Here is a 72089-nt window from a genome sequence, read left to right as displayed (position 1 = left end):
CCTTAGCAACAGTAGCGTTTTAAGAAGATGCATTTTATTTTAGAGTACATGTAAAATCAAAAGTACATTTATTTATTTCTTAAAATTCTAATTAACTCAGTAACACTACATTTATTTGATTAAATGTATTTTTTTAAATTTTCGAGTAAATGTAAAATCACCCTTGCAAAATTACATTTATCTTACATTTATTTTATTTTAGATGAGTATATAAATGTTTTATTTTATGGTAAATATACAATCATGTCAGTACCAGTACTTTATTTGATTTTATAACTTTATATGTATTTGATGTTATAGTAAATACTGTATACAATCCTGTCAGTAACAGTACATTTTATTTTATATTATTCTATTTGTTTAATACTATAGTACAGTAAATATACATGCATGTCAGTAACAGTACATTTATTTTATTCTATAATATTCTATTTGTTTAATGTATTTGATCATATTTATTTTATTCATTATTATAATATTTTTTTCCATGTTATAGTAACTATACAAACATGTTAATAACAGTGCATTTATTGTATTACATTTATTTTATAGTAAAAATACAATCATGTTAGGACCAGTACTTAATTTCATCATATGTATTTGGTTTTATATTATTTTATTTGTGATAAATATACAATCATGTCAGTAACAGTACATGTGTTATATTATATAGTATTATTTTTGGTTCATGTTATAGTAAATATACAAACATGCCAGTAGCAGTGCATTGATTTATCATATTTATTTGTATTTTATAGTAAAGATGAAATCACCTCAGTAATTGCACAATTGTTTAATTTATATATTTTATTTTCCTAAAAATATAAAATCCCCTTAGTAACTGTACATTTTTATTGCATTAATTTTATAGCAAATGTAAACAGTAACTACTTTTTTTAATCATATATTTGTTTACAGTAAATGTAAAATCACTTAAGCAGCATTCATTTTTTAATGATATTTATTTTGTCTTGTAAATAAACAATCACCTCAGTTACTGTATATTGATTTTGTTTGCATTATATTTAATCCATTAGAAATTGATTAAAATAGCATCTTTGATGTATTTGCAAACTAAACAAAGTAAATATAAAATCACCCCAGTACCAGTACATTTATGTTATTATAACTATTTTTTATTAAATCTTATAGTAAAAATCTCTACCAGTACTGTATTTTATTTCCTTTTCTTTATTTTATTTTATAGTAAATACACAATCATGTCTGTACCAATTCTACATTTTTTTATCTTTTCTTTTTTTTTTAATGTTATTTTATAGTATATGTACAATCACATCTGTTGCAGGATTTTATTTGATTATATTTATTTTATTTTATGCTATATTTATTTGACTTTATAGTAAATATCAATCAATCAATGTTTATTTATATAGCCCTAAATCACAAGTGTCTCAAAGGGCAATATATATCAATATACAATATTGTCAGTTACAGTACATTTATTTTATGTATTTAATTTTATAGTAATATAAAAACCACCTCAGTTACTGTACATTTATTCTATTCTATATCATTCTATTTATTTTATGTTACAGTAAATTAGCCGGTAGCAGTGCATTTATAATATTTATTTTATAGTAAATATACAGTCACCTGAGAAGCAGTATGTTCATTTTTTTTATATTAAGTAAATGTAAAATCACCTAAATAACAGTTCATTTATTTTATTATACTTTTTATTTTATTTTATAGTAAATATAAAGTCATCTCAGTAATAGTACATTTTAGTATATATTTTTTTAAATTTTGGAGTGAATGTAAAATCTCCTTTGCAACATTACATTTATCTTATATTTATTTGATTTCATATTAATATATTTATTAAATTCTATAGTAAACAGTCATGTCTGTACCAGTACTTTATTTTATTATATTTGCTTTTATTTTATCGTATTTATTTGATTTTATAGCACATACACAATCATGTCTGTACCCGTATTTTATTTTATTATACTTATTTTATTTTATACTATATTTATTTGATTTGATAGTAAATATACAACCATGTCAGTTACACTACATTAATTTTATGTATTTGCTTTTATAGCAAATATAAAAAACACATCTGTAGCGGTACTTTATTTTATTTAATATTATTTTTATTTTACTTTATAGTAAATATACAATATTGTCAGTTACAGTACATTCATTTTATGTATTTTATTTTATAGTTAATATAAATCCCCTCAGTAATAGTACATGTTATTATAATCATTTTTTATTTTGGAGTAAATGTAAAATCACCTTTGCAACTTTACATTTATCTTATATTCATTTGATTTTATATTATTATATTTATTGAATTCTATAGTAAACAGTCATTCTGTACCAGTACTTTATTTTATTATATTTGCTTTTATTTTATCGTATTTATTTGATTTTATAGTACATACACAATCACGTCTGTGCCACTATTTTATTTTATTATATTTATTTTATACTATATTTATTTGATTTGAAGGTAAATATACAATCATGTCAGTTACACTACATTAATTTTATGTATTTGCTTTTATAGCAAATATAAAAAACACATCTGTAGCGGTACTTTATTTTATTTAATATTATTTTTATTTTACTTTATAGTAAATATACAATATTGTCAGTTACAGTACATTCATTTTATGTATTTTATTTTATAGTTAATATAAATCCCCTCAGTAATAGTACATGTTATTATAATCATTTTTTATTTTGGAGTAAATGTAAAATCACCTTTGCAACTTTACATTTATCTTATATTTATTTGATTTTATATTATCATATTTATTTAATTCTATAGTAAACACTCATGTCTGTACCAGTACTTTATTTGATTATATTTGCTTTTATTTTATCGTATTTATTTGATTTTATAATACATACACAATCATGTCTGTACCAGTATTTTATTTAATACTATATTTATTTGATTTGATAGCAAATATACAATCATGTCAGTTACACTACATTAATTTTATGTATTTGATTTTATAGCAAATATAAAAAACATCTGTACCAGTACTTTATTTTATTTAATATTATTTTTATTTGACTTTATAGTAAATATACAATATTGTCAGTTACAGTACATTTATTTTATGCATTTGATTGTATAGAAAATATAAAATCACCTCAGTAATAGAACATTTTATTATAATAATTGTTATTTTGGAGTAAATGTAAAATCACCTTTGCAACATTACATTTATCATATATTTGCTTTTATATTATTATATTTATTAAATTCTATAGTAAACAGTCATGTCTGTACCAGTACTTTATTTTATTATATTTGCTTTTATTTTATCGTATTTATTTGATTTTATAGCACATACACAATCACATCTGTACCTGTATTTTATTTTATTATATTTATTTTATTTTATGATATATTTATTTGATTTTATCGTAAATATACAATCATATCCATACTTGCCAACCTTGAGACCTCCGATTTCGGGAGGTGGGGGGTGTGTGGGGTAGGGGGCGGGGGGCGTGGTCGGGGGGCGTGGTTAAGAGGGGAGGAGTATATTTACAGCTAAAATTCACCAAGTCAAGTATTTCATATATATATATATATATATATATATATATATATATATATATATATATATATATATATATATATATATAAGAAATACTTGACTTTATATATTTATATATATATATATATATATATATATATATATATATATATAAGAAATACTTGACTTTCAGTGAATTCTAGCTATATATATATACATATATATATATATATATATATATATATATATATATATATATATATATATATATATATATATATATATATATATATATATATATATATATATATATGTCTTAATAAGGTTATCCAAAAAATAGTGCTCGATACCGTAGTAGAGCGCAATATATGTATGTGTGGGGAAAAAATCACAAGACTATTTCATCTCTACAGGCCTGTTTCATGAGGGGGGGTACCCTCAATCATCAGGAGATTTTTAATGGGAGCATTCGCATACCATGGTTTATATAGGGCACAGAGTGGGTGGGTACAGGCTGGCCTAGGGGCGTGGTGATTGGTTCATGTGTTACCTAGGAGGTGTTTCCGTCTATGGCGGCATGTTGTTACAATTTCGCTGCGCTTGTTGAGGGATGACAGGTCTGGACGGTATATAATAAACAGTTTCTCTTTCAAGCATAGGTTGCATCTTTTATTACCACTATTGTAAGGTGTGCTGGATGCAAGAATTTGCCATGTTATTGAATATTCAACATTATTGTCTTTGAGGTCCCAAATGTGTTTGCTGAGTTCTGTGGTATTTCGCAGGTTTTTGTTCCTGAAAGAAGCCTTGTGGTTGTTCCATCTGGTTTTGAATTCACCCTCGGTTAATCCTACATATGTGTCGGATGTGTTAATGTCCTTGCGTATTACCTTAAAGAAACCTGATTGCCCCCTCAACGGGGGATGCTTACAAACATCAGTTGTCTACCAATCTAAGGTAATACGCAAGGACATTAACACATCCGACACATATGTAGGATTAACCGAGGGTGAATTCAAAACCAGATGGAACAACCACAAGGCTTCTTTCAGGAACAAAAACCTGCGAAATACCACAGAACTCAGCAAACACATTTGGGACCTCAAAGACAATAATGTTGAATATTCAATAACATGGCAAATTCTTGCATCCAGCACACCTTACAATAGTGGTAATAAAAGATGCAACCTATGCTTGAAAGAGAAACTGTTTATTATCTACCGTCCAGACCTGTCATCCCTCAACAAGAGCAGCGAAATTGTAACAACATGCCGCCATAGACGGAAACACCTCCTAGGTAACACATGAACCAATCACCACGCCCCTAGGCCAGCCTGTACCCACCCACTCTGTGCCCTATATAAACCATGGTATGCGAATGCTCCCATTAAAATCTCCTGACGATTGAGGGTACCCCCCTCATGAAACAGGCCTGTAGAGATGAAATAGTCTTGTGATTTTTTTCCCCACACATACATATATATATATATATATATATATATATATATATATATATATATATATATATATATATATATATATATATATATAAATAAGAGAAATACTTGAATTTCAGTGTTCATTTATTTACACATATACACACACATAACACTCATCTACTCATTGTTGAGTTAAGGGTTGAATTGTCCATCCTTGTTCTATTCTCTGTCACTATTTTTCTAACCCTGCTGAACACTCTCTGATGATGCATTCTGCTTCGTCTCGTTGTTGTGTGCGCAGTTGTGCACTGCACTCTCTAAAAGCCCTAGATGTTATTGTCACATATGCATGTACAGTAGATGGCAGTATTGCCCTGTTTAAGAGTGTCACAACATTGCTGTTTACGGCAGACGAACTGCTTTACGGTAGACGAAAACGTGACTGCTGTTGTTGTGTGTTGTTGCCGCGCTGGGAGGACGTTAATGAAACTGCCGAACAATAAACCCACATAAGAAACTAAGAACTCGCCCTCAATCATTCTACAGTTACAACGTCATTGGGCAGGCGCGCTGTTTATATTGTGGGAAAGCGGACGTGAAAACAGGCTGTCGACACGTCACTCAGGTCCGCCTGAATTTCGGGAGATTTTCGGGAGAAAATTTGTCCCGGGAGGTTTTCGGGAGAAGCGCTGAATTTCGGGAGTCTCCCGGAAAAACCGGGAGAGTTGGCAAGTATGATCATATCTGTACCAGTACTTTACTTGATTTAATATTATTTGTATTTGATTTTATAGTAAATATTGTCAGTTACAGTACATTTATTTTATGTATTTGATTTTATAGTAAATATAAAACCACCTCAGTAACTGTACATTTATTTTATTCTATATTATTCTATGTTACAGTAAATTAGCCGGTAGCAGTGCATTCATAATATTTATTTTATAGTAAATACACAGTCACCTGAGAAGCAGTACCGTATTTTCCGCACTATTAGCCGCACCTAAAAACCACAAATTTACTCAAAAGCTGACGGTGCGGCTTATAACCCGGTGCGCTTTATATATGGATTAATATTAAGATTCATTTTCATAAAGTGTAGGTCTCGCAACTACGGTAAACAGCCGCCATCTTTTTCCCCCGTAGAAGAGGAAGTGCTTCTTTTTCTACGCAAGCAACCGCCAAGGTAAGCACCCGCCCCCATAGAAGAAGAAGCGCGCGGGTATTACGTTTCATTTCCTTTGTGTGTTTACATCTGTAAAGACCACAAAATGGCTCCTACTAAGCGACACACTGTGGTTCTAGCTTGCCATGCTAATGGCCAGAAACTTCCACCCATGGTGATATTCAAAAGGAAGACCTTGCCAAAAGAGAACTTTCCAGCCGGCGTCATCATAAAAGCTAACTCGAAGGGATGGATGGATGAAGAAAAGATGAGCGAGTGGTTAAGGGAAGTTTACGCAAAGAGGCCGGGTGGCTTTTTTCACGCAGCTCCGTCCATGTTGATATACGACTCCATGCGCGCCCACATCACAGATGGTGTCAAAAAACAAGTGAAGCACACAAATACAACACTCGCCGTCATTCCGGGTGGATTAACCAAAGAACTCCAACCGCTCGATATTGGTGTCAACAAGGCATTTAAAGCACGACTGCGAACGGCGTGGGAACAATGGATGACCGAAGGCGAACACACATTCACTAAGACAGGGAGACAGCGCCGGACGACATACGCCAACATCTGCCAGTGGATCGTAAATGCCTGGGCGGATATTTCGGTCTCAACTGTGGTCCGAGCTTTCCGGAAGGCAGGATTCACGGAACTGCTGGAAAAACAACAGCGACACTGACTCTGATGACTTCGACGAGACGGAGCCGGCCATTTTGGATCCCGTAATTCGCCCAACTTTTTAATTCGGACACCGTAGGAGAAGAATTCGAGGGATTTATGAATGAAGAATAACTTCAGAAAGTGAGTGTTATGTTTATTTTGTGTGTTGTGACATTAACGTTCGAGCAACATTAAGTTATTGCTATTGCTCTGCACTATTTTGAATTTTACTATGTTTGTGATTGCACATTTGCACATTACCGTACATTTTGGGAGTGAACAGAGTTGTTAGAACGCTGGTTTTTAATATATTATTAAAGTTTAACTGACCTATCTGACTGTTTTTTTGACATTCCCTGTAGCGCAGTTAGATGCGGCTTATAACACGGGGCGGCTTATAGGTGGACAAAGTTTTGAAATATGCCGTTCATTGAAGGCGCGGCTTATAACACGGGGCGGCTTATGGTGCGGAAAATACGATATATTGATTTTTTTGATCTTTAATAAATGTAAAATCATCTAAATAACAGTACATTTATTTTATCATACATTTGATTTTATAGTAAATATAAAATGACCTCATTAACTGTACATTTCTTCTATTCTATTGTATCATATTTATTTTATGTTAGAGTAAATTAGTGCATTTATAATATTTATTTTATCGTAAATATGCAGTCACCTGAGAAGCAGTATATTGATTTTTATTTATCTTTAGTAAATGTAAAATCATCTAAATAACAGTACATTTATTTTTGTATATGTTTTTTATTTTATAGTAAATATAAAGTCACCCCAGTGACTGTACATCTATATTTACTATTTTTTATAGTAAATATTTTGCATGGAGATCCTCATGGAGTGTTTCCCCTATTTGACCTACATAACACGAGCAGCATGAAGACACGTCTCAAGACTCGAACAACCCACACAATTGACACACTTTGCACGTGGAATGCACGAAAATAATAATTTAAAAAAATAGAGTCCCACGCAAACATGAGAAGGTGTATTTTCCACGCTCACCTCCACGAAGTAGAAGCAGGGCAGCAGACTGACGCTGTCCTTGGTGCTGAACGCTCGCTCCCGCGCAGACATCTTCCGTCCTCGACACGACCAGATTCCACACGAGACGAGACGAGGTTGCCGCTCCGATCGCCGATTCCTTCCGAGGACAAAAACACACGACGAGTGTTGATCTCGCGAGCCAGGTCGCTTTCTAGCATCTTATTGACGATGGCCGGCACAGCATGATGGACGCTCGGCAACAAGAAACGGCAGCCCGCGCATGCGCAGTCGACAGCGCGTTTACACAGCCCTTCATTTCATATGCATTTGTTTTACATGTTTATATAACAATATATCTACCTTCCACATTAATAAAGGAGCATTAAATGACATATTAACACTAAATTAAAACAATTAAATACAATTACAACAATTATTTGACAGATTTATTCATTAAAAACTATTTTTGTTTTGCATGGATGGATGGATGGATGTTTTTCTTGCTATTTTTCTCCAGCGTCTTTGTGTCATTTATCATACTTTTATTTTACTTTTTGTGAATCAATACTGTCCATTTAAATAAAAGGCTTTGCCTCCTTTAAACAACATACAAATGATAAATTATACTGTTGTAATTTAAGTGGTAATATGCAGAGGTGGGTAGTAACGCGCTACATTTACTCCGTTACATCTACTTGAGTAACTTTTGGGATAAATTGTACTTCTAAGAGTAGTTTTAATGCAACATACTTTTACTTTTACTTGAGTATATTTATAGAGAAGAAACGCTACTTTTACTCCGCTACTTTTATCTACATTCAGCTCGCTACTCGCTACTAATTTTTATCGATCTGTTAATGCACGCTTTGTTTGTTTTGGTCTGTCAGACAGACCTTCATAGTGCCTGCGTTTCACCAAATACAGTCACTGGTGACGTTCACTCCGTTCCACCAATCAGATGCAGTCACTGGTGACGTTGGACCAATCAAACAGAGCCAGGGGTCACATGACCTGACTTAAACAAGTTGAAAAACTTATTGGGGTGTTACCATTTAGTGGTCAATTGTACGGAATATGTACTGTACTGTGCAATCTACTAATACAAGTTCCAATCAATCAATCAAAAGTGTGAAGGAAAAAAGACCATTTTTTATTTCAACCGTACACCCCGTCAAAAGCCTAAAGACTGACTGCACAGTTCCTGTCTTCACAATAAAAGTGCCGCTCCATCGCGCCTGCGCTTTCAAAATAAGAGTCTCCGAAAGCCTGCGCAAACAAGCTAGCAAGCTACGGAGTTTGCCGCCAATGTATTTCTTGTAAAGTGTATAAAAACGAATTTGGAAGCTGGACATATAAGATGCCAAAAACCAACCACTTTCATGTGGTATTAGACAGAAAGGAGGAACTTTTTTTTCTCCTCCATTTGAAAACGTGGACGTTTGTCATCACTAATGTCTGATTACAATCAATGCAAGTCATCAGAATCAGGTAATACACCAACTTATATTCTTGTCTTCATGAAAAAAAGGAATCTATATGTGTTAACCATGCATGTATATTCATTAAAACACTATTAACATGTAAACAAAAACGGCAAAAAAAAATAAATATAAATTATATACTGTATATATCTATGTATATATATATATATATACACATATATGTGTGTGTGTGTGTGTATATATATATATATATATATATATATATATATATATGTATATATGTGTGTGTGTGTGTATATATATATATATATATATACATATATATATATATATATATATATATATATATATATATATATGATATGTGTGTGTATGTTACTCATCAGTTACTCAGTACTTGAGTAGTTTTTTTACAACATACTTTTTACTTTTACTCAAGTAAATATTTGGGTGACTACTCCTTACTTTTACTTGAGTAATAAATCTCTAAAGTAACAGTACTCTTACTTGAGTACAATTTCTGGCTACTCTACCCACCTCTGGTAATATGTAATAATACATGTAAATAAAAGGTGTCGTACATAATGTGGTTGTTCTGATATCTACCACTTGAGGTCGCTGTTTATATTTTATGAACGTGATTTAAATACACATACATATACACACATTTACACGTGTGAGATCAGTTAAGTGGACATTTAGCAGGATCATAAATGCATTTTAATAAATATTCAGCTTTTTCCAGATATCATATTTAAAATATATATTTTGCTTGCTTCTTTTACACTTTTAAGTGTTTGTGTTACCAAGTTAAAGTTAAAGTACCAATGATTGTCACACACACAGTAGATGTGGAGAATTTGTCCTCTGCATTTGACCCATCACCCTTGTTCACCCCCTGGGAGGTGAGGGGAGCAGTGGGCAGCAGCGGTGGCCGCGCCCGGGAATTTATTTTTGGTGATTTAACCCCCAATTCCAACCCTTGATGCTGAGTGCCAAGCAGGGAGGTAATGGCTCCCATTTTTATAGTCTTTGGTGTGACTCGGCCGGGGTTTGAACTCACAACCTACCGATCTCAGGGCGGACACTCTAGCCACTAGGCCACTGAGTATAAAACAGTGTTTTTCAACCACTGTGCGCGGCACACGATATTGCCTGGTGTGCCGTGGAAAATGATGCAACTGCAAATATTTTTTTGCAAATCAATAATTATAATCTGCAAATAATGTGCCGTTGCTCAGTGTCTGTGCTGTGTAGAGTAACAATGTAATACTCCATGTCAGTAGGTGGCAGCAGGCAGTCAATTGCTTTGTAAAAGTCGGAATGCGTCGGGTGAGACGAGGATGGTTTGTTGTGATCCCAATATGCAGACCACAGCGGGAGGCAGCGTACAGGTAAAAAAGGTATGCAATGCTTAAACCAAAAATGAACAAAAGGGCCAGGGAAAGGAAAAGGTAATGGCTATGCAAAACGAAAGTAAAACAGAACTGGCTACAAAGTAAACAGAAACAGAATGCTGGACGACAGCAAAAACTTACGGCGTCCACAAAGGACATCCAAACATGACATGACAATCAACAATGTCCACACAAAGAAGGATAGAAACAACGTAAATAGCCTTGCTAGCTAACACAAAGCAGGTGCGGAGAAAAAAAGACATGAAACTGCTACAGGAAAACACCAACAAAACAGGAAGGGTCACCAAAATAACAGCGCAAGACAAGAACTAAAGCACTACGCACAGGAAAACACCAACAAACTCAGAATAAGGCCTGGTGGAGTTACATTTTTTAACGTTTTCTGCTGGTGGGTGTGCCTCCGGGTTTTTTTTAGAAAAAAATGTGCCTTGCCTCAAAAAAGGTTGAAAACCACTGATATAAGAGTTGCAGTGGTCTATATCGATCCCTGTGAATCTTCACAATTCTTGATACTTATTAGATAAAAATGAATAAAACTGAACGCGTGGTCTTTTAAAATGACTGCTTTATAAAAAAAAGTGTTTGAAAGTGTCAAGTATTTAAGATCGGTGTGCGACAACAGAATGTAAATATCACTACGGAAGTAAATTTACATACATTTAAAAAAAATAAAGAACAGCAGTGTTCTGTAACCTCCCATTATATCAAAATAAACAATACTTTTCTTATAAATATGATCATAAATAACTATTTTACATTCTAAAAAGAACAGAAGTGGCGCATAGCTTTGAGTCATATAAAACAAACAATATTGGTATTAATATTCTTTCAATATGGTGATGATGTCATGTCATTTGTAATTAAATAAAGAAATAAAAAGGCGATAACGTATGTGGAGGGGGGCGTGGTTTGCGGGCCTGCCGCGGAGCAGGGTGTGTAAGGACTGGCCTCGAAGTCAGCGGCAGGTGAATAGATTGCCCAGCTGGGGCTTGTTATCTAATCACCTGTCGCCCTTATTAGCAGCAGCCGGAACGAGACACGTTGTTGGGAGTTGGAGAGAGAGAGACACACGCACAGAGCCAGAAGGCAGAGACACGCCGGACTGAAAAGTCCTCAAAATATATACTGCTGAAAAGCAAACAAGACTTGTGCATGTCAATAAAAGACTGGCTCAAACCTGTACACCGGGCTCACGAAAGATCTATCGGACTCAGGAGAACCCTCACAGCAGAGAGACTTTCACAACGTATATCTAAAGACTAATATTTATGTTTGTATTAGCGTTGTCTCGATTACAATTATTTGATACTTTTCGATACTTTTCTAAATAAAGGGTTCGAAAAAACAGAATTATTGGCTTTATTTTAATAAAAAATCTTAGGGTACATTAAACGTATGTTTATGATTGCAATTGAAGAACAATTTTGTCCTTAAATAAAATAGTGAACAATCAAGACAAATCGTCTTTTAGTAGTAAGTAAACAAACAAAGGCTCCTAATTAGTCTGCTGACGTATGCAGTAACATATTGTGTCATTTATACACCTATTATTTTGTACACATTATAAAGGACAAGCTGTAAAAAAGTATTATTAACCTACTTGTTCATTTACTGTTAATATCTGCTTATTTTCTCTTTTAACATGTTCTATCTACACTTCTGTTAAAATGTAATATTCACTTATCCTTTTCTTCTTTGATACTTTGCATTAGTTTTGGATGATACCACAAATTTAGGTATCTATCAGATACCAAGTAGTTACAGGATCATACAATGGTCATAATTTAAGTTCTCATGTGTCCAGGGACGTATTTCCTGAATTTATAAAGATAATATGAATTTTTAAATAAATAAAAAAATATCGATGTATTCATAGTATTATCGACTAGATACGCTCTTGTACTTGGTATCATTACAGTGGATGTCAGGTGTAGATCCACCCATGGCGTTTGTTTACATTGTGACGCCGGTGAGCTATTGTTTCCTCCTACGGTGTGTAGTGAAGCATGTTTAGCTATTCCTCGTCCTGCAGTGATAATGATACTTGTAAGATACTTACTTTATTTGTCGCCATGGAGGCGAGGATTAGTGGTTTAGAAGTAGCTAAAACTCTGCCGATTGTGGATGGATGTTAGCCGCTAAGTTGCTAGCCATGTCTTAAAGTACCTCTTCCAGAGGGCGTTCCAGGGTTAAAAGGTTAGGGTTAACTGTACTACTATATGAGTACGGATTTTCTCTTGTTTCATTGAAAATAAAACAGCAAAGTTAATTTTAATTATGAGACACTTTTGTGTCAAAATTATGATTTTTTTTTTTTCATACTTGAAGTAAGAAATCATTACTTTTAAAAAGTAGTTTTATACTTGTGAGTGTTGATGACACAGCTTTGCAACAGTTGATATTCTAGTTTCAAGCATGTTTTACTCAATATAGGTCATACAATCTCAGCAACAAGCTGTAATATCTTACTGAGATCATTTTGGACCAAAACCCTTAAAACAAGTAAAACACTCTCACATAAAATCTGCTTAGTGAGAAGAATTATTTTATCAGACAGAAAATAAGCAAATATCACCCTTATTTGAGATATTTCATCTTACTTAGATTTCAGTTTCTGCAGTGTAAAAGTAGCAATTCTTCACAAAAATACTCAAGTATGTCGCAATAAAAATTACCCTGACAAGTAGGATGATAAAAAAACAAAACTTGAATGGTCTGAATAAGTTCAAATGGTTGGTGTTGGAATTTTTCAAATCGGTCGAGAAATGTTGAAGTAGTAATATGTTGAATTGAAAAATGGTATTACGGAATTCCTGGAATCTTGGGAAAACCGGGAATTTTTCCAGTTCAAAAAATAACTTTGTTTTTTGTCCTGATTAAGAGGTTTGTGACGGTGGAACGGTAGAAGTGGGTTGAAAAATGTGGGAGGAGTAGTCGCCAGAAAAAAGGGTGGGAATAGGGCTTTGGAAAACCAGGAATTCTGGAAAATCCTGGAATTTTTCGGAACTTGGAAAAAAAAGTATTTTGAATTTCCTGATTGGTGGAATGTGTTGAAGGTGGAATGGTTTGAATCGGTTGAAAAATGTGGAAATGGTGAAAGTTTGAAAAATGGCCAATTAATTTTAAATGGGGAAAAATGTCCCGGAAAACCTGGAATTCGGGGAAATCTGGGAATTTTTGGAACAGTTTGAATCAGATGAAAAATGTGGGAGTTGTGGAACTTTGAAGAATGTCCCATTGATTTCAATGGGAGTTTCCCAAAAATTGGGAATTTAGGGAAAAGGGGGACTTTTTTTTAAAATGATAAAAAAAAACTTGAATGGTCTTAATAAGTTGAAATGGTTGGTGTTGGAATTTTTCAAATCGGTCGAGAAATGTTGAAATAGTAATATGTTGAATTGAGAAATGGTATTACGGAATTCCTGGAAATTTGGGAAAACTGGGAATTTTTCCAGTTAAAAAAATAACTTTGTTTTTTGTCCTGATTAAAAGTGGGTTGCAAAATGTGGGAAGAGTAGTTGCCAGAAAAAAGGGTGGAAATAGGGCTTTGGAAAACCAGGAATTCTGGAAAATCCTGGAATTTTTTTGAACTTGGAAAAAAAAGTAGTTTGAATTTCCAGAATGGTGGAATGTGTTGGAGGTGCAATGGTTTTGAATCGGTTGAAAAATGTGGAAATTGTGAAAGTTTGAAAAATGGCCAATTCATTTTAAATGGGGAAAAATGTCCAGGAAAACCTGGAATTCGGGGAAATCTGGGAATTTTTGGGATTTGTCAAGGGAAAGCCCGCGATTCCCAAATAGGCTGAACAGTTGGAACAGTTTGAATCAGATGAAAAATGTGGTAGTTGTGGAACTTTGAAGAATGTCCCATTGATTTCAATGGGAGTTTCCCCAAAATTGGGAATTTAGGGAAAAGGGGGATTTTTTTTTTTAAATGATGAAAAAAACTTGAATGGTCTTAATAATTTGAAATGGTTGGTGTTTGAATTTTTCAAATCGGTCGAGAAATGTTGAAATAGTAATATGTTGAATTGAGAAATGGTGTTACGGAATTCCTGGAATTTTGGAAAAACCGGGAATTTTTCCAGTTCAAAAAATAACTTTGTTTTTTGTCCTGATTAAGAGGTAGAAGTGGGTTGAAAAAATGTGGGAGGAGCAGTTGCCAGAAATAAGGGTGGAAATAGGGCTTTGGAAAACCAGGAATTCTGGAAAATCCTGGAATTTTTTTGAACTTGGAAAAAAAAGTTGTTTGAATTTCCAGAATGGTGGAATGTGTTGAAGGTGGAATTGTTTGAATTGGTTGAAAAATGTGGAAATGGTGAACGTTTGAAAAATGGCCAATTATTTTTAAATGGGGAAAAATGTCCAGGAAAACCTGGAATTCGGGGAAATCTGGGAATTTTTGGGATTTGTCAAGGGAAAGCCCGCAATTCCCAAATAGGCTGAACAGTTGGAACAGTTTGAATCAGATGAAAAATGTGGGAGTTGTGGAACTTTGAAGAATGTCCCATTGATTTCAATGGGAATTTCCCAAAAATTGGGAATTTCGGGAAAAGAGGGAATCTTTTTGAAAATGATTTAAAAAAAAAAACTGGAATGGTCTGAATAAGTTGAAATGGTTGGTGTTGGAATTTTTCAAATCGGTCGAGAAATGTTGAAATAGTAATATGTTGAATTGAGAAATGGTGTTACGGAATTCCTGGAATTTTGGAAAAAACGGGAATTTTTCCAGTTCAAAAAATAACTTTGTTTTTTGTCCTGATTAAGAGGTAGAAGTGGGTTGAAAAAATGTGGGAGGAGTAGTTGCCAGAAAAAAGGGTGGAAATAGGGCTTTGGAAAACCAGGAATTCTGGAAAATCCTGGAATTTGTTTGAACTTGGAAAAAAAAGTAGTTTGAATTTCCAAAATGGTGGAATGTGTTGAAGGTGGAATGGTTTGAATCGGTTGAAAAATGTGGAAATTGTGAAAGTTTGAAAAATGGCCAATTCATTTTAAATGGGGAAAAATGTCCTGGAAAACCTGGAATTCGGGGAAATCTGGGAATTTTTGGGATTTGTCAAGGGAAAGCCCGCAATAGGCTGAACAGTTGGAACAGTTTGAATCAGATGAAAAATGTGGGAGTTGTGGAACTTTGAAGAATGTCCCATTGATTTCAATGGGAGTTTCCCAAAAATTGGGAATTTAGGGAAAAGGGGGATTTTTTTTTTTAAATGATAAAAAAAAAACTTGAATGGTCTTAATAAGTTGAAATGATTGGTGTTGGAATTTTTTTAATCGGTCAAGAAATGTTGAAAAAGTAATATGTTGAATTGAGAAATGGTATAACGGAATTCCTGGAATTTTGGGAAAACCGGGAATTTTTTCAGTTAAAAAAATAAATTTTGTTTTTTGTCCTGATTAAAAGTGGGTTGAAAAATGTGGGAGGAGTAGTCGCCAGAAAAAAGGGTGGAAATAGGGCTTTGGAAACCAGGAATTCTGGAAAATCCTGGAAATTTTTTGAACTTGGAAAAAAAGTAGTTTGAATTTCCAGAATGGTGGAATGTGTTGGAGGTGCAATGGTTTTGAATCGGTTGAAGAATGTGGAAATGGTGAAAGTTTGAAAAATGGCCAATTCATTTTAAATGGGGAAAAATGTCCCGGGAAACCTGGAATTCGGGGAAAACTGGGAATTTTTGGAATTTGTCAAGGAAAGCTCGCGATTCCCAAATAGGCTAAACAGTTGGAACAGTTTGAATCAGATGAAAAATGTGGGAGTTGTGGAACTTTGAAGAATGTCCCATTGATTTCAATGGGAGTTTCCCAAAAATTGGGAATTTCAGGAAAAGGGGGAATCTTTTTGAAAATTATTAAAAAAAACCTGGAATGGTCTGAATAAGTTGAAATGGTTGGTGTTGGAATTGTTCAAATTGGTCGAGAAATGTTGAAATAGTAATATGTTGAATTGAGAAATGGTGTTACGGAATTCCTGGAGTTTTGGAAAAACCGGGAATTTTTCCAGTTCAAAAAATAACTTTGTTTTTTGTCCTGATTAAGAGGTAGAAGTGGGTTGAAAAAATGTGGGAGGAGTAGTTGCCAGAAAAAAGGGTGGAAATAGGGCTTTGGAAAACCAGGAATTCTGAAAAATCCTGGAATTTTTTTGAACTTGGAAAAAAAAGTAGTTTGAATTTCCAGAATGGTGGAATGTGTTGGAGGTGCAATGGTTTTGAATCGGTTGAAAAATGTGGAAATTGTGAAAGTTTGAAAAATGGCCAATTCATTTTAAATGGGGAAAAATGTCCAGGAAAACCTGGAATTTGGGGAAATCTGGGAATTTTTGGGATTTGTCAAGGGAAAGCCCGCGATTCCCAAATAGGCTGAACAGTTGGAACAGTTTGAATCAGATGAAAAATGTGGGAGTTGTGGAACTTTGAAGAATGTCCCATTGATTTCAATGGGAGTTTCCCAAAAATTGGGAATTCAGGGAAAAGGGTGATTTTTTTTTAAATGCTAAAAAAAAAACTTGAATGGTCTTAATAAGTTGAAATGGTTGGTGTTGGAATTTTTCAAATCGGTCGAGAAATGTTGAAATAGTAATATGTTGAATTGAAAAATGGTGTTACGGAATTCCTGGAATTTTGGAAAAACCGGGAATTTTTCCAGTTCAAAAAATAACTTTGTTTTTTGTCCTGATTAAGAGGTAGAAGTGGGTTGAAAAAATGTGGGAGGAGTAGTTGCCAGAAAAAAGGGTGGAAATAGGGCTTTGGAAAACCAGGAATTCTGGAAAATCCTGGAATTTTTTTGAACTTGGAAAAAAAAGTAGTTTGAATTTCCAGAATGGTGGAATGTGTTGAAGGTGGAATGAATTGAATCGGTTGAAAAATTTGGAAATTGTGAAAGTTTGAAAAATGGCCAATTCATTTTAAATGGGGAAAAATGTCCCGGGAAACCTGGAATTCGGGGAAATCTGGGAATTTTTGGAATTTGTCAAGGGAAAGCCCGTGATTCCCGAACAGTTGGAACAGTTTGAATCAGATGAAAAATGTGGGAGTTGTGGAACTTTGAAGAATGTCCCATTGATTTCAATGGGAGTTTCCCAAAAATTGGGAATTCAGGGAAAAGGGGATTTTTTTTGAAAATGATAAAAAAAAACAAAAAAAACTTGAATGGTCTTAATAATTTGAAATGGTTGGTGTTGGAATTTTTCAAATCGGTCGAGAAATGTTGAAATGGTAATTATTAGTATTATTACTTTTAAAAAGTAGTTTTATACTTGTGAGTAGAGATGTCCGACACTATCGGCCGATAAATGCTTTAAAATGTAATATCGGAAATTATCGGTATCGTTTTTTTTATTGTCGGTATCGTTTTTTAAATTTTTTTTAATTTATTAAATCAACATAAAAAACACAAGATACCGGTACACTTACAATTAGTGCACCAACCCAAAAAACCTCCCTCATTCACACAAAAGGGTTGTTTCTTTCTGTTATTAATATTCTGGTTCCTACATTATATATCAATATATATATCTTTGTTGTTGTTGTTTTTTTATCCAACTTGATTTTATTGTTTTGATTTTGTACAGTGTCCTTGAGTGCCCAGAAAGGCGCCTTATAAATAAAATGTATTATTATTATTATTATAGATCAATACAGTCTGCAAGGGATACAGTTCGTAAGCACACATGATTGTGCGTGCTGCTGGTCCACTAATAGTACTAACCTTTAACAGTTAATTTTACTCATTTTCATTAATTACTAGTTTCTATGTAACTGTTTTTATATTGTTTTACTTTCTTTTTTATTCAAGAAAATGTTTAATGTATTTATCTTATTTTATTTTATAATTAAAAAAAGAAAAAAGGACCTCATCTTCACCATACCTGGTTGTCCAAATCAGGTATAATAATGTGTTAATTCCACGACTGTATATATCGGTATCGGTTGATATCGGTATCGGTAATTAAGAGTTGGACAATATCGGAATATCGGCAAAAAAGCCATTATCTGACATCCCTACTTGTGAGTGCTGATGACACAGCAGTTGATATTCTAGTTTCTGTCATGACTTGGTCCTGGGGTTTAGTTTTTCTCGAAGGCAACGGAAAGTTGGCTTGGGCGAGACGGGAATGAAGGTACATTTTTATTTAAACACTATAAATACAAAACAAGGAAGTAAACAAAAGGCGCGCACAATGGCGGAGAACAAACTATGAAACCAAACACTTGCACAAAGGCAAAAACTATGAACAACAAAACACACTAACTGTGGCAATAATAAACAAAACTTACTTGGCATGGACAAAAAGGAGCAACGTGAACGATGGACATGAAAAAAGAGTCAGAAATGTGTAGAGCATAAATGTGGGGATGTCACCAGAAAGACAAACTGAAAAACAATGAACTTAAATACTACAGACATGATTAACGAAAACAGGTGCGTGACTCAAAACGTGAAACAGGTGCGTGACGTGACAGGTGAAAACTAATGGGTTGCTATGGTGACAAACAAGAGTGCACAATGAGTCCAAACGTGGAACAGGTGAAACTAATGGGTAATCATGGAAACAAGACAAGGGAGTGAAAAGCCAGAAACTAAAAAGTCCAATAACTAAACAAAACATGACTAAGACAAAACATGATTACACAGACATGACAGTTTCAAGCATGTTTTACTCAATATAGGTCATCAAATCTCAGCAACAAGCTGTAATATCTTACTGAGATCATTTAGGACCAAAACCCTTAAAACAAGTAAAACACTCTAACATAAAATCTGCTTAGTGAGAAGAATGATCTTATCAGACAGAAAATAAGCAAATATCACCCTTATTTGAGATATTTCATCTTACTTAGATTTCAGTTTTTGCAGTGTGGCGAAGGAAAGAAGATCTTTGCTCAAATCCCGGCTGCTTTCCCGGCCTGCAGGAAGTGCTTTCACATAAATGAAAAATAAAATGATGAATATTTCACCAATGCTCACTCTTTTATTGCGCTGCTTTTTTTTTAAGGGACACCTTTTTTTTTTTTTTAGGTCTCAGGAGGTTTTTTTTTTGTGCACCAGCCAGTTTGACTTTTGTGCTTTGGAATAAATGCAAGTTGTTGTTGAGTGTGTGGAAGGCTGTGAAAGCTGGCTGCAAACGTGCAGCGAGAATAATGATTGATATGCGACGCTCGCTAAGGTTATGCGCATGCCAACGTGCGTATTTGCAGTATCTGGGTCACACTGATGCCTTTGGCACAGCAGCGCTCACAAAACACAATGTCGGCATTTCTCCTCTCGTGCTTTTATTCCTCGTACATCCTCATTCCGTCACGGCGAATTAGCACACGGATTAGCAAAGGACACGAGGATTGGTTCTAGTACAAATATACTGCTCGCTGATCCTTGACCGGGACTCCTTTCTACACGTTTTGTTTGATCAGCTCAATATATGTTTAATGATCCTCTTTATTAGCAAACTTCATTGTTGCAAATGTTTTACAGCTATTACACCTGTGTCAGTGATTCTCAAACGCAGATCATTCAATTAAAGTACAGTGTTTTATTGTTTTTGTTCCACTCTGTGTGTAATGTTATAGTGGCCAACAATATGGAATATACATGTTAAAGAAAATCCTTGTTTTTAATGAATACTTAGGCCTACTACGCTACTGTGTTTACATGTTGGTTATCCTGGTGGTGCTCGGAGAGAAAAGTGTTTTTCTGAGGTGGTCCTTGTTTAAACATAGTTGGAGAATCACTGATCTATGTATTCACTGCGTGTTGTTGGTCAGTTAGTTACACATCTGTGAAGGCGCCATTAATGCTGAAAGGTACATACAGGTTTTGGAGCAACATATGTTGCCATCCAAGCAACGTTATCATGGACGCCCCTGCTTATTTCAGCAAGACAATGCCAAGCCACGTGTTACAACAGCGTGGCTTCGGGTACTAGACAGGCCTGCCTGTAGTCCAGACCTGTCTCCCATTGAAAATGTGTGGCGCATTATGAAGCCTAAAATACCACAACAGAGACCCCCGAACCGTTGAACAACTTAAGCTGTACATCAAGCAAGAATGGTAAAGAATTCCACCTGAGAAGCTTAAAAAAATGTGTCTCCTCAGTTCCCAAACGTTTACTGAGTGTTGTTTAAAGGAAAGGCCATGTAACACAGTGGTGAACATGCCCTTTCCCAACTACTTTGGCACGTGTTGCAGCCATGAAATTCTAAGTTAATTATTATTTGCAAAAAAAAAATTAAGTTTATGAGTTTGAACATCAAATATGTTGTCTTTGTAGTGCATTCAATTGAATATGGGTTGAAAAGGATTTGCAAATCATTGTATTCCGTTTATATTTACATCTAACGCAATTTCCCAACTCATATGGAAACGGGGTTTGTATATACACATATATACAGTATACACACACACACATAAATATACATATATACACACACTTATATGTGTGTACATTTGTGTGTGTATATATATATATATATATATATATATATATATATATATATATATATACACACACACATATATTCCTCCACTTTCTCAGTCTTTTTTGCCACTTATGACAGCTTTTTTTTGAAACATGTTGCAGGCATCACATTCCAAATGAGCTAATATTTGCAAAAAATAACAAAGTTTACCAGTTCGAACGTTAAATATCTTGTCTTTGCAGTCTATTCAATTGAATATAAGTTGAAAAGGATTTGCAAATCATTGTATTCTCTTTTTATTTACCATTTACACAATGTGACAACTTCACTGTTTTTGGGTTTTGTATATACATACGTATATATATATATATATAAATATATATATATATATATATATATATATATATATACGTATATATATATATATATATATATATACACACACACACACACACACACACACACACATACGCATATATATATATATATATATATATATATATATATATATATATATATATATATATATATATATATATATATATATATATATATATATATATATATACATATACATATATATATATATATATATATATATATATATTAGCGCCTTAATCATTAGCTAGCAATTGGCGCGTTAATCAGTAGTTGGCAACTAGCGACCTAATCACTAGCTGGCGACTGGCGCACTAATTGCTAGCCGGCGAATGGCGCGCTAATCAGTAGTAGATGACTGGCATGCTAATAGCTGACTGGCAACTATCACCTGAATCTTCAGCTGGCAGCTGGTGCGCTAATCGGTTGTTGACAACTTGCACACTAATTGCTATATATAGTATTTAATTACATTTCAATTTGTGGAAAAATTGCAGGAGGAATATGAAAAAAATAATGAGTTAACTGGTGATTATAAAAACAAACTATCGCATTAATCATGTATATATTATGATTAATCACACAATTTATTTTAATGGCGTGCATTTAAGAATTTTTTTTTTTAATGTTATACAATTGCATTTGTGTCCATTTTTAAGTTAATTTAAATCATGCAACTAAATAACCTGTGATTATCACGATTAATCTAAATTCAAAAGTGTGATTAATCTGATTAAAAAATGTACAATTTCACTTTTTTTTTATTAAAAAAATAACTCACGACCCCTTCCAGTAGACCTCTGATTTATGTCTTTATGGGCCCGCTCTGCATAGCAATGTGCTTTTGCTCCATAAAAAAATCCAAGTCTTGTCTTGGCACAAATAAAACGTGTCTGTTTAAAAACACACCAGCAGTCCTGGCCAAACGCTCTGTCACCATATTGCTGGAGCCCCCACCGAGCTTTCTGCAAAGGAAGAAGTTCTGGCACCTTCCTCAGGATCATTTGCCAGCTGTACTCACAACAAATATGTTATTATATCTCCCAATATCGCTACCTTCAGTCTGCTGAACACTACAGATGGACCGACATGGCTTTTTCAGGGCTGATACAGATACTGATTACTAGTGGTCAAAGAGGCCGATAAGCGATATTTAGAGCTGATATTCGTACACTTTTTGGGGGGAATTTTGCCCATCATCCACAAACCTTATGTGAGATAAGAACACATGTTTTCTCTTTTCTGTGCATTCTGAATAGTGAAAAGCTAAAACATTTTTTTAAACAATTTAAATTGCAAAAAAACAAAATTATAATAATATAAAATAAAAAATACAATATTTTAAATTTTTCTTTTTTCTTTTCTTTTCCGGCTTTAGTGACTAAGTGTCTGCTGAACACTACAGATTGAACGATATGGCTTTTTCAGGCTGATACAGATACCGATTACTAGCGGTCAAGGAGGCCGATAAGCGATATTTAGAGGTGATATTCGTACACTTTTTGGGGGGAATTTTGCCCATCATCCACAAACCTTATGTGAGATAAGAACATATGTTTTTCTCTTTTCTGTGCATTCTGAATAGTGAAAAGCTAAAAAAAAATACAAATAAAAAATTAGTAAAATGAATAAATAAATAGTGAAAAAACGCTAGCACGAGGTGGATAACAATGTAAATAATAGAGATTTACCTACTTTGCTTACAAAGCACTTAAAATATATATAAAAAAAACAAACAAGATTGGCGCCAAAGTTGTAACCAGAAACAGGAAGTCTTTATTTAAATATTTTTTTTTCTTTTTACGGCTTTAGTGCTTTATCGTTACACGCTTCGGTTTTGAAAACTACACTATTTTGGGGGAATTTTGCGCATCATCCACAAACCTTATGTGAGATAAAAACACATGCGTTTCTCTTATCTGTGCATTTATAAATAGTGAAAAGCTAAAAAATAAATAAAAACAATTTAAATTGCAAAAAAAGACAATTATAATAATATAAAATAAAAAATACAATATTTTAAATTTTTCTTTTTTTTTTCTTTTCCGGCTTTAGTGACTAAGTGTCTGCTGAACACTACAGATTGAACGATATGGCTTTTTCAGGCTGATACAGATACCGATTACTAGCGGTCAAGGAGGCCGAGAAGCGATATTTAGAGCTGATATACGTACACTTTTTGGGGGGAATTTTGCCCATCATCCACAAACCTTATGTGAGATAAGAACATATGTGTTTCTCTTTTCTGTGCATTCTGAATAGTGAAAAGCTAAACAAAAAATAAAAAATAAAAATTAGTAAAATGAATAAATAAATAGTGAAAAAACGCTAGGTGGATAACAATGTAAATAATAGAGATTTACCTACTTTGCTTACAAAGCACTTAAAATATATTTAAAAACCCCCCACCAAGATTGGCCCCAAAGTTGTAACCAGAAACAGTAAGTCTTTATTTAAATGTTTTATTTTTTTTTATTTTACGGCTTTAGTGCTTTATCGTTATACACTTTGGTTTTGAAGGAAAACTACACTATTTTGGGGGAATTTTGCCCATCATCCACAAACCTTATGTGAGATAAGAACACATGCCTTTCTCTTGTCTGTGCATTTATAAATAGTGAAAAGCTAAAAAAAAAAAAAAAAAAAAAAAAAATTTATGAAGACGCAAAATAGGTATCGGTATCGATTCCCAGGCATCGTCAACTGGAACCGTATGGGTTCAAATCGCTCTGACCTCCCTCGCTCCTCAACAACACCTGGAAGTTGAACTTTGCTTGCACTGCCTGCAGAGCGGCTCCAGGCATAAAGACACAGCAACACTACACCCTGGACAATGGGCATATGCACACACACACACACACACGCACACACACACACACACACACACACACACACACACACACACACACACACCCGACCCCCACCCCCACCCCACGCCTTCACCATCGCTTGAATCCCCTTAGGGGCTATGGACAGCTGAGTAGCGCTTATACAGCAGCAGCCGGCCTCCGTAGCTCCCACTCCCTCCCCTCTGTTGCAAGTTTTGTTGATTCTATGTAACATGTTTATGTGTGCAATGGCTATGAGTTGTTTTCCCCTTGGCCTCAGTCTGGGCCCCCTCCCTGGAGTCCAGTCTTTTAACTGATTATTGTTTACTCTCCCCCCCACCTCCCAGCGTTTACCTGTTTCTCACCATTTTTTTTTTTTATAAAGGGCCGCCAGAAGTTGGCAGACCCGTCAGCGATCCTTTTTCTGTCTCCCTGTATTGGTTGTCTGATCTTGAATGGGATTGGGCTGAAAATCTCAATTTCCCTCCCGTCTGTTGCAAGTTTTGTTGATTCTATGTAACATGTTTATGTGTGCTATGGCTATGAGGTTTTTTTTCTTGGACTCAGTCTGGACACCCTCCCTGGAGTACAGCCTTTTAACTGATAATTGTTTACTCTTCTCCCCCACCTCCCAGCGTTTACCTGTTTCTCACCTTTTTTAATTTTTTTTTAATAAAGGGGCGCCAGAAGTTGGCAGACCCGTCAGCAATCCTATTTCTTGAATGGGATTGGGCTGAAAATCTCAATCTCCCTTCCCTCTGTTGCAAGTATTGTTGATTCTATGTAACATGTTTATGTGTGCAATGGCTATGAGTTGTTTTCCCCTTGGCCTCAGTCTGGGCCCCCTCCCTGGAGTCCAGCCTTTTAACTGATTATTGTTTACTTTTCCCCCCACCTCCCAGCATTTACCTGTTTCCCACCATTTAAAAAAAACATTTTTTTTATAAAGGGGCGCCAGAAGTTGGCAGACCCGTCAGCGATCCTTTTTCTGTCTCCCTGTATTGGTTGTCTGATCTTGAATGGGATTGGGCTGAAAATCTCAATTTCCCTCCCCTCTGTTGCAAGTATTGTTGATTCTATGTAACATGTTTATGTGTGCTATGGCTATGAGTTTTTTTTTCTTGGACTCAGTCTGGACACCCTCCCTGGAGTACAGCCTTTTAACTGATTATTGTTTACTCTTCTCCCCCACCTCCCAGCGTTTACCTGTTTCTCACCTTTTTAAAATTTTTATTTTTTTTATTTTATTTTTTTTTTAATAAAGGGGCGCCAGAAGTTGGCAGACCCGTCAGCAATCCTATTTCTTGAATGGGATTGGGCTGAAAATCTCAATCTCCCTTCCCTCTGTTGCAAGTATTGTTGATTCTATGTAACATGTTTATGTGTGCTATGGCTATGAGTTTTTCCCCTTGGCCTCAGTCTGGGCCCCTCCTTGGAGTCCAGCCTTTGACTGAATATTTTTTCACTCTCCACCCGCCCCCAGCGTTTACCGTATTTTTCGGACTATAAGTCGCAGTTTTTTTCATAGTTTGGCTGGGCTCCTCTGCGAATTATATACATTTTTTTCCTTCTTTATTATGCATTTTTGGCAGGTGCGACTTATACTCCGGTGCGACTTATACTCCGAAAAATACGGTACTTGTTTCTCACCTTTTTTTGTTTTTATAAGGGGCGCCAGAAGTTGGCAGACCCGTCAGTGATCCTATTTCAGTCTCCTTGTAATATTTGTCTGATCTTGAATGGGATTGGGCTGAAAATCTCAATTTCCCTCCCGTCTGTTGCAAGTTTTGTTGATTCTATATAACATGTTTATGTGTGCTATGGCGATGAGTTTTTTCCCCTTGGCCTCAGTCTAGGCCCCCTCCTTGGAGTCCAGCCTTTGACTGAATATTTTTTTACTCTCCACCCGCCCCCAGCGTTTACTTGTTTCGCACCTCTTTTTTTTTTGTAAGGGGCGCCAGAAGTTGGCAGATCCGTCAGCGATCCTATTTCTGTCTCCTTGTAATGTTTGTCTGATCTTGAATGGGATTGGGCTAAAAATCTTAATTTCCCTCCCGTCTGTTGCAAGTTTTGTTGATTCTATATAACATGTTTATGTGTGCTATGGCGATGAGTTTTTTCCCCTTGGCCTCAGTCTGGGCCCCCTCCTTGGAGTCCAGCCTTTGACTGAATATTTTTTTACTCTCCACCCGCCCCCAGCGTTTACTTGTTTCTCACCTTTTTTTTAATTTTTATAAGGGGCGCCAGAAGTTGGCAGACCCGTCAGTGATGCTGTTTCAGTCTCCTTGTAATGTTTGTCTGATCTTCAATGGGATTGGGCTGAAAATCTCAATTTCCCTCCCGTCTGTTGCAAGTTTTGTTGATTCTATGTAACATGTTTATGTGTGCTATGGCTATGAATTTTTCCCCTTGGCCTCAGTCTGGGCCCCCTCCTTGGAGTCCAGCCTTTTAACTGAATATTGTTTTACTCTCCACCCGCCCCCAGCGTTTACTTGTTTCTCACCTTTTTTTTTTTATATAAGGGGCGCCAGAAGTTGGCAGACCCGTCAGCGATCCTATTTCAGTCTCCTTGTAATGTTTGTCTGATCTTGAATGGGATTGGGCTGAAAATCTCAATTTCCCTCCCGTCTGTTGCAAGTTTTGTTGATTCTATGGAACATGTTTATGTGTGCTATGGCGATGAGTTTTTTCCCCTTGGCCTCAGTCTGGGCCCCCTCCTTGGAGTCCAGCCTTTGACTGAATATTTTTTTACTCTCCACCCGCCCCCAGCGTTTACTTGTTTCTCACCTTTTTTTTTTTTTTATAAGGGGCGCCAGAAGTTGGCAGACCCGTCAGTGATCCTATTTCAGTCTCCTTGTAATGTTTGTCTGATCTTGAATGGGATTGGGCTGAAAATCTCAATTTCCCTCCCGTCTGTTGCAAGTTTTGTTGATTCTATGTAACATGTTTATGTGTGCTATGGCTATGATTTTCCCCCCTTGGCCTCAGTCTGGACCCCCTCCCTGGAGTCCAGCCTTTTAACTGAATATTGTTTTACTCTTCCCCCCCACCTCCCAGCGTTTACCTGTTTCTCACCATTTTTTTTTTATTATAAGAGGCGCCAGAAGTTGGCAGACCCGTCAGTGATCCTATTTCTGTCTCCCTGTAATGTTTGTCTGATTTTGAATGGGATTGGGCTGAAAATCTCAATTTCCCTCCCGTCTGTTGCAAGTTTTGTTGATTCTATGTAACGTCTTTATGTGTGCTATGCTTATGAGTTTTTTTCCCCTTGGCCTAAAGTACTTCTGATTCTGAAATGTGAAAGGCATGCCGAGCAAACATGGAGGAGCAAGTGAGTCCTCGACTCGGCTTCAAAAGCTGCAACATTCTTCTCGTCCTCTCACACATGCAGTGAAAGTGGGCGGTGCCCTTTGGGGGATGGCGGGGGAGGGGGGTTAGTGTGCATCACTTGCATATTTACATGTCTCCCTCCCTTCCTCTACAACTCACTGTTCTCTCTCTCTCCTCTTCTTCGTCTTCTCTCTTCCTCCCTCCCCCACGGTTGGTGTGCCGTCATCACTCCCAGCTGAGCCGCCACCATGGAGGATGAGGACGCTGGCTAGGCGGGCGGGGGACCTTCTTCTCGAGACATGTCAGTAGCTCCACGCCTGCATCATGCTGTACTTCCAGTTGGTGGTCATGGCCGGGACCGTCATGCTGGCGTATTACTTCGAGTACACGGATACCTTCAGTGTGCACGTGCAGGGCTTCTTCTGCTACGACACCGCCTACACCAAACCCTACCTTGGACCCGAGGACAACAGCGCCATCCCTCCCATCCTGCTGTACTCGGTGGTCGCGGGGCTGCCGACGCTGCTGGTGAGTCAGGAGCCCTGCATAAGACCAACAATAAGCAGGTTTAATAATCATGATGAAGGATGTCAAGTAATTAGAAGTGACAAGTGAACATAGACTATAAGAAAAAATACAATTATAACAACAACATCACATTACTAATATATCATAAAAAAAAAGCATCAGCAGTATGTTTCTGATGATGTCATCATTGATTAAGCAGAGGAAATGTCAGCAATTCTAAATGACCTTTTTTTCCCTTTTATCTAAAATTTGGATTTAAATAACCAGAAACGTGAATTATTATTATTATTACTACTTATACTGCTGATTAGTTACATTACATTACACGCTTTGGTTTTTAAAGAAAAAAACACTTTTTGGGGGGAAATTTGCCCATCATTCACAAACCTTCATGTGACATTCTTTTCTCCTTTCTGTGCATTTTAAATAGTGAAAAACAAAAAAAAAAATTCAAATTTTTTTTTTCTAAAAATAATAATAATATGAAATAAAAAATACAATAAATAAATAGTGAAAAATGCAAGCAAGGATAATAATGGAGATTTACCTACTTCGCTTACAAAGCACTTAAAAATATATTTAAAAAAAACACCAAGATCGGCGCCAAGGTTGTAACCAGAAACAGGAAGTCTTTATTTTTATTAAATTATTATTATAATAATTTTTTTTACGGCTTTAGTGCTTTATTGTTACACGGATCTGTTTTAAAGAAAAACAACACTTTTTTGGGGGGGGAGTTTTGCCCATCATCCACTATCTTTTTGTGAGATAAGAACACATATTTCCCTCTTTTCTGTGCATTCTAAATAGTGAAAAACGAAAAGAAAATTAAAAAATAAAAAATTCTAAAAATAATAATAATATAAAATAAAAAATACATTAAATAAATAGTGAAAAACTAAAGCTAGAAATACCCTTTTTTTTTTATTAAATAAAAACAAAATTAAATAAATACATAGTGAAAACTGCTAGCAGGAGGTGGCTAGCAACACAGGTAATAGATATTCACCTATTTTGCTGACAAAGCACTTTTAAAAAAACATTCAAAAACCGCCGAGATCTGCGCCAACGTTGTAACCGGAAACATGAATTATTATTGTTTTATTTTATTTTTTTACTGCTGATAATTTGTTTAACATTACACAGTTCAGTACGTACCTTGATTCGAAAGGAAAACTAAAAAAAAAAAAAAAAAAAGTTTTAAACTGTAATAAAATACAAAAATTAAAAATAATGAATAAAAAATTAAATCGAAAAAGAGTAAAAAAAAAAACAACTGCTAGCATGAGGTGGCTAACAATGAGTTAATGGAGATTCACCTATTTTGCTTACCAAACCCTTTTAAAAAACGCCAAGATCTGCGCCAAAGTTGTAACCAAAAACATGAATTATTATTTTTTTTTACTGCTAAATGGTTTAACTTTACACAGTTCAGTACGTATTGTACCTTGATTTAAAAGGAAAACTAAAAAAAAACAAATAATAAAATACATAAATAAAAGATATGAAATAACAAAAAACAAATATATATAGTAAAAAAATGCTAGGACGAGGTGGCTAACTAAAAACTAAATAAATAAATAATTTAAAACAATTTAATAAAATAAACAAATTAAAAACAAAATACTTTTTTTTTTTTATAAATTAAAAAAAAAAAAAAAACCCTGATAGCACGAGGTGGCTAACTAAAACTAAATGAATAAATCATTTAAAACAATTTAATAAAAAATAAAATAAAATAAAAATAAATAAAATAAAAAAATACTAAAAAAACCCTGATAGCACAAGGTGGCTAACAATGAGTTAATGGAGATTCACCTATTTCGCTTACAAACCACTTTAAAAAACATTCAACAACTGCCAAGATCAGCACCAAGGTTGTAACCAGAAACATGATTCATTATTATTTATTTATACATTTTTTTTTACAGCTTATAAGTGGTTAATGTTACACAGTTCAGTACAGTACCTTAATTAAAAAGGAAAACTACACTTCTGTTTTTTTATTTTGCCCATCATCCACAATCCTTATGTGAGATAAGAACACATGCTTTTCTCTTGCTTGTGCATTCTATATAGTGAAAAACTGCTAGCAAGAGGCTGCTAACAATGCATGCAATGGAGATTCACCTATTTCCCTTATAAAGCATTTTATAAAACAACCCAAGAACATTTAATATACATGCTGTAAGTTAGTGTGTGAAATGATGAAGGAGACCCTTGTGTGAGATGATGAAGTAGAATAACAGTGTGTGAGATGATGAAGAAGGACTCCTTGTGTGAGATGATGGAGAATAACAGTGTGTGAGATGATGAAGAAGGACACCTCGTGTGAGATGATGAGGGAGAATAACAGTGTGTGAGATGATGAGGGAGAATAACAGTGTGTGAGATGATGAAGGAGGAGGAGAAGAGTGTGTGAGATGATTAAGAAGGAGAAGAGTGTGTGAGATGATGAAGAAGGAGAACAGTGTGTGGGATGATGAAGAAGGAGAACAGTAAATACAAGTAAATAATATTGTGTATGTTGGGATAGAAGAGGTATTTTTGAGAAGAATGTTAGATGAGAGCCAAGATGAAGATGATGGGAAATGTTGGGATGACATTTGGATGACAGGAACTGTTTTGAGGAAAGAAAAGTTCCAGTGATCGAAGAATAACAAAACGTATGACATCAGCGAGGAAACATCGTATGCTCTCAATGACCACATGAACCTGCCTGGAAGCATTTCATCATGTTATATAAGTCATATATAGAAGTCATATATTCTATCATCAAGTACTTTGTATTTTGTGTGTGTGTCCCAGATCACAATAACAGAAACAGTACTGTTCCTGGTGCAGTACACCTCTCAGGAGTTTGACCGCTTGGAGAAGACCGTCGCTACTGGAGACTGTTGCTATCTCAACCCGCTTGTACGCAGGACCTTTCGCTTCCTAGGTAGGTTTATATACACCCTATACTCTACACACACACACACACACACACACACACACACACACACACACACACACCTTTCACTTCCTAGGTAGGTTTATATACACCCTATACTCTACACACTAGAGATGCGCGGATAGGCAATTATTTCTTCCGCAACCGCATCAGAAAGTCGTCAACCATCCGCCATCCACCCGATGTAGCATTTGATCAGAACCGCACCCGCCCGCACCCGCCCGTTGTTATATATCGAATATAGACGATGCAAGGCATTAGTGAGGTTATAAAGCTTTTGCCTGTTAAAGAAAGGAGACTGATCCAATGCAGCACAGACATTCGCGTGCCACGCTGTCACGACCCAGACGCACACCAGTGCGCAATCATATGGGAGCCGCGCTGAGCGCACCTCCAAGCGCATCTCGCTGCCGGCGACGGCCGGGTATGGGCCTGATGCTCCAGCGCCATCCATTTTCAGGGCTAGTTGATTCGGCAGGTGGGTTGTTACACACTCCTTAGCGGGTTCCGACTTCCATGGCCACCGTCTAGCTGCTGTCTATATCAACCAGGGTGAGCCCCACCCCTTTCGTGAGCGCACTGCGCGCGGAGTGACCCCTGTTACGCGCCCCCGGCAACAGGGGTGGCGGGCAGGTAAGCTGCGCGGGCGGAGCGCGCGGAGTGACCCCTGTTACGAGCCCCCGGCCACGGGGGTGGCGGGCAGGTAAGCTGCTTACCTGCTGCGCGTGACGCCGGCCGCGGCGAAGGCGGACGAGGCGGGGTGTCGGTGCGGTGGGCGCGGTGGTGACCCTGGACGTGCGTCGGGCCCTTCTCGCGGATCGCCTCAGCTACGGCTCCCGGTGGGGCCCTCTCGGGGGAAGGGGCCTCGGTCCCGGACCCCGGCGAGGTGTCGGGGGCCTTCTCCGCTCCGTAAAAGTGTCCATCTCTTTTTTTTTTTTTCTTCTGTTGTGGCATATGCAGCAGGTGCCTGCTCGTTTTTCGTATGTGGGTAACAACATTTAACTATGGATATATATTTCCGAATTGGTTTAACTGCCACCCGCCTGAATCTATTTAAAATAAAATAAATAAATAAATTTTTTATTTCAACCGCCCGACCCGACCCGACCCGACCCGCAGATAAAATCTAATTTTTTTAAATTTCATCCGCCCGATCCGCGGATAATCCGCGGACTCCGCGGTTGTGCCCGCAAACCGCGCATCTCTAGTACACACACACTTTTCGCTTCCTCGGTAGGTTTATATACACCCTATCCTCTACACCAGGGGTGCTCACACTTTTTCTGCAGGCGAGCTACTTTTCAATTGATCAAGTCGTGGGGATCTACCTCATTCATATATATAATTTATATTTACTTATTTATGAAATATATGTTTTTGTTAACAAGTTAAAGGTGTTTAATGATAATGCAAGCATGTTTAACACATATAGTTAATATTGTTAATACATTAAAGGTGTTTAATGATAATACAAGTATGTTTAATACATATAGTTAATATTGTTAACAAGTTAAAGGTGTTTAAAGATAATGCAAGCATGTTTAACACATATAGTTAATATTGTTAACAAGTTAAAGGTGGTTAAAAATAATACAAGCATGTTTAACACATATAGATTCCTTTCTTTCATGAAGACAAGAATATAAGTTGGTGTATTACCTGATTGTGATGACTTGCATTGATTGGAATCAGACAGTGGTGATGATAACGTCCGCATTTTCGAATGGAGGAGAAAAAAAGTCCTCCTTTCTGTCCAATACCACATGAAAGTGGTTGGTTTTTGGCATCTTATTTGTCCAGCTTCCGTACTCCTTTGTATACACTTTACAAGAAATACATTGTCGGCAAACTCCGTAGCTTGCTAGCTTGTGCACGCCAGCTTTCTGAGACTCTTATTTTGGTAGCGCAGGCAGGATCAATCAATCAATCAATCAATGTTTATTTATATAGCCCTAAATCACAAGTGTCTCAAAGGGCTGCACAAGCCACAACGACATCCTCGGTATAGCCCACATAAGGGCAAGGAAAAACTCACCCCAGTGGGACATCGATGTGAATGACTATGAGAAACCTTGGAGAGGACCGCATATGTGGGTAACCCCCCCCTCTAGGGAGACCGAATGCAATGGATGTCGAGTGGGTCTAACATAATATTGTGAGAGTCCAGTCCATAGTGTATCCAGCATAACAGTAAGAGTCCAGTCCACAGTGGGGTCAGCAGGAAACCATCCCGAGCGGAGACGGGTCAGCAGCGCAGAGATGTTCCCAACCGATATACAGGCGAGCGGTCCACCCCGGGTCCCGACCCCGGACAGCCAGCACCCCATCCATGGCCACCGGATCTGTGTGTCTCCCCTTCCACAAGGGATAGGGGGGAGCAGAGGAGAAAAGAAAAGAAACGGCAGATCAACTGGTCTAAAAAAAGGGGGGCTATTCAAAGGCTAGAGTATACAAATGAGTTTTGAGATGGGACTTAAATGTTTCTACTGAGGTAGCATCTCTAACTGTTACCGGGAGGGCATTCCATAGTGCTGGAGCCCGAATAGAAAACGCTCTACAGCCCGCAGACTTTTTTTGGGCTCTGGGAATCACTAATAAGCCGGAGTTCTTTGAACGCAGATTTCTTGCCGGGACATATGGTACAATACAATCGGCAAGATAGGCTGGAGCTAGACCGTGTAGTATTTTATACGTAAGTAGTAAAACCTTAAAGTCGCATCTTAAGTGCACAGGAAGCCAGTGCAGGTGAGCCAGTATAGGCGTAATATGATCAAACTTTCTTGTTCTTGTCAAAAGTCTAGCAGCCGCATTTTGTACCAACTGTAATCTTTTAATGCTAGACATAGGGAGACCCGAAAATAATACGTTACAGTAATCGAGACGAGACGTAACGAACGCATGAATAATGATCTCAGCGTCGCTAGTGGACAAAATGGAACGAATTTTAGCGATATTACGGAGATGAAAGAAGGCCGTTTTAGTAGCACTCTTAATGTGTGACTCAAAGGAGAGAGTTGGGTCGAAGATAATACCCAGATTCTTTACCGAGTCACTTTGTGTAATTGTTTGGTTGTCAAATGTTAAGGTGGTATTATCAAATAAATGTCGGTGTTTAGCAGGACCGATAATCAGCATTTCCGTTTTCTTAGTGTTGAGTTGCAAGAAGTTAGCGGACATCCATTGTTTAATTTCATTAAGACACGCCTCCAGCTGACTACAATCCGGCGTGTTGGTCAGCTTTAGGGGCATGTAGAGTTGGGTGTCATCAGCATAGCAATGAAAGCTAACACCGTATTTGCGTATGATGTCGCCTAGCGGCAGCATGTAAATACTAAAGAGTGCAGGGCCAAGAACCGAACCTTGGGGGACTCCGCACGTTACCTTAACATAGTCCGAGGTCACATTGTTATGGGAGACGCACTGCATCCTGTCAGTAAGATAAGAGTTAAAGTCTGACATACCAATACGTGTTTTGATACGCTCTAATAAAATGTTATGATCGACGGTATCGAAAGCAGCGCTAAGATCAAGAAGCAGCAACATAGATGACGCATCAGAATCCATCGTTAGCACTAGATCATTAGTCATTTTTGCGAGGGCTGTCTCCGTAGAGTGATTTGCCCTGAAACCGGATTGAAAAGGTTCACAGAGATTGTTAGACATTAAGTGTTCATTTAGCTGCTGTGCGACAATTTTTTCGAGGATTTTCGAGATAAACGGAAGGTGGGACACCGGCCGGTAGTTTACCATGAGGTCAGGATCGAGGTTAGGTCTTTTGAGCAAAGGATGAATAACCGCTTTTTTGAATGCTAGTGGAACAGTGCCAGAGGAAAGTGATAAGTTTATAATATTTAGCCCTGATGGACCTAATAATACAAAAAGCTCCTTAATAAGTTTCCCAGGAAGTGGGTCAAGTAGACATGTTGTTTGTTTTGTCCCATTGACACATCTTAACAATTCCTCTAGTGTTATTTCATCAAAGAGAGAGAAACTATTTTGGAGGGCGGTATCCTTCGTAGATACAGTCGTATCTGTGTTAATAGAACCCAGTTGTAGCTGCGACGCATTGTCTTTAATCTCCTTTCTAATGAGTTAAATTTTCTTATTAAAGAAATTCATAAAATCATCTGCTGAGTGGGTGGAGCTACTGGGAGGAGTCCCTTGTTGGGTTAGCGATGCTACTGTACTAAACAAAAATTTCGGATCATTTTTGTTGAGGTGGATGAGATTTGAGTAATATTTAGCTTTAGCTAGGGTAAGCATGTGTTTATAAGTTATTAAACTATCACTCCATGCTTGATGGAAAACCTCAAGTTTAGTAGCGCGCCATTTGCGTTCCAGCTTTCTACATGATAATTTATGGGCTCTAGTTTCTTCTGTAAACCATGGGGTGCGCCTTTTAGGGGCTCTTTTAAGCTTTAGCGGTGCTATACTATCAATGGTGTCGCGCAGGGCGTCGTTAAAGTTGTTAGTGAGGTTATCAATAGAGCCGACATAATTTGGGAATGGTGCCATTACCGAAGGCAGTAGGCCAGCAAGAGTCATCGTTGTGGCAGCATTAATGTTGCGGCTGCTATAGTAGTTATTATTATTAGTTTGTTGACAATGAGTCAGAACTTCAAATTTTATAAGGTAATGATCGGACATTACTTTAGTATACGGGAGTATCGTAACTTTGGAGGTGGTGACACCCCTGACCAGCACTAGATCTATCGTATTTCCGTTGCGATGCGTAGGTTCATTTATTATTTGTGTAAGACCACAGCTATCAATTATAGTCTGGAGCGCCATGCACTGAGGGTCCGATGGGGTATTCATATGGATATTAAAGTCCCCCATTATGACTATATTGTCGGCGTGCGTCACTAAATCAGCAACGAACTCTGAAAATTCACTGATGAAGTCCGAATTGGGTCCTGGGGGGCGGTAGATAACAGCCAGGTGGAGAGGCAGCGGTGCGACAAACCTCATAGTAAGCATCTCAAACGAGTTATATTTATTATTTAGGTTCGGGGTAAGATTAAAGTTTTTATTGTGTATGAGTGCAACTCCCCCACCCCTTTTAATGGGACGGGCAATATGCGCTCCCGCATAGCCAGGAGGAGACGCCTCACCCAGCGCAAAGAAATCGTCTGGTTTGAGCCAGGTCTCGGCGAGACCAATAACGTCAAGATTATTGTCTCTAATGACCTCATTAACTAATAACGTTTTGGAAGATAATGATCTTATGTTTAAGAAGCCCATATTATAGGTAGTGGGCTGTTTTGAGGAGTTTTTGTTGAAATTATCCGTAGTAGCAATATTAATAATGTTGTGTTTATTATGTGTAGTGCACTTTAAATAATTTCGACCATATCTAGGAATTGATATGACGGGAATTTTCCGATTGTTTGCTTGATGTTGTGATAAACCGAACGCATCATAACTTGCCACCTCAGTAGAGTGCATGTCTACTTCTGACACAGAAAAAACATTTTTTGAGTTGTGTATTGTTCTAAAATAGTTGCTATGTGTGCAGGTATTATCCAGCCTGGCGCTGGCTAGTTCTATTTTAACAAACTTCTCACCCGGACTAACGCTTCTTTGAGGATTAGCCTTTCGCTTTGTTGTTAGCCCCGCTCGGCATCCCCGCTTCTGCTTCCGCTCACACCGCTTACGTGTCCTCCGTTGACGGTCCTCGCTGGTACTTGACTCCGCTGCTTTCGAGGCCGCTGGATGTAGCTGGCGAAGAATCCCCATGCTAGCGAGGAGGTCGAAAGTACCCGCATCTTTCAGCCTATAACGGCCCGATCTATCCACATCCAGAATCGTCTGTCGGTCGTATCTGATCACGAAGTGTCCACGCTGTGAGCCAGCCATGAAATAGACAGAATTGACGGGTATTTTTGCCAAATCGCTCTACACTTCCAAGAGCGTCTGCAAGCCGCTGCCATCAGGGCGCCGCCATCTTTAACCGTCCAGTATGAAGCAGAGCTTTTATTGTGCAACTGTGCAGTCGGTCTTTGGAGTTTTGACGACAGGTACGGCGCCAGAGTCTGTTGAAATAAAGTGTTTCTCGCCTTCCAGTCGGTAATTTTAATGAGCTGGCAGCAGCAAGCGTCATCTCAGAAGACCCTTGGGTGCCGTGAATGTCAATCAAGTGACGAAAGTGACGTCATAGTGAAGATCGCTCATTTTTAGGACTATTTTTTTAATGCCTGGCTGGTGATCGACTGACACACCCTCCGAGATCAACCGGTAGATCGCGATCGACGTAATGAGCACTCTACACACACTTTTCACTTCATAGGGAGGTTTATATACACACTATACTGTACATACACTTTTCACTTCCTAGGTAGGTTTATATACACCCTATACTCTACAAACACACTTTTCACTTCCTAGGTAGGTTTATATACACCCTATACTCTACACACACTTTTCACTTCCTAGGTAGGTTTATGTACACCCTATATTGTACACACGCACACACTTTTCACTTCCTAGGTAGGTTTATATACATCCTATACTCTACACACACTTTTCACTTCCTAGGTAGGTTTATGTACACCCTATATTGTACACACACACACACACACTTTTCACTTCCTAGGTAGGTTTATATACACCCTATACTCTACACACACTTTTCACTTCCTAGGTAGGTTTATATACACCCTATACTCTACACACTTTTCACTTCCTAGGTAGGTTTATATACACCATATACTCTACACACTTTTCACTTCCTAGGTAGGTTTATATACTTCCTACACTCTACACCAGGGGTGGCCAACCAGTCAGAGACTAAGAGACACTTTTTTTTTTACTGTGTTACTGCAAAGAGCCACATCCTACACATGGGAACACATGAACATCCCTTCCTCACACACACACACACACACACACACACACACACACACACACACACACACACACACACACACACACACACACACACACACACACAACACGTGTGTTACTACTGTGTGTGTTCATGTTAGTTTAGAAGTCAACACGTGTGTTACTACTGTGTGTGTTCATGTTAGTTTAGAAGTCAACACGTGTGTTACTACTGTGTGTGTTAATGTTAGTTTAGAAGTCAACATGTGTGTTACTACTGTGTGTGTTAATGTTAGTTTAGAAGTCAACACTACTGTGTGTTACTACTGTGTGTGTTAATGTTAGTTTAGAAGTCAACACATGTGTTACTACTGTGTGTGTTAATGTTTGTTTAGAAGTCAACACTACTGTGTGTGATAATATTAGTGTAGAAGTCAACACATGTGTTACTACTGTGTGTGTTAATGTTAGTTTAGAAGTCAACACATGTGTTACTACTGTGTGTGTTAATGTTTGTTTAGAAGTCAACACTACTGTGTGTGATAATATTAGTGTAGAAGTCAACACATGTGTTACTACTGTGTGTGTTAATGTTAGTTTAGAAGTCAACACTACTGTGTGTGTTAATGTTAGTTTAGAAGTCAACACTACTGTGTGTGATAATATTAGTGTAGAAGTCAACATGTGTTACTACTGTGTGTGTTAATGTTAGTTTAGAAGTCAACACGTGTGTTACTACTGTGTGTGTTAATGTTAGTTTAGAAGTCAACACTACTGTGTGTGATAATATTAGTGTAGAAGTCAACACATGTGTTACTACTGTGTGTGTTAATGTTAGTTTAGAAGTCAACACTACTGTGTGTGTTAATGTTAGTTTAGAAGTCAACACTACTGTGTGTGATAATATTAGTGTAGAAGTCAACATGTGTTACTACTGTGTGTGTTAATGTTAGTTTAGAAGTCAACACGTGTGTTACTACTGTGTGTGTTAATGTTAGTTTAGAAGTCAACACTACTGTGTGTGTTAATGTTAGTGTAAAAGTCAACACATGTGTTACTACTGTGTGTGTTAATGTTAGTGTAAAAGTCAACACGTGTTACTACTGTGTGTGTTCATGTTAATTTAGAAGTCAACACATGTGTTACTACTGTGTGTGTTAATGTTAGTTTAGAAGTCAACACGTGTGCTACTACTGTGTGTGTTAATGTTAGTTTAGAAGTCAACACATGTGTTACTACTGTGTGTGTTAATGTTAGTTTAGAAGTCAACACGTGTTACTACTGTGTGTGTTAATGTTAGTTTAGAAGTCAACACGTGTGTTACTACTGTGTGTGTTAATGTTAGTTTAGAAGTCAACACATGTTTTACTACTGTGTGTGTTAATGTTAGTTTAGAAGTCAACACTACTGAGTGTGATAATATTAGTGTAGAAGTCAACACGTGTGTTACTACTGTGTGTGTTCATGTTAGTTTAGAAGTCAACACGTGTGTTACTACTGTGTGTGTTAATGTTAGTTTAGAAGTCAACACGTGTGTTACTACTGTGTGTGTTAATGTTAGTTTAGAAGTCAACATGTGTGTTACTACTGTGTGTGTTAATGTTAGTTTAGAAGTCAACACTACTGTGTGTTACTACTGTGTATGTTAATGTTAGTTTAGAAGTCAACACATGTGTTACTACTGTGTGTGTTAATGTTAGTTTAGAAGTCAACACATGTGTTACTACTGTGTGTGTTAATGTTTGTTTAGAAGTCAACACTACTGTGTGTGATAATATTAGTGTAGAAGTCAACACATGTGTTACTACTGTGTGTGTTAATGTGAGTTTAGAAGTCAACACTACTGTGTGTGTTAATGTTAGTTTAGAAGTCAACACTACTGTGTGTGATAATATTAGTGTAGAAGTCAACATGTGTTACTACTGTGTGTGTTAATGTTAGTTTAGAAGTCAACACGTGTGTTACTACTGTGTGTGTTAATGTTAGTTTAGAAGTCAACACTACTGTGTGTGATAATATTAGTGTAGAAGTCAACATGTGTTACTACTGTGTGTGTTAATGTTAGTTTAGAAGTCAACACGTGTGTTACTACTGTGTGTGTTAATGTTAGTTTAGAAGTCAACACTACTGTGTGTGATAATATTAGTGTAGAAGTCAACACGTGTTACTACTGTGTGTGTTAATGTTAGTTTAGAAGTCAACACTACTGTGTGTGTTAATGTTAGTTTAGAAGTCAACACTACTGTGTGTGATAATATTAGTGTAGAAGTCAACATGTGTTACTACTGTGTGTGTTAATGTTAGTTTAGAAGTCAACACGTGTGTTACTACTGTGTGTGTTAATGTTAGTTTAGAAGTCAACACTACTGTGTGTGATAATATTAGTGTAGAAGTCAACACATGTGTTACTACTGTGTGTGTTAATGTTAGTTTAGAAGTCAACACTACTGTGTGTGTTGATGTTAGTTTAGAAGTCAACACTACTGTGTGTGATAATATTAGTGTAGAAGTCAACATGTGTTACTACTGTGTGTGTTAATGTTAGTTTAGAAGTCAACACGTGTGTTACTACTGTGTGTGTTAATGTTAGTTTAGAAGTCAACACTACTGTGTGTGTTAATGTTAGTTTAGAAGTCAACACTACTGTGTGTGTTAATGTTAGTGTAAAAGTCAACACATGTGTTACTACTGTGTGTGTTAATGTTAGTTTAGAAGTCAACACTACTGTGTGTGTTAATGTTAGTGTAAAAGTCAACACGTGTTACTACTGTGTGTGTTCATGTTAGTTTAGAAGTCAACACATGTGTTACTACTGTGTGTGTTAATGTTAGTTTAGAAGTCAACACGTGTGTTACTACTGTGTGTGTTAATGTTAGTTTAGAAGTCAACACATGTTTTACTACTGTGTGTGTTAATGTTAGTTTAGAAGTCAACACTACTGAGTGTGATAATATTAGTGTAGAAGTCAACACATGTGTTACTACTGTGTGTGTTAATGTTAGTTTAGAAGTCAACACGTGTTACTACTGTGTGTGTTAATGTTAGTTTAGAAGTCAACACTACTGTGTGTGTTAATGTTAGTTTAGAAGTCAACACTACTGTGTGTGATAATATTAGTGTAGAAGTCAACATGTGTTACTACTGTGTGTGTTAATGGGAGTTTAGAAGTCAACACGCGTGTTACTACTGTGTGTGTTAATTTTAGTTTAGAAGTCAACACGTGTGTTACTATTGTGTGTGTTAATGTTAGTTTAGAAGTCAACACTACTGTGTTTGTTAATGTTAGTTTAGAAGTCAACACGTGTGTTACTACTGTGTGTGTTAATGTTAGTTTGGAAGTCAACACTACTGTGTGTTACTACTTTGTGTGTTAATGTTAGTTTAGAAGTCAACACGTGTGTTACCACTGTGTGTGTTCATGTTAGTTTAGAAGTCAACACGTGTGTTACTACTGTGTGTGTTAATGTTAGTTTAGAAGTCAACACATGTGTTACCACTGTGTGTGTTAATGTTAGTTTAGAAGTCAACACGTGTGTTACTACTGTGTGTGTTAATGTTAGTTTAGAAGTCAACACGTGTGTTACTACTGTGTGTGTTAATGTTAGTTTAGAAGTCAACACATGTGTTACTACTGTGTGTGTTAATGTTAATTTAGAAGTCAACACGTGTGTTACTACTGTGTGTGTTAATGTTAGTTTAGAAGTCAACACATGAGTTACTACTGTGTGTGTTAATGTTAGTTTAGAAGTCAAGACGTGTGTTACTACTGTGTGTGTTAATGTTAGTTTAGAAGTCAACATGTGTGTTACTACTGTGTGTGTTAATGTTAGTTTAGAAGTCAACACTACTGTGTGTGTTAATGTTAGTGTAAAAGTCAACACATGTGTTACTACTGTGTGTGTTAATGTTAGTTTAGAAGTCAACACGTGTGTTACTACTGTGTGTGTTAATGTTAGTTTAGAAGTCAACACATGTGTCACTACTGTGTGTGTTAATGTTAGTTTAGAAGTCGATCAACACGTGTGTTACTACTGTGTGTGTTAATGTTAGTTTAGAAGTCAACACTACTGTGTGTGTTAATGTTAGTTTAGAAGTCAACACGTGTGTTACTACTGTGTGTGTTAATGTTAGTTTAGAAGTCAACACTACTGTGTGTGATAATGTTAGTGTAGAAGTCAACATGTGTTACTACTGTGTGTGTTAATGGGAATTTAGAAGTCAACACGTGTGTTACTACTGTGTGTTTTAATGTTAGTTTAGAAGTCAACACTACTGTGTGTGTTAATGTTAGTGTAGAAGTCAACACGTGTGTTACTACTGTGTGTGTTAATGTTAGTTTAGAAGTCAACACATGTGTTACTATAGTGTGTGTTAATGTTAGTTTAGAAGTCAACACTACTGTGTTTGTTAATGTTAGTTTAGAAGTCAACACGTGTGTTACTACTGTGTGTGTTAATGTTAGTTTGGAAGTCAACACTACTGTGTGTTACTACTTTGTGTGTTAATGTTAGTTTAGAAGTCAACACGTGTGTTACCACTGTGTGTGTTCATGTTAGTTTAGAAGTCAACACGTGTGTTACTACTGTGTGTGTTAATGTTAGTTTAGAAGTCAACACATGTGTTACCACTGTGTGTGTTAATGTTAGTTTAGAAGTCAACACGTGTGTTACTACTGTGTGTGTTAATGTTAGTTTAGAAGTCAACACGTGTGTTACTACTGTGTGTGTTAATGTTAGTTTAGAAGTCAACACATGTGTTACTACTGTGTGTGTTAATGTTAATTTAGAAGTCAACACGTGTGTTACTACTGTGTGTGTTAATGTTAGTTTAGAAGTCAACACATGAGTTACTACTCTGTGTGTTAATGTTAGTTTAGAAGTCAAGACGTGTGTTACTACTGTGTGTGTTAATGTTAGTTTAGAAGTCAACATGTGTGTTACTACTGTGTGTGTTAATGTTAGTTTAGAAGTCAACACTACTGTGTGTGTTAATGTTAGTGTAAAAGTCAACACATGTGTTACTACTGTGTGTGTTAATGTTAGTTTAGAAGTCAACACGTGTGTTACTACTGTGTGTGTTAATGTTAGTTTAGAAGTCAACACATGTGTTACTACTGTGTGTGTTAATGTTAGTTTAGAAGTCAACACATGTGTCACTACTGTGTGTGTTAATGTTAGTTTAGAAGTCGATCAACACGTGTGTTACTACTGTGTGTGTTAATGTTAGTTTAGAAGTCAACACTACTGTGTGTGTTAATGTTAGTTTAGAAGTCAACACGTGTGTTACTACTATGTGTGTTAATGTTAGTTTAGAAGTCAACACTACTGTGTGTGATAATGTTAGTGTAGAAGTCAACATGTGTTACTACTGTGTGTGTTAATGGGAATTTAGAAGTCAACACGTGTGTTACTACTGTGTGTTTTAATGTTAGTTTAGAAGTCAACACTACTGTGTGTGTTAATGTTAGTGTAGAAGTCAACACGTGTGTTACTACTGTGTGTGTTAATGTTAGTTTAGAAGTCAACACATGTGTTACTATAGTGTGTGTTAATGTTAGTTTAGATGTCAACACTACTGTGTTACTACTGTGTGTGTTAATGTTAGTTTAGAAGTCAACACATGTGTTACTACTGTGTGTGTTAATGTTAGTTTAGAAGTCAACACGTGTGTTACTACTGTGTGTTAATGTTAGTTTAGAAGTCAACACGTGTGTTACTACTGTGTGTGTTAATGTTAGTTTAGAAGTCAACACTACTGTGTGTGTGTTAATGTTAGTGTAAAAGTCAACATGTGTTACTACTGTGTGTGTTAATGTTAGTTTAGAAGTCAACACGTGTGTTACTACTGTGTGTGTTAATGTTAGTTTAGAAGTCAACACGTGTGTTACTACTGTGTGTGTTAATGTTAGTTTGGAAGTCAACACGTGTTACTACTGTGTGTGTTAATGTTAGTTTAGAAGTCAACACGTGTGTTACTACTGTGTGTGTTAATGTTAGTTTAGAAGTCAACACTACTGTGTGTGTTAATGTTAGTTTAGAAGTCAACACGTGTTACTACTGTGTGTGTTAATGTTAGTTTAGAAGTCAACACTACTGTGTGTGATAACATTAGTGTAGAAGTCAACATGTGTTACTACTGTGTGTGTTAATGATAGTTTAGAAGTCAACACGTGTGTTACTACTGTGTGTGTTAATGTTAGAAGTCAACACTACTGTGTGTGTTAATGTTAGTTTAGAAGTCAACACGTGTGTTACTACTGTGTGTGTTAATGTTAGTTTAGAAGTCAACACGTGTGTTACTACTGTGTGTGTTAATGTTAGTTTAGAAGTCAACACATGTGTTACTACTGTGTGTGTTATGTTAGTTTAGATGTTAACACGTGTGTTACTACTGTGTGTGTTAATGTTAGTTTAGATGTCAACACGTGTGTTACTACTGTGTGTGTTAATGTTAGTTTAGAAGTCAACACTACTGTGTGTGTTAATGTTAGTTTAGAAGTCAACACGTGTGTTACTACTGTGTGTGTTAATGTTAGTTTGGAAGTCAACACGTGTTACTACTGTGTGTGTTAATGTTAGTTTAGAAGTCAACACGTGTGTTACTACTGTGTGTGTTAATGTTAGTTTGGAAGTCAACACGTGTTACTACTGTGTGTGTTAATGTTAGTTTAGAAGTCAACACGTGTGTTACTACTGTGTGTGTTAATGTTAGTTTAGAAGTCAACACGTGTGTTACTACTGTGTGTGTTAATGTTAGTTTAGAAGTCAACACATGTGTTACTACTGTGTGTGTTAATGTAAGTTTAGAAGTCAACACGTGTGTTACTACTGTGTGTGTTAATGTTAGTTTAGAAGTCAACACTACTGTGTGTGTTAATGTTAGTTTAGAAGTCAACACGTGTGTTACTACTGTGTGTGTTAATGTTAGTTTAGAAGTCAACACGTGTTACTACTGTGTGTGTTAATGTTAGTTTAGAAGTCAACACATGTGTTACTACTGTGTGTGTTAATGTTAGTTTAGAAGTCAACACATGTGTTACTACTGTGTGTGTTAATGTTAGTTTAGAAGTCAACACATGTGTCACTACTGTGTGTGTTAATGTTAGTTTAGAAGTCAACACATGTGTTACTACTGTGTGTGTTAATGTTAGTTTAGAAGTCAACACGTGTGTTACTACTGTGTGTGTTAATGTTAGTTTAGATGTCAACTCGTGTGTTATTACTGTGTGTGTTAATGTTAGTTTAGAAGTCAACACATGTGTTACTACTGTGTGTGTTAATGTTAGTTTACAAGTCAACATGTGTGTTACTACTGTGTGTGTTAATGTTAGTTTAGAAGTCAACACGTGTGTTACTACTGTGTGTGTTAATGTTAGTTTAGAAGTCAACACATGAGTTACTACTGTGTGTGTTAATGTTAGTTTAGAAGTCAAGACGTGTGTTACTACTGTGTGTGTTAATGTTAGTTTAGAAGTCAACATGTGTGTTACTACTGTGTGTGTTAATGTTAGTTTAGAAGTCAACACTACTGTGTGTGTTAATGTTAGTGTAAAAGTCAACACATGTGTTACTACTGTGTGTGTTAATGTTAGTTTAGAAGTCAACACGTGTGTTACTACTGTGTGTGTTAATGTTAGTTTAGAAGTCAACACATGTGTTACTACTGTGTGTGTTAATGTTAGTTTAGAAGTCAACACATGTGTCACTACTGTGTGTGTTAATGTTAGTTTAGAAGTCGATCAACACGTGTGTTACTACTGTGTGTGTTAATGTTAGTTTAGAAGTCAACACTACTGTGTGTGTTAATGTTAGTTTAGAAGTCAACACGTGTTACTACTGTGTGTGTTAATGTTAGTTTAGAAGTCAACACATGTGTTACTACTGTGTGTGTTAATGTTAGTTTAGAAGTCAACACATGTGTTACTACTGTGTGTGTTAATGTTAGTTTAGAAGTCAACACATGTGTCACTACTGTGTGTGTTAATGTTAGTTTAGAAGTCAACACATGTGTTACTACTGTGTGTGTTAATGTTAGTTTAGAAGTCAACACGTGTGTTACTACTGTGTGTGTTAATGTTAGTTTAGATGTCAACTCGTGTGTTATTACTGTGTGTGTTAATGTTAGTTTAGAAGTCAACACATGTGTTACTACTGTGTGTGTTAATGTTAGTTTACAAGTCAACATGTGTGTTACTACTGTGTGTGTTAATGTTAGTTTAGAAGTCAACACGTGTGTTACTACTGTGTGTGTTAATGTTAGTTTAGAAGTCAACACATGAGTTACTACTGTGTGTGTTAATGTTAGTTTAGAAGTCAAGACGTGTGTTACTACTGTGTGTGTTAATGTTAGTTTAGAAGTCAACATGTGTGTTACTACTGTGTGTGTTAATGTTAGTTTAGAAGTCAACACTACTGTGTGTGTTAATGTTAGTGTAAAAGTCAACACATGTGTTACTACTGTGTGTGTTAATGTTAGTTTAGAAGTCAACACGTGTGTTACTACTGTGTGTGTTAATGTTAGTTTAGAAGTCAACACATGTGTTACTACTGTGTGTGTTAATGTTAGTTTAGAAGTCAACACATGTGTCACTACTGTGTGTGTTAATGTTAGTTTAGAAGTCGATCAACACGTGTGTTACTACTGTGTGTGTTAATGTTAGTTTAGAAGTCAACACTACTGTGTGTGTTAATGTTAGTTTAGAAGTCAACACGTGTGTTACTACTGTGTGTGTTAATGTTAGTTTAGAAGTCAACACTACTGTGTGTGATAATGTTAGTGTAGAAGTCAACATGTGTTACTACTGTGTGTGTTAATGGGAATTTAGAAGTCAACACGTGTGTTACTACTGTGTGTGTTAATGTTAGTTTAGAAGTCAACACGTGTGTTACTACTGTGTGTGTTAATGTTAGTTTAGAAGTCAACACATGTGTTACTACTGTGTGTGTTATGTTAGTTTAGATGTTAACACGTGTGTTACTACTGTGTGTGTTAATGTTAGTTTAGATGTCAACACGTGTGTTACTACTGTGTGTGTTAATGTTAGTTTAGAAGTCAACACTACTGTGTGTGTTAATGTTAGTTTAGAAGTCAACACGTGTGTTACTACTGTGTGTGTTAATGTTAGTTTGGAAGTCAACACGTGTTACTACTGTGTGTGTTAATGTTAGTTTAGAAGTCAACACGTGTGTTACTACTGTGTGTGTTAATGTTAGTTTAGAAGTCAACACGTGTGTTACTACTGTGTGTGTTAATGTTAGTTTAGAAGTCAACACATGTGTTACTACTGTGTGTGTTAATGTAAGTTTAGAAGTCAACACGTGTGTTACTACTGTGTGTGTTAATGTTAGTTTAGAAGTCAACACTACTGTGTGTGTTAATGTTAGTTTAGAAGTCAACACGTGTGTTACTACTGTGTGTGTTAATGTTAGTTTAGAAGTCAACACGTGTTACTACTGTGTGTGTTAATGTTAGTTTAGAAGTCAACACATGTGTTACTACTGTGTGTGTTAATGTTAGTTTAGAAGTCAACACATGTGTTACTACTGTGTGTGTTAATGTTAGTTTAGAAGTCAACACATGTGTCACTACTGTGTGTGTTAATGTTAGTTTAGAAGTCAACACATGTGTTACTACTGTGTGTGTTAATGTTAGTTTAGAAGTCAACACGTGTGTTACTACTGTGTGTGTTAATGTTAGTTTAGATGTCAACTCGTGTGTTATTACTGTGTGTGTTAATGTTAGTTTAGAAGTCAACACATGTGTTACTACTGTGTGTGTTAATGTTAGTTTAGAAGTCAACATGTGTGTTACTACTGTGTGTGTTAATGTTAGTTTAGAAGTCAACACATGTGTTACTACTGTGTGTGTTAATGTTAGTTTAGAAGTCAACACATGTGTCACTACTGTGTGTGTTAATGTTAGTTTAGAAGTCAACACATGTGTTACTACTGTGTGTGTTAATGTTAGTTTAGAAGTCAACACGTGTGTTACTACTGTGTGTGTTAATGTTAGTTTAGATGTCAACTCGTGTGTTATTACTGTGTGTGTTAATGTTAGTTTAGAAGTCAACACATGTGTTACTACTGTGTGTGTTAATGTTAGTTTAGAAGTCAACATGTGTGTTACTACTGTGTGTGTTAATGTTAGTTTAGAAGTCAACACGTGTGTTACTACTGTGTGTGTTAATGTTTGTTTAGAAGTCAACACGTGTGTTACTACTGTGTGTGTTAATGTTAGTTTAGAAGTCAACATGTGTGTTACTACTGTGTGTGTTAATGTTAGTTTAGAAGTCAACATGTGTGTTACTACTGTGTGTGTTAATGTTAGTTTAGAAGTCAACACGTGTGTTACTACTGTGTGTGTTAATGTTAGTTTAGAGGTCAACACATGTGTCACTACTGTGTGTGTTAATGTTAGTTTAGAAGTCAACACTACTGTGTGTGTTAATGTTAGTTTAGAAGTCAACACGTGTGTTACTACTGTGTGTGTTATTGTTAGTGTAGAAGTCAACACGTGTGTTACTACTGTGTGTGTTAATGTTAGTTTAGAAGTCAACACATGTGTTACTACTGTGTGTGTTATTGTTAGTGTAGAAGTCAACACGTGTGTTACTACTGTGTGTGTTGATGTTAGTTTAGAAGTCAACACGTGTGTTACTACTGAGTGTGTTGATGTTAGTTTAGAAGTCAACACTACTGTGTGTTGTTCTTCAGTGGGACAAACCCAATGTTTCTGCCCTAATAAGCAATGTTGGAGGTGAAGCGTGGCCACGCGGCAGCAGTCATGCGGAAAACACAAAGTGCTCACATCGTCACGTTGGCGAGGGCAAAGTAGGACAGAATTAGAACCCTCAGCAGCAAGTGACTCACACGGGCTGCCACAAAATCAACCGGATGCTTGTTAGAAAACTGATGTCTGAAGCACACATTGGAAAAAAAAAAAAAACGTTGGTAGAAATTGCATGTGAACGCTGAAAAGCCGAAAGTGAACTGAAATGCTAACAGTCAGACTGCTAGCCAGATAGCATCAAGTGACAAAACATAACATTCTTAAGTGTATATCTGTGAAATGAGCTGAAAATGCTAACATACTAACTTAGACAAACTTTAATGCTAACAGTCAAAATGTTAGCCAGATAGCGTCAAGTGACAGAACATAACTCTTGAGTGTATACCTGTGAAATGAGCTGAAAATGCTAACATACCAACCTAGACTTGGACAAACGTTAATGCTAACAGTCAGAATGCTATCCAGATAGCGCCAAGTGACAAAACATAACACTCTTGAGTGTTTACCTGTGAAATGAGATGAAAATGCTAACATGCTAACTTAGACTTAGACAAACGTTAAATGCTAGCCAGATAAAGTCAAGTGACAAAACATAACTCTTGAGTGTATACCTGTGAAATGAGCTGAAAATGCTAACATACTAACTTAGACCTGGACAAACGTTAAATGCTAGCCAGATAAAGTCAAGTGACAAAACATAACTCTTGAGTGAACTAAACTAAAGAAAGAAAGAAAGAAAGAGTGTATACCTGTGAAATGAGCTGAAAATGCTAACATACTAACTTAGACTTAGACTTAGACAAAGCAGGCGGGTTAAAATCAAACAGCTGGTGCGCAGTAAGTACAATGCTTACAGTATTAACACTTTGTAGGGCGCAACAGACAGCAAAGACTGACCAACTCACCAGCCTGAAGTATATACCAACAAAATGCTAACATGCTAAAAGTTAGCATTCTTCAAGTAAAAAATTATTGAGTCTAAAGTGTATACCAACAAAATGCTAACATAAGTAACAAAATAATTGAGTCTGAAGTGAATACCAGCAACATGCTAACATGATAACAGTTAGCATTCGTCAAGTAACAAAACAATTGAGTCTGAAGTATATACACCAACAAAATGCTAACAGTTAGCATTCCCCAAATAACAAAACAATTGAGTTAAAAGTGTATACCAACAAAATGCTCAAATGCTAACAGTTAGCATTCCTCAAGTAACAAAACAATTGAGTCGGAAGTATATACACCAACAAAATGCTAACAGTTAGCCTTCCCCAAATAACAAAACAATTGAGTCAAACATGTAAACCAACAAAATGCTCAAATGCTAACAGTTAGCGTTCCTCAAGTAACAAAACAATTGAGTCGGAAGTATATACACCAACAGAATGCTAACAGTTAGCATTCCCCAAATAACAAAACAATTGAGTCAATAGTGTATACCAACAACATGCTCAAATGCTAACAGTTAGCGTTCCTCAAGTAACAAAACAATTTAATCGGAATATACATCAACAAAATGCTAACAGTTAGCATTCGTCAAGTAACAAAACAATTGAGTCTGAAGTATATACACCAACAAAATGCTAACAGTTAGCATTCCCCAAATAACAAAACAATTGAGTTAAAAGTGTATACCAACAAAATGCTCAAATGCTAACAGTTAGCATTCCTCAAGTAACAAAACAATTGAGTCGGAAGTATATACACCAACAAAATGCTAACAGTTAGCATTCCCCAAATAACAAAACATTTGAGTCAAATGTGTATACCAACAAAATGCTCAAATGCTAACAGTTAGCGTTCCTCAAGTAACAAAACAATTGAGACGGAAGTATATACACCAACAAAATGCTAACAGTTAGCCTTCCCCAAATAACAAAACAATTGAGTCAAACATGTAAACCAACAAAATGCTCAAATGCTAACAGTTAGCGTTCCTCAAGTAACAAAACAATTGAGTCGGAAGTATATACACCAACAGAATGCTAACAGTTAGCATTCCCCAAATAACAAAACAATTGAGTCAATAGTGTATACCAACAACATGCTCAAATGCTAACAGTTAGCGTTCCTCAAGTAACAAAACAATTTAATCGGAATATACATCAACAAAATGCTAACAGTTAGCATTCCTCAAGTAACAAAACAATTTAGTCGGAAGTATATACACCAACAAAATGCTAACAGTTACTATTCCCCAAATAACAAAACAATTGAGTCAAAAGTGTATACCAACAAAATGCTCAAATGCTAAGTTAGCATTCCTCAAGTAACAAAACAATTGAGTCGGAAGTATATACACCAACAAAATGCTAACAGTTAGCATTCCCCAAATAACAAAACAATTGAGTCAATAGTGTATACCAACAACATGCTCAAATGCTAACAGTTAGCGTTCCTCAAGTAACAAAACAATTGAGTCGGAAGTATATACACCAACAAAATGCTAACAGTTAGCATTCCCCAAATAACAAAACAATTGAGTCAAAAGTGTATACCAACAACATGCTCAAATGCTAACAGTTAGCGTTCCTCAAGTAACAAAACAATTGAGTCGGAAGTATATACACCAACAAAATGCTAACAGTTACTATTCCCCAAATAACAAAACAATTGAGTCAATAGTGTACACCAACAACATGCTCAAATGCTAGCAGTTAGCGTTCCTCAAGTAACAAAACAATTGAGTCAGAAGTATATACACCAACAAAATGCTAACAGTTAGCCTTCCCCAAATAACAAAACAATTGAGTCAAACATGTATACCAACAAAATGCTCAAATGCTAACAGTTAACGTTCCTCAAGTAACAAAACAATTGAGTCGGAAGTATATACACCAACAGAATGCTAACAGTTAGCATTCCCCAAATAACAAAACAATTGAGTCAATAGTGTATACCAACAACATGCTCAAATGCTAACAGTTAGCGTTCCTCAAGTAACAAAACAATTGAATCGGAATATACATCAACAAAATGCTAACAGTTAGCATTCCTCAAGTAACAAAACAATTGAGTCGGAAGTATATACACCAACAAAATGCTATTAGTTACTATTCCCCAAATAACAAAACAATTGAGTCAAAAGTGTATACCAACAAAATGCTCAAATGCTAACAGTTAGCATTCCTCAAGTAACAAAACAATTGAGTCGGAAGTATATACACCAACGAAATGCTAGCAGTTAGCATTCCCCAAATAACAAAACAATTGAGTCAATAGTGTATACCAACAACATGCTCAAATGCTAACAGTTAGCGTTCCTCAAGTAACAAAACAATTGAGTCGGAAGTATATACACCAACAAAATGCTAACAGTTAGCATTCCCCAAATAACAAAACAATTGAGTCAAAAGTGTATACCAACAACATGCTCAAATGCTAACAGTTAGCGTTCCTCAAGTAACAAAACAATTGAGTCGGAAGTATATACACCAACAAAATGCTAACAGTTAGCATTCCCCAAATAACAAAACAATTGAGTCAAAAGTGTATACCAACAACATGCTCAAATGCTAACAGTTAGCGTTCCTCAAGTAACAAAACAATTGAGTCGGAAGTATATACACCAACAAAATGCTAACAGTTAGCATTCCCCAAATAACAAAACAATTGAGTCAAAAGTGTATACCAACAACATGCTCAAATGCTAACAGTTAGCGTTCCTCAAGTAACAAAACAATTGAGTCGGAAGTATATACACCAACAAAATGCTAACAGTTACTATTCCCCAAATAACAAAACAACTGAGTCAAAAGTGTATACCAACAAAATGCTCAAATGCTAACAGTTAGCATTCCTCAAGTAACAAAACAATTGAGTCGGAAGTATATACACCAACAAAATGCTAACAGTTAGCAATCCCCAAATAACAAAACAATTGAGTCAAAAGTCTATACCAACAACATGCTTAAATTCTAACAGTTAGCGTTCCTCAATTATGTCAGGTTCAAACACTGATGACATCTATTAAACAGACAAGAAGAAAGGAATCATGCAGAGACAGAGTTAAACTTGGCTCAAATGAGGAGAGACATTTTTTGGGCTGTACTCTAGTTACAGATCCAAACTACGCTCTAAAGTCCAGCCCACGTGCTTCCTCTATTTATTTGGGAGGTCCCTGGTTACATCACTGAAGCTGCTGCTGAAGAAAGGGGGTAATCTCAACAGCTTCAGTTAGACACAATATATGACTATTAATGAAATGCAAATGTGTTGACACTGGTGATATCGCCCTGTCTCTGCTCTGTCTGCGTCACGGCACTCGATGTTCGGCCTTGGCAGTCAGCAGGCCGATTCAGGGTCTGAAAACACTGACACGAGACGATGTCCCTTTGCACAGATGTCAAAACACAACTTCAGCACAATTGATAATAACTATAGCAACGGCCCTTAAGCCATACTTGCCAACCCTCCCGGATTTTCCGGGAGACTCCCGAAATTCAGCGCCTCTCCCGAAAACCTCCCGGGACAAATTTTCTCCCGAAATTCAGGCGGAGCTGGAGGCCACGCCCCCTCCAGCTCCATGCGGACCTGAGTGACGTGTTGACAGCCTGTTCTCACGTCCGCTTTCCCACCATATAAACAGCTAATGGTCGAGGGCGAGTTCTTGGTTTCTTATGTGTGTTTATTGTTAGGCAGTTTCATTTACGTCCTCCCAGCGCGGTAACAACACACAACAACAGCAGTCAAGTTTTCGTCCCCCGTAAAGCAGTTCGTCTGCCATAAACAGCAATGTTGTGACACTCTTAAACAGGACAATACTGCCATCTACTGTACATGCATATGTGACCCACCCATAATGTGTCACATTTTTGTGTTGATTTATTTATTTTATTTTGTGGTTTGAATTCGTTTTTGGAGCTGTCATTACAGATTTATCAGTATTCACATTGGTCAGTAGGGGGCAGTAGGGCGTTTCTTCCCAATTGAATGCTATCACCTGCAGACCGGAAGTGTCTTGTCATTCTGATGAGCGCGACCAGTCTGTGAACAATTGAAACGTCCTGTGTGCTTTTTCCTCCTGTATAACAGGTTAGTTTTGGTGAATCAACTCACTGAATAATATCCATGTGATCTTTATAAGTTTAAGTACACATTCTGATGGTGGAGCCTAACTCTAAAGTGTTTGTGAGTTGTAGTTTGTATTTGTGAATGAATCCAGTGCACAGCTGCAGTAATCAATACAAAAAGGCGACGTGAGTACGCAATGTTTATATAGGAACTTCTGATCCTAATTCAGACTCCCAAATTAGAGCTCCCGTTTTCTTATTGATTTTATAATGTATATTTGTATAATGTGTGTGTTCTGAAATAGTGACAGAGAATAGAACAAGGATGGACAATTCAACCCTTAACTCAACAATGAGTAGATGAGTGTTATGTGTGTGTAAATGTGTAAATAAATGAACACTGAAATTCAAGTATTTATTTTATTTATATATATATATATATATATATATATATATATATATATATATATATATATTTATATATACATATACATATATGCATACATATATATATATATATATATATATACATATATACACATACACACATATATATATATATATATATGTAATAATATATATATATATATATATATATATATATATATATATATATATATATATAGCTAAAATTCACTGAAAGTCAAGTATTTCTTATATATATATATATATATATCTATCTTAACCACGCCCCCAACCACGCCCCCCTAACATAACTGTTATAAAAAATAACTTAGTCTAATGTGTATCCCAGGAAAAACTAGTCATAAAGCTAGCGTGCTAGTGTTAGCATAACATTGACTAACATTGCGCATTCAAACTTTGAATCAGTAGAAAAATGCGGGAAATAAAAACGGGTGCTAACAGTGTTATTGAAAAGTGTGAATTCCGGGAAAAGCGGGAATTTTTGCAAAACTAAAAAGGTGTTAGTTTGAATGTCCAGGGTGGGTGGAATGTTTTCATTGACCAGCTGGGACATCTTCCCTCGTCAGGAGTCTACACCTTCGGCCTCTTCACCGTGGACATCTTCGTCAACGCTGGCCAGGTGGTGACCGGCAACCTGGCGCCGTATTTCCTGACCATCTGCAAACCCAACTACACGGCCCTGGGCTGCTACCAGGCGCTGCGCTACATCAGCCACCAGGAGGCCTGCACAGGAGACCAGGACGACGTCCTGCAGGCGCGCAAAACCTTCCCGTCCAAGGAAGCGGCGCTCAGCATCTACGCCGCGCTCTACATGGCCGTGAGTTTCTCACGCACATTTTTGCTCCGCCGCTCGCGGCGTTCAACATGGCTGCCGTCGCTGCTCCTCACAGATGTACGTGACGTGCACGGTTCAGGCGAAGGGCACTCGCCTCGCCAAGCCCGTCTTGTCGCTGGCGCTCGTGTGCCTGGCCTTCGTCACCGGACTCAATCGCATCGCCGAATACCGCAACCACTGGTCGGACGTCATCGCGGGCTTCATCATCGGCACCGCCATCGCCACTTTCCTGGTGAGTGTGTGCTAGAATCGACTAACATCCAAATCACAACTCTCATTTTTAGGCCATCTCCATGCGACCAAAACGAGCGTTTCTACACTTGTTACTATGTTAGCATGCTAACATTAAAGTGCTAACTTTTTTAAAGCACATTTTACACTTTTTACTCTAATTCCCCAGTCATACACACCTTAGAGTCATATAACTTGGTGTGTGACACAAGCTAACTGTTAGCATACTAACAATAGCGTGCTAACTTTTTGAGCTTGTCTTGCGACCTTTTACACCACAGTCATATAACTTGGTATGTGACTTTCGCTAACTGTTATCATGCTAATGAAAGGTACATGCAGGTTTTGGAGCGACACATGTTGCCATCCAAGCAACGTTATCATGGACGCCCCTGCTTATTTCAGCAAGATAAGTGAAACGCCGCCGGCTTCGCTGGGCCTGAGCTCATCTAAAATGGATCTGTGGTCTGACGAGTCTACATTTCAAATTGTTTTTGGAAACTGTGGACGACCAAAGAGGAAAAGAACCATACGGATTGTTCTAGGCCAGGGGTCGGCAACCCAAAATGTTGAAAGAGCCATATTGGACCAAAAATACAAAAACTAATTTGTCTGGAGCCACAAAAAATTAGAAGCCATATTACATACAGATAGTGTGTCATGAGATATAAATTGAATTAAGAGGACTTAAAGGAAACTAAATGACCTCAAATATAGCTACAAATGAGGCATAATGATGCAATATGTACATATAGCTAGCCTAAATAGCATGTTAGCATCGATTAGCTTGCAGTCATGCATTGACCAAATATGCCCGATTAGCACTCCACACAAGTCAATAACATCAACAAAACTCACCTTTGTGCATTCACGCACAACGTTAAAAGTGTGGTGGACAAAATGAGACAGAAAAAGAAGTGGCATAAAACACGTCCTGGGAAGTCGGAGAAAGTTATACATGTAAACAAACTAAGGTGAGTTCAAGGACCACCAAAATTAGTAGGACAAAACGGCGCTCCCCAAATACTCGAATCAGTGAAGCATGTTTAATATAAACAGTGTGCTTTATAACAATTAGGGAGGTTTGTGTCATGTTTTTCCTCCTACAGAAACCATAATAACACAAAAAATATTTTTCATACATTTTTGAAAAAGTTCCAGAGAGCCAACAGGGCGGCGCTAAAGAGCCACATGCGGCTCTAGAGCCGCGGGTTGCCGACCCCCGTTCTAGGTGCAGTGTAAAAGCCAGCATGTGTGATGGTATGGGGGTGTATTAGTGGCCAAGACATGGGTAACTTACACGTCTGTGAAGGCACCATTAATGCTGAAAGGTACATACAGGTTTTGGAGCAACGTTATCATGGACGCCCCTGCTTATTTCAGCAAGACAATGCCAAGCCAAGTGTTACAACAGCATGGCTTCGTAGTAAAAGAGTGCGGGTACTAGACTGGCCTGCCTGTAGTCCAGACCTGTCTCCCATTGAAAATGTGTGGCGCATTATGAAGCCTAAAATACCACAACGGAGACCCCCGGACTGTTGGACAACTTAAGCTGTACATCAAGCAAGAACGGGAAAGAATTCCACCTGAGAAGCTTAAAAAATGTGTCTCCTCAGTTCCCAAATGTTTACTGAGTGTTGTTAAAAGGAAAGGCCATGTAACACAGTGGTAAAAATGCCCCTGTGACAACTTTTTTGCAATGTGTTGCTGCCATTAAATTCTAAGTTAATGATTATTATTGCAAAATGAAGTTCCTCAGTTCGAACGTAAATATCTTGTCTTTGCAGTCTATTCAATTGAATATACACTAAATTGCCAAAAGTATTCCAAATGATGAGAATCAGGTGTCCTAATCACTTGGCCACAGGTGTATAAAATCAAGCACTTAGGCATGGAGACTGTTTCTACAAACATTTGTGAAAGAATGGGCCGCTTTCAGTGATTTCCAGCATGGAACTGTCATAGGATGCCACCTGTGCAACAAATCCAATCGTGAAATTTCCTCGCTCCTAAATATTCAAAGTCAACTGTGGGCTTTATTATGAGAAAATGGAAGAGTTTGGGAACAACAGCAACTCAGCCACCAAGTGGTAGGCCACGTCAACTGACAGAGAGGGGTCAGCGGATGCTGAAGCGCATAGTGCTAAGACTTTCTGCACAGTCAGTTGCTACAGAGCTCCAAACTTCATGTGACCTTCCAATTAGCCCACGTGCAGTATGCAGAGAGCTTCACGGAATGGGTTTTTCATGGCCGAGCAGCTGCATCTAAGCCATACATCACCGATTCTAATGCAAAGTGTGGGATGCAGTGGTGTAAAGCACGTCGCCACTGGACTCTAGAGCAGTGGAGACGCCTTCTCTGGACTGATGAATCACGCTTTTCCATCTGGCAATCCGATTGGCGAGTCTGGGTTTGGAGGTTGAAAGGAGAACGCTACATTTCGGACTGTGAGTGTGAAATTTGGTGGAGGAGGAATTATGGTGTGGGGTTGTTTTTCAGGAGTTGGGCTTGGCCCCTTAGTTCCAGTGAAAGGAACTTTGAATGCTCCAGGATACCCAAACATTTTGAACAATCCAATGCTCCCAACCTTCCTCTTCCAACATGACTGTGCACCAGTGCAACAAGCAAGGTCCATAAAGACATGGATGACAGAGTCCGGTGTGGATGAACTTGACTGGCCTGCACAAAGTCCTGACCTGAACCCGATAGAACACCTTTGGGATGAATTAGAACCAAGACTGAGAGCCAGGCCTTCTCCACCAACATCAGTGTGTGGCCTCACCAATGCGCTTTAGGAAGAATGGTGGAAAATTCCTACAGACACACTCGGCAACCTTGTGGACAGCCTTCCCAGAAGAGTTGAAGCTGTAATAGCTGCAAAAGGTGGACCCGCATCATTTTGAACCCTATGGGTTAGGAATGGGATGGCACTTCAAGTTCATATGTGAGTCAAGGCAGGTGGCCAAATACTTTTGGCAATATAGTGTAAGTAGAAAAGGATTTGCAAATAATTGTATAATCTTTTTATTTACTATTTACACAATGTGCCAACTTCTCTGGTTTTGGGTTTTGTAAAATACAGCTGGAAATGACGCAGCAGCTCCATTCGAAGCCTTTGTAACCCGTTTTGATAATATTTCTATTATCATTTATGTACCAAATAATATATCAGTGACACATATGAGAGTGTAAGATGTATTTTTTGCTCAAAAGCATCCTAAAAAGGGGATTTCAAGGTTATTTTCGGGGGTGTAGAACATTTATAGAAGAGAGGATGCTTTTAAAAGCCTCTCCTGTCTACGTGAGTACTCTTTCAAAGTCCATTTCAAAAAGTGGACCTCAGGAGTTAACAAGCAACAGAAGCTCTGACGCCATCAAGGAAAGTGATCACACAATTTGATATCAAAGATTGGTCCGGTATCGGCAAAAAAAAACAAGTATTGTAGACAGCCAGGTAACATCCAAATGTCCTCCAATAAACACACAATGTCTTGTATTTTAGTCAAGTCATTCAGTCATTTACATGCGTAGCTGTAGGCTACTAGGAGCTAGCAGCTACACAACAGCTAAGCACACAATAGCACACAAGCTAAACTTAGATATTAATCATTGAACAATAAAACTGCACATTTGTCAATATAAACATGTATTAAATAATCATAGTTGCATATTACTTACACATACAAAGTCTCTAAGGCAGAAGCGTATTGGAAAGTATCCAGTAACAAACGTGTCCGCATCATTCAACATACTGCGTCACCAACAAACTTGTTTTCTCGTGTAAAGTTTTTCTCCTATTTTAGTCAAGTCATTTACAAGAATTAAACATGCTAGACTATAGGCTACAAGAGCAAGCAGCTACACAACAGCTAAGCACACAAGCTAAACATAGGTAACAATCATTGAACAATAAAATTCCACATTTGTCAATATAAACAAGTATTAAATAATCATGGTTGCATATTACTTACACATATAAAGTCTCTACGACAGAAGCGTATTGGAAAGTATCCAGTAACAAACGTGTCCGCATCATTCAACTTACTGTGTCACAAAAAAACGTGTTTTCTCGTGTAAAGTTTTTCTCCTATTTTAGTCAAGTCATTTACAAGAAGTACACATGCTAAACTATAGGCTACAAGAGCAAGCAGCTACACAACAGCTAAGCACACAATAGCACACAAGCTAAACATAGGTAACAATCATTGAACAATAAAATTGCACATTTGTCAATATAAACAAGTATTAAATAATCATAGTTGCATATTACTTACACATATAAAGTCTCTACGGCAGAAGCGTATTGGAAAGTATCCAGTAACGAACGTGTCCGCATCATTCAACTGACTGTCACCAAAAAAACCTTGTTTTCTCGTGTAAAGTTTTTCTTCTATTTTAGTCAAGTCATTTACAAGAGGTAAACATGGTAGACTATAAGCTACTAGGAGCAAGCAGCTACACAACAGCTAAGCACACAATAGCACACAAGCTAAACATAGGTAACAATCATTGAACAATAAAATTGCACATTTGTCAATATAAACAAGTATTAAATAATCATAGTTACATATTACTTACACATACAAAGTCTCCAAGGCAGAAGCATATTGGAAAGTATCCAGTAGCAAACGTGTCCGCATCATTCAACTTGCTGCATCACCAACAAACTTGTTTTCTCGTGTAAAGTTTTTCTCCTATTTTAGTCAAGTAATTTACAAGAAGTAAACATGGTAGACTATAAGCAACTAGGAGCAAGCAGCTACACAACAGCTAAGCACACAATAGCACACAAGCTAAACATAGGTAACAATCATTGAACAATAAAATTGCACATTTGTCAATATAAACAAGTATTAAATAATCATAGTTGCATATTACTTACACATACAAAGTCTCCAAGGCAGAAGCGTATTGGAAAGTATCCAGTAACAAACGTGTCCGCATCATTCGACTTGCTGCGTCACCAACAAACTTGTTTTCTCGTGTAAAGTTTTTCTTCTATATTAGTCAAGTCATTTACAAGAATTAAACTGTCATGTCTGTGTAATCATGTTTTGTTTAAGTCATGTTTTGTTTAGTTTAGTTATTGGACTCTTTAGTTTCTGTTTATGCTCCATTGTTTTTGTTTTCCATAGCAACCCATTAGTTTTCACCTGTCATGTCAGGCACCTGTTTTGAGTCACGCACATGTTGTCAATCATGTCTGTGTTATTTAAGCTTTTCATTTTCTGTTGTTCGTCCTGGTGTCATATCCTTTCTAACCCTGCTATCCTCTCGTATCAAGCCATGTTCACAGTCCCATGCCACAGTAAGTGTTTTTGTTTCGTGTTCACAGTTTCTGCCTTTGTGCAAGTTTTGTTTTCATTCGCCAAGTTTTTTACCTCCGCCATTGTGCGCGCCTTTTGTTTGCTTCTGTTTGTAGTTTGTTAGTGTTTAAAATAAATCATGTACCCACCTTCAAGCCACGTCCGATCCAAGTTCACTTGCATCTCGGGAAAACAAAAACTCCAAAGTCCAAGTCTTGACATAAACATGGTAGACTACAGGCTACTAGGAGCAAGCAGCTACACAACAGCTAAGCACACAATAGCACACAAGCTAAACATAGGTAACAATCATTGAACAATAAAATTGCACATTTGTCAATATCAACAAGTATTAAATAATCATAGTTGCATATTACTTACACATACAAAGTCTCCAAGGCAGAAGCGTATTGGAAAGTATCCAGTAACAAACGTGTCCGCATCATTCAACTGACTGTCACCAAAAAAAAACGTTTTCTCGTGTAAAGTTTTTCTCCTATTTTAGTCAAGTCCTTTACAAGAAGTAAACATGGTAGACTATAAGCTACTAAGAGCTAGCAGCTACACAACAGATAAGCACACAAGCTACACATAGGTAATAATCATTGAACAATAAAACATCACATTTGTCAATATAAACAAGTACCAAATAATTATAGTTGCATATTACTTACACATAAAGTCTCCAAGGTAGAAGCATATTAGAAAGTATCCAGTAACAAACGTGTCCGCATCATTCAACTTTCTGTGTCACCAAAAAACTTGTTTTCTCATGTAAAGTTTTTATTCTATTTTAGTGAAGTCATTTACAAGAAGTAAACATGGTAGACTATAAGCAACTAGGAGTAAGCAGCTACACAACAGCTAAGCACACAATAGCACACGAGCTTAACATAGGTAACAATCATTGAACAATAAAATCGCACATTTGTCAATATAAACAAGTACCAAATAATTATAGTTGCATAATAATTGCACATACAAAGTCTCCAAGGCAGAAGCGTATTGGAAAATATCCAGTAACAAACGTGTCCGCATCATTCAACTTACTGTGTCACCAAAAAAACGTGTTTTCTCGTGTAAGTTTTTTTTTCTATTTTAGTCAAGTCCTTTACAAGAAGTAAACATGGTAGACTATAAGCTACTAGGAGCAAGCAGCTACACAACAGCTAAGCACACAATAGCACACAAGCTAAACATAGGTAACAATCATTGAACAATAAAATTGCACATTTGTCAATATAAACAAGTATTAAATAATCATAGTTGCATATTACTTACACATACAAAGTCTCCAAGGCAGAAGCATATTGGAAAGTATCCAGTAACAAACGTGTCCGCATCATTCAACTATCTGTGTCACCAAAAAACTTGTTTTCTCGTGTAAAGTTTTTATTCTATTTTAGTGAAGTCATTTACAAAAATTAAACATGGTAGACTATAGACTACAAGAACAAGCAGCTACACAACAGCTAAGCACACAATAGCACACAAGCTAAACATAGGTAACAATCATTGAACAATAAAATTGCACATTTGTCAATATAAACAAGTATTAAATAATCATAGTTGCATATTACTTACACATACAAAGTCTCCAAGGCAGAAGCATATTGGAAAGTATCCAGTAACAAACGTGTCCGCATCATTCAACTTGCTGCGTCACCAACAAACTTGTTTTCTCGTGTAAAGTTTTTCTCCTATTTTAGTCAAGTCATTTACAAGAAGTACACATGGTAGACTATAAGCTACTAAGAGCTAGCAGCTACACAACAGCTAAGCACACAAGCTACGCATAGGTAATTATCATTGAACAATAAAACATCACATTTGTCAATATAAACAAGTACTTAATAATTATAGTTGCATATTACTTACACATAAAGTCTCTAAGGTAGAAGCATATTAGAAAGTATCCAGTAACAAACGTGTCCGCATCATTCAACTATCTGTGTCACCAAAAAACTTGTTTTCTTGTGTAAAGTTTTTATTCTATTTTAGTGAAGTCATTTACAAAAATTAAACATGGTAGACTATAGGCTACAAGAGCAAGCAGCTACACAACAGCTAAGCACACAATAGCACACAAGCTAAACATAGGTAACAATCATTGAACAATAAAATTGCACATTTGTCAATATAAACAAGTATTAAATAATCATGGTTGCATATTACTTACACATACAAAGTCTCCAAGGCAGAAGTGTATTGGAAAGTATCCAGTAACAAACGTGTCCGCATCTTTCAACTGTCACCAAAAAAACTTGTTTTCTTGTGTAAAGTTTTTCTCCTATTTTAGTCAAGTCATTTACAAGAATTAAACATGGTAGACTATAAGCTACTAAGAGCTATCAGCTACACAACAGCTAAGCACACAATAGCACACAAGCTAAACATAGGTAACAATCATTGAACAATAAAATTGCACATTTGTCAATATAAACAAGTATTAAATAATCATGGTTGCATATTACTTACACATACAAAGTCTCCAAGGCAGAAGTGTATTGGAAAGTATCCAGTAACAAACGTGTCCGCATCTTTCAACTGTCACCAAAAAAACTTGTTTTCTTGTGTAAAGTTTTTCTCCTATTTTAGTCAAGTCATTTACAAGAATTAAATATGGTAGACTATAAGCTACTAAGAGCTATCAGCTACACAACAGCTAAGCACACAATAGCACACAAGCTAAATATAGGTAATAATTATTGAACAATAAAACTGCACATTTGTCAATATAAACAAGTATTAAATAATCATAGTTGCATATTACTTACACATACAAAGTCTCCAAGGCAGAAGCATATTGGAAAGTATCCAGTAACAAACGTGTCCGCATCATTCAACAGACTGTGTCACCAAAAAACTTGTTTTCTCGTGTAAAGTTTTTATTCTATTTTAGTGAAGTCATTTACAAGCAGCAAACATGGTAGACTGTAGGCTACTAGGAGCAAGCACCTACACAACAGCAAAACACACAATAGCACACAAGCCAGACATATGTAACAATAATTTGAACAATATTGTAATGTAAAACAGACAATATAAACAGACTTGGACAATATAAACACGTCGAGATGTAACGATAAACTGTGATAATGGTAAAACTGCAGACGGTTAGTATTATGTTTTCAATTAAAATGACAGGAATAACAATATTGATAACTGCTCTTTGATAAACTCATGGATTGACCGGCATCAGCTCGCTAGCTCAAATGCTAACATGAAAACAAGAGACATTAACGCATTTCCCTATTAAAAAACAACATACCTCAATCTAAGACGTATAAAAACGCAATAGTGTCCGAACAACTAAGACATTCAATTGTGCACGTTGAACCTACAAGACCGAGGTGTTTTTACGGTGCATTCAAGGACCGCTGAAAAGAGTAGGATGCCACATCGTCTGCTATAAATGATAATTTAAAAATCATATTATGTAGGGCTTTTCATTGAAATAAATCTTAAAGTGTTACGGTACAAACCAATATTTAAAACTATAAAAAGAAGACTTAAGCACGATCAGTGAAGCAAAAGAAACACAAAACATGCAAAATAGAATATATTTATAGGCACAATTATTTTAGTTTTTTGTAAATAACTTAAAGACTGCTTTTTGAGCTCATTCAAACAATACCACGGTAATAATGATCACCATGACTATTTTGGTCACAATGACCCTGATATGAAATTTGCATATCTTTCCATCCCTCTAAACAAGTGTCCAATAACATCAAAGAAGTAACCGGTAACAAATGTGTCCGCATTAATCAACTTGCTGCATCATGAACGTCATGCATTATTGTAACCGCAAGGTGTTGGCCAGAAAAAAAACAATTACCACTCCACTTTAACTTAAAGACAGCATAAGTCCATTCCAAAACGTTAATGACAAAGAGATTTGCTTGACTCATTTCGCCTGATCAAACCTTTTCTAACGTTCCGCACTACAAAATAATAAACATATGCACTATAAATTGTGCTGATATCGGGTCGTATTAATATCGGTATCGTATCGGAAGTGACTAGGTGGTATCAGGACCCCCCTATCATGCACAGATGTGGTGTACATATTGTAAATAGACACATGTGACTTGGTTGTGTGTTTAGGTGGTGTGCGTGGTGCACAAATTCAAAGGAAAGTTGTTACTGAACGACGAGCCGGCAGCAGAATGGCAAGCTGCCACAGCCATGCTGGCCGTGGAGAATACTCTGGAGAAGTACGTCGCCTCGCAGGTCAGTACTAAAACTTGTACAAGTTCAATACATAACAGGGATGGTCAATGGTTATCTATTGGAGAATTGTCGGCCATAGGTTTGTTATGAAAAATATTTGTATTTATTTTATTATTTTTAATTCATTTTTATTAATTAATTGTTTTCTTAATTTGGATTTGAAAAATAAATAAAGTAATCCCTTGCCATATTGCGCTTCAAATATTGCAGCTTCAATCACTACATTTCTTTGCATATTCTACATTAGAGGTGGAGAATACCTGGCGGTTTGATAGGTACGTGTTTGTCGCCATCTGGTGGACAGTGTGAGTGGCACAGGCCAGTGAGCATGGAGTGCAGTTCCTAAAGACTACAGACCCTTTCCAAAAAAAATTTGAATATCATGGAAAAGTGTAATTATTTCCATAATTCCATTCAAAACGTTGAACGTCCACAGATGATAGATTCAGTGCCCAAAATTTAAACCATTTCAAGTATTTAGTTGTTAGTGGAAGGGCAAAACGTGGCAGGAGAAGATTCACCAGCAGCTGACTTCTGCGGATTATCAAACAGAGAAGATTCATCAATCTGGCAGAGAAGTAAATGGTGATTTCTTCACAGTATTCTCATTTTTTGAAATCCTGTTTTCGTGAGTTTTATGAGCTGAAACCCAAATTATGTACAAACAAAAAACAAAATACTTGAAATTGTTTAAGCTGTGGGCCCTGAATCTGTAATCGATGGAAGTTTAACGTTTTGAATGGAATTATGGAAATAAATACACTTTTCCATGATATTCTATTTTTTAGAAAAGGTCTGTATATTCACAGCATTTACTTGTTGGACCCAATCCAAACAACCTTGCCTAGTCATGGCGCAGAAGAAAACAACAACAACATTCAACCAGCACAAAAAGTCAACATGTCACACATAACTCAACCTGCTCAATGAACTGTGTGGATATTATTAAAAAAAAACAGCCAACCATCATCAAAAATTCTAAATTACAACCATTTCAAAAAATGCAAAAAAACTCCCCACACTTAACCGTGTATGGCACAATTTAGCTGCTTGATGATATCCCTGATTAATTACAAAACATTAAGGAAGCCGTCCTGAAGGTAAACAAGGTAGGAGTTGAACTTTAACATACTCTTAATATTAAATTCTAATAATAATTATTATCTATCCATTATATTATTATAATATGTACACACACACACACACATATATATATATATATATATATATATATATATATATATATATATATATATATATATATATATATATATATATATATATATATATATATATATATATATATATATATATACACACACACATGCATGCATATACTGTATATATATCTATATCTATATACATCTAATATATATATATATATATATATATATATATATATATATATATATATATATATATATATATATATATATATATATATATATATATATTGTATTGAACAATGCTAACAACACGGCGGCGAATGTCAATGCAATGTAGCGTCCTTGCTGGTGGCTAACGTCCCTCCACAGTGCCAAAGCCGTTTCTCAGTCACGAATTTTCGCCTCCACGTCGGCAAATACATTTCTTCTTACAAGTAATGTTATCACTGGAGGACGAGGCCTAGCTCAGCACGCTACATCACACACCGTAGGGCAGTGGTGTCAAACTCGTTTTCATTGAGGGTCACTTGTAACAGTGAATACAATATGAATACATACAATTATTTAGTAATCATATATATTTTTATGTACACTGTAAAACAATATGTACATTTTACACGTGTCCTGGGTCTTCCCCGTGGTCTCCTACCAATCACTAACAAATGATGTGGCAGGCCTAATTTGGCCCCCAGGCCTTGAGTTAGACACCTGTGCTGTAGCAGGATACAAGAAGCCATGCTAACTGCTAAGCTAGGGCTTTTAGATGTAGACGCGTGGGCGGATCGATACAAATATCGACAGCAATGATACCAAATACTGTATTAGTATATAGTGGAGCCTACAGGGACAATTTTGGTTGTTTTTGTTATTGTTTACAAACTCAGGAAGTAAGTCCCTTGACTCCGAAATAACCAAAATATGTATGCGGCTGTAGATTTAATCAAATAATACAACTGGAAATGTTTCAGTTTTATTATCATTTATGATAATAGGCTGCAATATGCAGCTGAGATAGGCTCCAGCACCCCCCGCGACCCCGAAGGGGACAAGCGGTAGAAAATGGATGGATGGATGGATATATCGCAATATTGATTTTAGGCCATATAACCAATCCCTTCTTCGTATCAATATTGCCTGATATTAATGTGCCTTTGTTCTTGTCTTCCAACTGCAGAATCATATCACCTTTGCTGAGGTCACATGACATGGAGTCACGTGACGGATCACCTCCGAGCCGTCCAATCCCGGCGACCCGCGTGCAGTCCTCCCCCTCCGCGCGTTATTGTTCCGTGTCTTCCGTGAATTTGTGAGGGATAATCAATCTATGCACTAATCATCTCCATCAGGAGCAGAATCCAAAACAATGTTTCCGTGACAATCACTTAGTACTTCTCTAGATATAGATACTGGACTCGCTTATGTTTCACCAATGTGTAATATCCTCCAAGTACTAGTACTAGTTCACCACTAGTATTACTCTACAGGGAATAACATCGAAGAAGAAGAGGTTCTTGAGGGAATAGTTCTCGTCCTGTCACATATTAGAAAATTATCATTTAGAGCAGGGGTGTCCAAACTACGGCCCGAAAAGTCATGAGTTCAATTTAATTATCAAACAACCCCGATACTCCGACTTTGTTGCCATCTTGTGGACAACATGAATAATTCAGGTCAATGGCCATGAATTGTGCGCTGAAAAGACACAGCGCAGCACTCACTTATATGACCCAATCCAAACAACCTTCCCTAGTCATGGCGCAAATATATGTGTATATATATATATATATATATATATATATACATATACATACAATCATACATACATACATACATACATATATATATCCATCCATCCATCCATCCATCCATCCATCCATATACACATACATATATATATATATATATATATATATATATATATATATATATATATATATATATATATATATATATATATATATATATATATATATATATATATATATATACACATACATATATACATATATATACATATATATATTAGGGCTGCAACAACTAATCGATTAAATCGATTAAAATTTATACTAAAAATAGTTGCCGTCAATTTGTGGGATCTATGCTATTTTTTTTTGTTTTGTTATTTTTTTATGAATCTTTATTCATAAACTGCAACATGTACAAACAGCTGAGAAACAATAATCAAAATAAGTATGGTGCCAGTATGCTGTTTTTTCCCCCAATAAAATACTGGAAAGGATAGAAATGTAGTTTGTCTCTTTTACTCTTTTATCCGATTATTAATCGATTAATCTAAGTAGTAATCGACAGATTAATCGATTATCAAATTAATCGTTAGTTGCAGCCCTAATATATATGTATACATATATACATATATATACATACATATACATACACACACATATATATATATATATACATAAACATACATACATTATATATATATATATATATATATATATATATATATATATATATATATATATATATATATATATATATATATATATATATATATATATATATATACATATATATATATACATATACATATATATATATATACATATATATATATACATACATACAAATAAATAACTTATTTTGAACATTTTTATGATTGAGAACGTTCCATGTCCCTGGGGCCAAACTTGAGGGGAGCCCTAAATGTTAAAAAAAAAAAAAGAAAAAAAAAAAGAAAAAGAAAAATATATATATATATATATATATATATATATATATATATATATATATATATATATATATATATATATATATATATTTATTTTTTATTTTTTTTATTGATATTGAAAATGAAAAATACCAAATTGGCCCCCGCATGCTTTCATTTTTCAGTTTGGACACCCCTGGTCCATATTTCCATATTAATAATAGTCATCGTCAGGGGCTTAGCACTACATTTCTGGGACACCATACCCGAGACTCCTGCAGGGTGAAATTCAATATGAAGTGGCCAGAATTTGAATTGAGATAAGTAATGATATAGGCTGACATTTTTCACTTAAATATGATTAAAAATAAGTCAAGTTTGCTGTGCTGGTACACACACGACTATCTGTGGGTGATACCACTCATAATAATAACACATCTGTATGATTACGATTTATAGTCTTTAAAATATATATTTCTAACTTCCATAGAGGGTCCTTGAATGCACCACATAGTTTCTAACTTCCATAGAGGGTCCTTGAATGCACCACAGAGTTTCTAACTCCCATAGAGGGTCTTTGAATGCACTACAGTTACATACAAGAGATGCACAAGTGAAACGAATACATAATTTGCTCCTATGCTGCCACATGTAGATTACTATTAGTTTTATCTTTCTTTTATCGCTTCATCCTTTGTTCTAAAATGTTGGCGCCGTGTGTGAATTGAGGATGTGTTCGTTGTGACGTCACATCGTCGCGATTCTTGACAAACCGTCAGCCGGAATCGATTTTAGTCGCAGTCCAAACCACAAGCACTTAAATGCACAAATGTCAAAAACAAACCGACACTCAAAAACCAGCATATGTCATCAATAGTGTCATGAAATCCTAATATTTACACCACAAACGTCACCCGTGACCTAGCTTGAAGCTAACGTTAGCCACTGTGTAGTTTTCCTCTAGCGATAAAAGTCACAAAACAGTAAAAAAAAGAAAAGAAAAGAAAAAACAAGATTATTCTCTTACCTTCGCTGTTTTATCTTCATTAACGTTTTCGATTCTGACGCGTAAGTCCATTGTTTAGTGTTACACTGAAATGATTCCCACCACAAACAACGACCACTTCCTTATAAGAGACCAGAAAGTCTAACTTCCTGTTATGAATTTATGATCATCCTATTGGACAATTTGGAGTGTGGAGGCGGGCTTTTCTTTCCTATTGGCTGTCAGCCTTTGTAATGACATGCCAATCATTGACATGACGTTTATTATTGGAAATATCAATATTCAACATGCATCATTTTGACAAAAAATATTTATTGTTTACTACAATTTCACTGACAGACCACGGCTAAAATTGCACGTTGTTTGACATTTTATACTGATGTATTCATAAAATACTTTTTAAAGTTTTGATGAGAGAAAAATGAAATACGGGTGTTAAATGTGAAAAGTCACATGTGCAATGTTTCTCCTATTAAACTCATACATGTTTACATTGCACTTACTTGGATTTTGTACGAAAAATATGGAAAGTTGTAACAATTAAAACATGTCTTACAAATTCATTAAATGCACGAGAAAAAAAATAAATATATATATATATATTTTTGAACATATTGGTGAAGTGGTTTGGGAAAACCCAGATATGCTCGACCAGGTCCTTGAGAAAAAAATTTCCACAGAAATTTGTTGTGTCACATTAGAAATGTGCCTTGATTAGCAACCGCGGCAGACATGTTTTGATTTGTTTTATTTCATAAACTACAACTGTGGTACAGTCAAGTAACCAGTAACTTCAAGTAGTACTTTCAGTTCTGTAGCATTGTTTTTTTTTCTTAAATTGTGGATTAAAAAAAGTATTTGATTCCCTCTCAGTTTGACGGTTTATTTGTAAAGAAAAATACATTTATAAATTGGTGATAAGTATTACTTGGTGTAGTAGTATTTGTAGTAGTTGTAGTGGTATATAGTATTTATTCTCTGCAAATATATAAAAAAATATATATAATTGACTTAAAAGACTGTTATGGATTATACAAAACCCTTAAATCTTAATCAAAAAATGAGTCGTAGGGGTGTCCCGGTACATTTTTATTTTATTTTTTTACTTCCGATACGATACTGGATTCTGAGTATGGGCCGATACCGATACAATCCGTTACCAGCACAAATAATTGTATTATTTTGTAGTGTGGAACAATAAAAACACTAACCTATTCATTATTACCTGTCTGGTATGGACTCATGCTGTCTTTAAATTGAAGTGGAGTGTTTATTCATCGTTTTTTGGGTGACACCAAGTGGTCACAATAACTCATGAAGCACATGACTAGGAATGATGTTTGATAAGAAATTATCGAGCCCATTATCGAATCCTCTTATCGAACCGATTCCTTATCGATTCTCTTATCGAATCCAGATAAGTTGTTATATATTGAAAAAACCCCACAATATTTGGTTTAACAAAAGCTCACTTTTATTTTATAAGAAAAAAAATAAAATAAAAATAAATAAATTAATATTGACTGCTACCCCCCTAAAAAAAAAATTAAAAAAAATTGACCGTTGTTACCCAAAGTATTTTAAGTGGGATTTTTCAGAAAAACAAATATATACAGTAACACAAAAACAACCTGTCTCTGTGATCACTATAGGTGTATAAATAATAATATAGTGTTAAATAAAATCAGTCCCTTAGGCACAAAACTGAAAATAATACAGCTCTCCAAAAAGTGCACTTCTGCTGCTATTGGAACATACTAACTACACACACAGGCAGACAGCTAACAAACAATCCAAGACGTCTATTAAAGTTCCAAAGCAGATTAATCCATTTAGGCTCTTTATTGTTGTTGATCTTGCTTTGTCTTTTCCTATCTTTACTTTTGTCTTGCACTGGACTGTTATTTTTAATTTTTTTTACTGAAATACACACAATGACAAATGTATAAGCTATGTGATTCAATTAACATACTGAAATTTAATACACAATATGTAAGTATTAGCTTCACACAAATATACAATACTATCATCAAACAAATATTTCTGAGTGTTGAAACTATTTCAATGGTGGAAATACACGACTGGCAGTCATTTTAAGTCCTCAAAACATCCATTGAAACAGTGCACAAAAATAGTTTTTCAATAAACATCTTAGTTTTAAATTTAACCACTTTCCACCTTAATATTGAGTTACATAAACAAGTTGAACAGTTTACTTACAGACTTCTCTTTTCCAAGGCTTGTAAGAGCTAACACAACTTGTCTACTTCTCAATTGTCTCATGAACTTACGTCGCCAACCCGGAAGTGGCCAAACTAATGACGCGTAGTATTTTCATATCGCCACAAGGTGTCAGTAAGAGTCTACAATCAAATGGGCATAACATTGACGTCCCACAGGGCATTTCTTGTGGGAAGGGATTCCTTCCCAGGGATTTGAATAAGGAACCAACTCTTTTTTTTTTTACTATAGTGGCCTCAATAACGGGAACC

General features: G+C 36.3%; 2 protein-coding genes across 2 annotated transcripts in view; one reads left to right on the top strand and one right to left on the bottom strand.

The window, feature by feature from the left end:
* LOC133609371 (phospholipid phosphatase-related protein type 4-like) overlaps positions 1-8046 on the bottom strand; it is a 26799-nt gene extending 18753 nt beyond the window's left edge. Inside the window, exon 1 of the mRNA XM_061964914.2 lies at positions 7824-8046. Within this exon, the coding sequence (XP_061820898.1) occupies positions 7824-7895 (72 nt within the window). The 5' untranslated portion in view covers positions 7896-8046. The remainder of the gene's footprint in view (positions 1-7823) is intronic.
* A 19752-nt stretch (positions 8047-27798) lies between these two features.
* Positions 27799-67674, top strand: LOC133609372 (phospholipid phosphatase-related protein type 5-like). Its single transcript, XM_061964915.2, has 6 exons — positions 27799-28138; positions 30947-31079; positions 54712-54962; positions 55036-55212; positions 64629-64754; positions 67095-67674. The coding sequence occupies exons 1-6, from the start codon at positions 27935-27937 to the stop codon at positions 67122-67124; spliced, it is 921 nt and encodes a 306-aa protein (XP_061820899.1). The 5' UTR covers positions 27799-27934; the 3' UTR covers positions 67125-67674.
* Positions 67675-72089: the final 4415 nt, after the last annotated feature.

Source organism: Nerophis lumbriciformis, linkage group LG07 (genome assembly GCF_033978685.3).
Source record: "Nerophis lumbriciformis linkage group LG07, RoL_Nlum_v2.1, whole genome shotgun sequence".
NCBI classification, from domain to species: domain Eukaryota; kingdom Metazoa; phylum Chordata; class Actinopteri; order Syngnathiformes; family Syngnathidae; genus Nerophis; species Nerophis lumbriciformis.
This window is presented reverse-complemented; position numbering and strand designations above follow the sequence as displayed.

What these genes read in the sequence shown, in the direction of transcription:
- LOC133609372 (XM_061964915.2), top strand. Translation starts at nt 27,935, where the DNA reads ATGCTGTACTTCCAGTTGGTGGTCATGGCCGGGACCGTCATGCTGGCG. An exon ending in CGGGGCTGCCGACGCTGCTG is followed by an intron (nt 28,139 to 30,946) that starts GTGAGTCAGGAG and finishes TGTGTGTCCCAG; the next exon opens with ATCACAATAACAGAAACAGT. An exon ending in CCGCCATCGCCACTTTCCTG is followed by an intron (nt 55,213 to 64,628) that starts GTGAGTGTGTGC and finishes TTGTGTGTTTAG; the next exon opens with GTGGTGTGCGTGGTGCACAA.